This window comes from Nicotiana tabacum, chromosome 7 (genome assembly GCF_000715075.1).
Source record: "Nicotiana tabacum cultivar K326 chromosome 7, ASM71507v2, whole genome shotgun sequence".
Classification (NCBI taxonomy): domain Eukaryota; kingdom Viridiplantae; phylum Streptophyta; class Magnoliopsida; order Solanales; family Solanaceae; genus Nicotiana; species Nicotiana tabacum.
The window spans coordinates 135,910,422-135,982,510 of NC_134086.1; the positions used below are offsets into that span (position 1 = coordinate 135,910,422).

The window sequence follows — 72,089 nt, forward strand, 5'->3', positions numbered from 1 at the left end:
TCAACTATAATTTATATTTTTGATATGCATATAGTATGACAAGATTAGTTTTTCTTTTGCTTAATTAATAACGAGTTAGGAAAGTTTTAAGTGGCAAATAATAATTTTTTATTACTTTAAGTTGCCAATAATCAGTTTGGTTACTTTAATAGGTTATTAATTATTAAATTGCTCTTCAGTATAGAAAAAAGTCAAGTTTTAATACCCAAAATAAATTGACAACACTAGCAAATTTCATGAATTTTAAAAATTTATGGACTATAATGATGAAATCAACAAATAATTTAAACCTAAATTAAAAAACCTTAACATAAACTTATTGAAGCAATTTCAGAACCTAAGGAAAGTGAAAGAAAAGTACTAAAAAAATATTTATGTAACGTTAAAAAAAGAAAAGCTAGAGATACAGAGAATTTGTATTTCAATTACGAGATTCCTTGTCAAATATCAAGATTCTTGTACACTCTAGATAAACAGAAGTTGTTCATATGATTAAGAGACTATGTCACAAAAAAATATCTGGAGATTTGAAAAAATATTTTTTTCTAAAAAATTTGAAGGGCCGGCCCGTCCTAGCCCGCGACCCTCTTAAGACTAGGTTGGGGTAGTCATTTTAAGGTCCATATAGATGGAGAGCCGGCCCACCCTAGCCCACCAAATTTAAAAGCCCGCGAAGCTTGGGCTGGGCTAGCCCATTTTGACAGCTCTATAGATAGTAAAAATAGCACGGTATAGCCAGTTTTCGGACTGATCATTGAAAAATAGCAGTGTTTACGAAGTTAATGAAAAATAGCCACTATTTTGTTGCAACAGAGACTGGTCCAGCATAATATACTGGAGTTTGGTGCACCTGTGTATGAACTCCAACATATTATGTTGGACCGATATACTTTGCTGATTCCAGTATAATATACTAGAGACTGGAGCACCAGTGCTCCAAACTCCAGTACATTATACTGGACAATTATACTTGCTGGAAATCCAGTATATTATGCTGGAGTTCTAGTGTACTTATGCTGGAACTCCATCATATTATGCTGGAATTCCAGTATACTTATCTTGGAACTCCAGTATAATATGCTGGAGTTCAAGCATACTTATGCTGGAACTCCAGTATAATATACTGACGTTTTTTTGGGTTTTGAATAGTGTTTTCGCTCAGATTTATCTTTACATGAAAAATAGTTAAATTTCGATTACTTTTAAAATTGGGGTATTTTTGAACGACCAGTTGTAAATATGACTATTTTTGAATTTCTCCCCTATCGATATAGTTAGAATTCCAAAGCAAGAAGAGCTGAATTATCAACTCGGCCTTTGACATTTCTTTTTTAGTAAAATAATAAATTGTACTACGTAGGAATACATATAATGCTACTCTGTCTGTTTGGCCATAAAAATTTGGATTTTTTTCTTCCAAATTATCTGTTTGTTTTTAGATTTCAACCATTACTTACCATCTTGAAAAAAAATCTTCAAATCCTAAAAACTGCTCTGGAGTAATTTTTGAAGTTTTTTACTCACAAAATTACAAATTCTTTTAAAGTAAAACGAATATTAAAACACAATTTTAACTTTCAAAAACTAATTTTCATCTCATCTCCAAAAACTCATTATTTCATTTTTCAATCAAATCTATGTCCAAAAGCTAGCAAATCTATATTTGAGAAATTTCAATTTACGAAACTGTTCAAGTTTAACATGTGTTTTTGGGTGTTCAGTTACTTCTTAGGTGTTGGACTAAAAGTGATAGAATTTTGCAAACATAAAGGATCATATGTGTTAAGATGTATATATTAAGGACCAAAATAGTTATACCTATACTTTAAGGACCATCTTGATTATTTATATTTTTATTCTTAAAACATATTTCTACTTTTTGAAACACTTTTTCAGATTGCTTCTGCAAATGACGCTCACCTGAGCAGTCATCGCTTCTAACAGTCCGATCCAAGTCCAACGTTGGTGTCTCACACATTGAACTGATTTTGCCGGAACTTCCATCTCCGAGGCCAATTTGAACTGCTCATTTTTCTAGGAATAGAATCAAAGCAACCCATTCTGACATGTTTCCTTTCTGCAATGCCCACTTCATCTTTACCTTCCAAAGTTCGCAGTTTTGGAGTTAAATCCGTTAATACAAACAAGAAGCTCAATAATTTATGCTCAGTCCAAAAAATTCTCAATCTCTCTTCTCAAGGCCATCTTAAACAAGCCTTCCATCACCTTAACATCCTAACTCGCAAAGGCATTCGCTTAGACAGTAAAACTCTAGCTTCTCTCATTCAACAGTGTGCCAATTCGAAGTCATATAGAGAAGGAAAATGGATCCACTTCCATCTCAAAACCACTGGGTGGAAACACCCCACTACTTTTCTTGCCAATCATTTGATTAACATGTATGGTAAGTGCGGTCGTCATATTGAAGCACGTAACGTGTTTGATAAAATGACTACGAGAAATTTGTATTCCTGGAATAATATGCTTTCTGGCTATGCTAAGTCAGGCATGGTAAAGGCTGCTAAAAGGCTGTTTGACAAAATGCCCGAGAAAGATGTTGTTTCTTGGAATACTATGGTGATTGCTTATGCTCAGGTTGGGTACTTCAACGAGGCTCTCAAGTTTTATAGAGAATTTAGGAGGTTAGGTATTGGGTTCAATGACTATAGCTTTGCTGGGGTTATTACTGCTTGTGTTAAGTCCAGGGATTTTTCTCTCACTGGGCAGGTTCATTCCCAAGTACTGGTCGCTGGGTTTTTGTCTAATGTAGTTCTTTCTAGTTCGATTGTTGATGCGTATGCAAAATGTGGAAAGATGAGCGATGCTAGAAGGTTGTTTGATGCAATGAGAGTAAAAGATGTTCTTGCTTGGACCACCTTGGTTTCAGGCTATTCAAGGTGTGGCGATATGGTGTCGGCCAGGGAGCTGTTTGAAGCAATGCCTGAGAAGAATCCTGTTTCTTGGACGACTTTGATTGCTGGTTATTCCCACAGTGGCATGAGCCTTCAAGCCCTTGAGTTATTTTCAAAGATGATGAAGCTTCAAGTCCAACCTGATCAGTTTACATTTAGTAGTTGCCTATCTGCTTGTGCTGATATAGCATCACTTAAGCATGGTAAGCAAGTACATGCATTCCTGGTGAATGCTGGTTTAAGACCTAATGCAATTGTTATGAGTTCTCTCATTGATATGTATTCAAAATGTGGAAATTTGGAAGTTGCAAAGAGGGTATTTGATACGATGGGCAACAAACATGATGCAGTATTTTGGAACACCATGTTGTCTGCATTAGCACAACATGGTATGGGTGAAGAGGCAATTGAACAGTTCTTTAGGATGGTGAAGTTTGGAGTGAAACCAAACAGAATCACTTTTGTCGTCCTTCTCAATGCTTGTAGTCATTCAGGGCTAGTGCAAGAAGGTCTTTCCTTTTTCGAGATGATGACTTCTAATTATAATGTTCCTCCCGATGAAGAACATTATGCATGCATAATTGACCTCTTAGGTAGAGCAGGGCGTTTTAGTGAAGTGCTAGCTCAGATAAAGAAGATGCCATGTGAACCTGATGATCGTATTTGGAATGCCGTACTTGGTGTTTGTAGGATTCATGGAAATGTAGAGTTGGGTAGGATGGCTGCCGAACTACTAATAGAGCTGGACCCACAGTCTCCTGCTGCATATTTGCTGTTGTCAAGTATTTATGGTGCACTTGGGATGTGGGAAAATGTAGAGAAAGTGAGACAGCTTATGAATGAGAGACATGTTAGGAAAGAGCAGGCTGTTAGTTGGTTAGAGATTGAGCAAAAACTGCGTCCGTCTTTTGGGTGTAGTCAGTCGAATACTTTAGAGAAAGATACACTCTCGATTTTGCAACTTTTAGCTGATAAGACAGAAGAAGATAATTTATTGCATGACAGTGAAAGGTAAAATTTCTTTCCATTTTTCCCTCTCTATCACTGAAACTTATGCAAAACAAATGTGTTTATTTGACACACCTTTCGGTATTTATGGATTTTATCTAAATTTTGGTGAAATTTAAAGCAGGCAATTATTTTCTTTGGCTTGTTAACCGCTCGTACCTTTTATCTCCTGTGTGGAAATATTTGAACATTATCTAGTTGCACTTGCTTAATTTTGTTGGATGTCCTTTCCCTTTTGAATCTCTGCCATAAGAATAAGATTAGAGATCCCTGGGACAGCCTGTCCTGTATTTTTAGTTAACCTGGACGCCTCATTGTTTCTTGTTTCAAGTGAACGACAGCTTTGGGCCACTGCTCCTCTTCCACCCACTAACTTTGCGAGCAAAATCTCTTACTTAGGTGTTCTCCCTGGGCCATCCACTGTACATCAAGGGCAATTTCTCAAATCAAAACCAGTCATCTTTGTTTCCTTTGTAGTTGTCATACTAGACTAGATGTTGACATCTCATGGTTGACTTTTGTTATTAAACCTTCAAACTTGAAGAAATTCAGTTTATGCTAAATCATCAAACCATAAAAATGTGAAGCTCAAATATATTTGAATTAGCCCATACTGTGGATGCATTCAAGAATAAAAGTACCTTTTCGTGAGAATTGTCTGATTGCAAAGATGCCTCGATTGAATGATAAAATTGAGGTTTAGAAAATCTATGTCGGAAGTGAATTCCAAATTATTGCCAATAATAATACCTAATTGTTTGATTAACATTATCTGTTTTTCTCACATGCTCATCCCCTTCCAATCCTGATCGAAGCGAACTCATACGAATATTCTGCTCACGCGTCTTCCTCTCCCTCCTGGGACAATTTGCCATCCACCTGCTTTCTTAATTTTTCTTCTGTTAACATGGCTGTCAATAGTACATGCCAAATGCATGCATTGAGCCAGCACTGATTTTAATCCAAATCTTGTCAATACAGTTTTATACATGGTGGGCTTGATGCTAGAGGTAGCAACCTTTGATGTGAACTACATGGGCCACCTTCTCAACTAGCACACACCAGAAAACAAGCCATTCTTATATACCATTTTGGCTACCGCTGGGCTTCTTCACGATTATCACCTCTGATTTGTTGAGGAACTTAAATGATTGGTTGAAGTTAGTTCTTGTGCCAACGGCATTAAGGGCTAAGCTGCTGGTATGGGCATTGCTGACATGTTTTGCCTGGTGTGCCTGGGAAAGATTTTTGAGGTGGATTTTCCCCAGTAAGATGCCTGCCCAGAAGCAACTGAGACGTCGTGTTGCAGCAAGTCTAGAAAAGAAGTGCCATTAGTTCTTAGTTGTCATGATTGAGAACACTATAGTTTTGAACGCTGGGGATTTAGAGCCGGCTGGTGGTCAATAACTTCATTTTATTGACAATATAGCTGAAGATAGCTATGATTGCGTGCTGGATGGTATATTTGTTGTACTGAAAGATCATAACTAGAATTTTGCTGGAATTTGTCATCCCCACGCATGAAGACCCTAAGGGAAGGACCGTATATCGTAGCAACTTGCTCTCTTTTCTGTCGATAGACAAGAACTAGACAGAACAGTTGCTTTATTTGGCTACTTTAAACTGAAAAGAAACAACTGAATGTTGTTTTTCTTCTACTAAAGGAAACGAAATTCTAGCAGAAGCTTTTAGCATTATGATGTTGGTTGTTTTTCTCACTGAAGCGGCTTTCGCTGCTGCCTTCAGCATCCTTCGTAAAAAACTTTTGGTTAATTCAACATTTACAAGTTGTTGCGGTAAAGACATACCAAAAGAAGATAAAGAAATACTTGGTATAAGACAAAAAAAAAAAAAAACAGCTGTGTGAAAACGATAAATTTATGGGCAAAATATAAAATTGGACGATCGGCTGAAGCTAATTGTATTTGCTAACCGAAAAGTATATAAAATATGTATATTTTTGGTATATAATACACATATACAAAAAGTATATAATTTATCGGCTATTATATTTTGGAGTATTAAATTATTACTATATTAGTAAGAGTATCACAATTTAATCCAAATGTCATTATCATTCTTACGTTAGAAAGAAACAAATTATATAAAATATGTCGTTCATGTTATAAATATATTATATTATGGATGTTCATTTAGTACTCTGTTGTAAATAAGCTTCCTGAAGAAGTTTATCCATATGAGACTCCACCGTAAATATGTTTATCTATTTAAGTACTCCATTGGAAATAAGCTTCCTGAAGAAGCTTATCACTTCGATACCCGGTTATGGATAAACATTACCCCCGGTAGAAGATTATCCATACCGGGTATAATAAGTTTATCCTTTCAGTACCCAGTTATGGATAAACATTACCCACGGTAGAAGATTATCCATACCGGGTATAATAAGCTTATCCTTTCAGTACCCAGTTATGGATAAACATTACCCCCGGTAGAAGATTATCCATATCGGGTATAATAAGCTTATCCTTTCAGTACTCCGTTATGGATAAACATTGCTCTCAGTAGAAGATTATCCATATCTGGTATAGTAGCAGCTTACACAACAGCTTCTTTTCTTCTATAAATAGAAGAGATTTCAGTTCATTATGTACATCAGTTTGAATTCGAATAATATATCAGTTTCTCTCTATACTTGTCTTTACTTTATAGTCTTTATTTTATAACACGTTATCAGCACGAGACTCTGCCATCTCGAGCAAATATTTTGAAAGTATCTGAGGTAAGAACTTTCTTTTCCTAAATAATGTCAAATCTTTCTAAATTTGAATTTGTAGCCCTGGATATATCGGGCAAAAGCTACATGTCTTGGGTGTTTGATGCTGAAATTCATCTTGATGCGATGGGTCTGGTAGACACCATCAAAGATAAAAATCAGGTATCAAACCAAGACCGTGCCAAAGCAATGATATTCCTACGCCATCACCTTGATGAGAGCCTGAAAATAGAATATCTTACTGTTAAAGATCCAGTCATACTGTGGAATAATTTGAAAGATAGATATGACCACCTGAAGATGGTCGTTCTTCCACAGGCACGATATGATTGGACTCATTTAAGGCTACAAGATTTTAAATCTATCAGTGAGTATAATTCTGTTATGTTCAGAATTATTTCCCAATTGAAGTTATGTGGTGATAATATTACTGATCATGATATGTTGGAGAAAACTTTCACCACTTTTCATGCCTCGAATATGCTCCTGCAGTAGCAATATCGAGAGATGGGATTTAAAAAGTATTCTGAACTTATCTCACATCTTCTTATAGCCGAGCAACATAATGGGCTATTAATGAAAAATCATGAAAGTCGACCTACTGGTTCTTGTCCATTCCCTAAAGTGAATGAGACGAACTTCCACCAGGCTAAACGTGGAAAATGTCGTGGCCCCAGTCGTGGTCATAGTCGTGATCGGGAAAGAAACTCTAATCATGGTAATAATAATGCACCAAAGAACACTCCTCACCACCAGCAGTGGAAAAGGAAGGAACAAAAGCATGAAGCGGTGCAAGCACCAAATGCAGAAAATGCATGCTATAGATGTGGAGAAAAAGGGCACTGGTCACGTACATGTCGTACGCCAAAGCACCTGGTTGAGCTTTATCAAGCCTCCCTAAAGAAGACAGAGAAAAATGCTGAAGCAAATTTTATTTCTGAAGATAATTTAGACTTCATGCATTTGGATGTAACTGATTACCTTGCACTCCCAGAATGAGAAACAAGTCATGTAATCGGTGGTGAATTTGTAGAAATGTAAATATTTTAATTTTTGTTATTTGTAATAGATAGTATGGTTATGTAATTGCTATACATAAAGAAAAATTATGATTTGATAATGATGTTTACTATAATATATCTTGTTTATGTCATTCTGATACCAAGTTTGTCACGACCCAAACTGAAGGGCCATGACTAGCACCCGACCACACTTGCCGAGCACCAACGTACATTTCATCTAACCTTCATTATTATCTTTTAGGGCTGACGAGATCAATATAAATGGTAGACCTAGATCATGGACAACCAGCAATAAAATATGACGGCATGAACATACATAGTAGGGGATGACCAGACAATCAAGAAACTACATATAAGGTATGAGCTACCACGCTACTATGAAAGACTATACAACAAAAACTAGCCGACAAGGCATACCAAACTATACATGAGCCGACACCTATCTATGAGCCTCTAAAAGAACATATGTGTTGCAACATAGCCGGAACAGGGCCCCGACATACCCATAATGTCTATAACAAAAATTGCATACCAAGACCAAGGCAAGTCCGGAGAAGGGATCTCGCCAATCACCGCTGAACTGGACGGTCTACTGTGGTGGGGGAGCTGCACCTGCCTGTCTATCAGGACCTGCAGCACGACATGCAGCGTCCACAAATAAAAGGACGTCAGTACGAATAAAGTACTGAGTATGTAAGACAAGGAACCATAAATACGATCAGTAATGTAAGCAAGGATAGAGAATATACAACATGTAACATCTTAGTACCTCTGAGGGCTACTTACATGAAATGCATGATACATATGTATAAATACATAAACCTTTAAAGCATTCGCCTCTGTGGGCATCATCATCATCATATCGTACCCGGCCATAATAGGCTCGGTAAAAAAAACGTACCCGGCCATCATAAGGCTCGGTAGAATCGTACCCGGCCACGTGAAGCTCGGTAAAACCCAACTGATCAGTGGTTGCACAATAGGTGCCGTACCCGGTCAACTATAGCGTGGCTCGGTAGAGTAAAATAGATACATATATATAATGCATGCTCGACTCATGGAATCACATTCTAAACCTTTCGGAGTGACGTAAGGTCGGTATCCTCTGTACACGTTATTAGGACTAACTCTTCACTATGAACCTTATAAGAATAAGGAAGTACCAACAACATTGATAACATAAGAATAAGAGAAGCAACATTAACATCAATCGTTCCACAAGAGGGGAAAAAATGTAAGTACTGCTAGCTTCTAAGAGTAGAGTATCTTGGAAGCTCGTTCATTACATTATGTACAATCGGAGTCGTGCAAAAGAAGGAAAGGGATAGACTCACATACCTTATATATACTGCCCCAATCTCAAGCTATGCAATTGTCAAAACTCCTTAGTCTACAATAAGAGAAACGATACTATCGTTATCATTTAAGCGTCATAACTATTATGTATCGACCACAACCTATTTTATGATGAAACGGACAGCACCTCCCCTATATATATGACCTCACACCATTCAAAACAGTCACCAAACAGCCCAAACAACATCAATAATAAACATATTGAGCCTCCCAAAATAGTCCACACACAGCCAAATCACTCCATACATACGACGACCACCGTAGTCGTGTCAAACAACCTGGAAATGTTACGAATAACTATCAGCCCATAACCCTACATATATATGGTGTTTCTCCACACCCTTCCTCCTCCAAAACTCCACAATATAGTAGTAAAATACGCAGCCCAACAACAACGCAAAACAGTCCACAAAACAATAACATTACTACCAAGCCTTTCGATATATATCTCACAAGTTCTAGCTTCAATGGCTTAGCCGCAACTTGGATAATCTTAAATACATATAGAGTAAGAGGTTCCTTACCTTTATACAGAAAGAACAACTCCAATTTGACCTTAAATTTCCATGAAATATCCCTCCAATGCTGCCACAACAACAAAAAGCGAAACTAGCGATCAATTAGTGTTTTTCGGCACTAGAATCACTTTAGAAGGCTTGAAATCACCTAGGATTGATATTAAGAACATGAGGGAGTCTTTACAGAACATAAACCCTTTAAAACAACCTCCCACACGAGCTGGAACGACACAAAAATGAGCAACAACAAGAAGAACAAGAGACTTACTAGCGCCACGGAATTCCCGACACTTGATTTGTGTTGTTTGCCCTTTTTTGGGTCTTGAATCTTGAGAGAACCTTGAGAGGATGTTCCTAGGGTTCTAAGGTCTGAAAATAGTGAGAAGAAATGACTTAAAACGGGTTGGAGGCATCCTATATAAGTCCAAATATCTTAAACCGCCTTAGTGGGCCCCATAGAGAGGTGCTTGGCGCAATCTCGCGAAAACGTGAATATCTCTCTACTCCGAGATCGTATCGATGAAAGGTTTAATGCGTTGGAAACTAGACTCATAGATCTTTAATTTGGTTGGTAGATCACCCCTTAATTCCTTGTAAAATATGAGAAAATCTTAGAAACATTTGACCTAATGTTTAAGTAAAATTATGAACCTAAGTTGCGACAACTTTTGTCGACTTTTGTTTCATAACTTGTTTGACTTCAAGACTTATGATACGGATATTATATGATTAAAATACCTTAATAAATGACCTCTTGAGTGTATTAAGCACCGCTAGATTACTTGAAAATACGAGTTACAACATCCTTGATTCGTTTAACTTCTAATACTGGTTAATCACCCTTATACACTCTTGTATCACTTAAGACCAATAGGATTGACTTCTTATCATCTCAAAGATAATTCCTTCTTGGATTTATGTTAACTAATATATGGCATGAACTAACACATGTGGATATGGGTTGTAACACCCTCCCCCTTTAGGAACATTCGTCCTCGAATGTAAGGGTTTATGGGGAGTTTAAATCATCGTGGATTCCAATGGAAATTTCCGATCAATTTTCCCCTATAAAATGGTCACTAGCAAAACTTGCAAGTAATTAAGCCCAACATATGGCTTCACAAGGCTACACAAAGCATTATGCGTATTTACATTATCTACATATCACCATTTTGTATTAAGGAGGAGTATTCTCAAATTATTGCTTACCTCATAGAGCCGTTTCACCTTCCAATGTATCCTGTCTTCCACCAGCATCCTTGTTATCTTCATTCTGGAATAAGTAAGGGTATTTAGACTTCATCTCCTCTTCTGCTTCCCATGTCATTTCTTCCATATTTTTGTTCCTCCACAATACTTTGACGGAAGCTACATCTTTTGTTCTCAGCTTGCGGAATTGCCGATCTAATATCGCCACTGGCACTTCTTCATATGATAGGTCCTCTGTAACTTGTACATCTTTGATAGGGACGACTCGAGAAGGGTCTCCAATACATTTTCTCAACATAGATACATGGAATACCGGGTGGACAAATTTCAATTCGGATGGCAATTCTAACTCATAAGCAACCTGTCCAATCCGTCGAAGAATTTTATATGGCCCGATATAGCTTGGACTCAGCTTACCTTTCTTCCCAAAACGCATAATACCCTTCATTGGTGAGATCCTCAGGAAAACCCAATCACCAACCTCAAACTCTAGATCACGACGTCGGACATCAGAATAAGATTTTTGCCTGCTTTGTGCCGTCCTCAATCGCTCCTGTATCACTTTCACCTTCTCAATAGCTTGGTGAATCAAATCTGGCCCATATAATTCTGTTTCACCGACTTCGAACCATCCAACTGGTGATCTACATCTCCTTCCGTATAGTGCCTCGTATGAGACCATTTTAATACTGGAATGGTAGCTATTGTTATAGGCGAATTCTATGAGTGGAAGATGATCATCCCAATTCCCCTTAAAATCTAGAACACATGCTCATAGCATATCTTCCAGTGTCTGAATGGTACGTTCAGCCTGTCCGTCAGTCTGCGGATGAAATGCAGTGCTGAGATTTACCTGTGTGCCTAAACCCTTCTGGAAAGACCTCCAAAAGTTAGCCGTAAATTGAGCTCTTCAGTCTGATATAATAGATATGGGCACACCATGAAGCCTAACAATCTCCTTGATATACAACTTTGCATAATCTTCAGCCATGTAAGTTGTCTTCACTGGCAAAAAATGGGCAGATTTTGTAAGTCGATCAATTATCACCCAGATGGAGTCAAACTTATGATAAGAGCGAGGTAATCCAATAATGAAGTCCATATTAATCACCTCCCACTTCCAGGTCGGAATCTCTATATTTTGAAGCAATCCACCGGGTTTCTGATGTTCTATCTTTACTTGTTGACAATTGGGACACTGGGCTACAAATTCTGCAATAGACTTCTTCATATTATCCCACCAATACTGCTCCTTGACATCATGATACATCTTTGTCGAGCCGGGATGGATGGAATATCGGGATTGATGAATCTCATTCATAATCTTCTCTCGCAACCCTGCCACATTAGGCACACACAATCGGCTCTGGTATCTCAGTGCCCCGTCTTTTCCGATCCCAAAAGCCATACTTTTACACTGTTGAATGCTTTCTCTTAATCGTACTAAGATAGGATCTTCATATTGTCGTGCTTTTACCTCGGCTACCAAAGATGATTCTGATGTATTCTGTACAGTAACACCTCCGTCATCAGAGTCTAACAATCTGATTCTCATATTGGCTAGCTGATGAAGCTCTTTAATAAACCCCCATCTACCTACCTCAATATATACTAAGCTTCCCATTGATTTACGGCTGAGAGCGTCTGCCACAATATTGGCTTTACCGGGATGATACAATAACTCGACGTCGTAGTCTTTCAATAATTCAAGCCACCTACGCTGCCTCAAATTCAACTCTTTCTGCTTGAAGATGTATTGTAAACTCTTGTGATCTGTGTAGATGTCAACATGGACGCCGTATAAGTAGTGCCACCATATCTTCAAAGCATATATTACTGCAGCCAATTCCAAATCATGGGTTGGATAATTCTTTTCATGCTTATTCAATTGTCTTGATGCATAAGCAATCACATTCCCACACTGCATCAATACGCACCCCAAACCTATACCTGAGGCATCACAATATACCACATAACCTTCTGTTCCTTCAGGAAGAGTGAGCACTGGTGCAGATGTCAATCGATTCTTCAGCTCCTGAAAACTACGTTCACAAGTGTCAGACCACTGGAATTTGGTAGCTTTTTGTGTTAACTTAGTCAATGGTGATGATATAGAGGAAAATCCTTCTACAAACCGCCTATAATATCTTGCTAGCCCTAGGAAGCTGCGGACTTCTGATGGTGTTGTAGGTCTCGGCCAATTCTTTACTGCATCGATCTTCTGAGTGTCGACACTAATACCCTCATCAAATATCACATGGCCAAGGAATGCTACTGAGTTCAGCCAGAATTCACATTTGGAGAGCTTAGCATATAACTTACGATCCTGAAGCATCTGTAATACTATCCGCAAGTGGCCCGCATGTTCCGCCTCCGAACGAGAATACACTAGAATGTCATCAATGAATACAATCACGAACACATCAAGATAGGGCCTGAATATAGTATTCATGAGATCCATAAAAGCCGTTGGGGCATTTGTTAGCCCGAACGACATCACCAAGAACTCAAAGTGCTCATATCTTGTCCGGAAGGCCGTCTTTGGAATATCCTTTTCCCTAACCCTCACCTGATGATACCCTGAACGTAAATCAATCTTAGAGAAATACTTGGCACCCTGGAGTTGGTCAAACATGTCATCAATTCTTGGAAGTGGATACTTGTTCTTTATAGTAGACTTATTCAACTGTCGATAGTCGATACACATCCGTAACGACCCGTCTTTCTGCACGAATAGGACTGGTGCACCCCAAGGTGAAGTGCGAGGCCTAATAAAGCCCTTATCCAGCAAGTCCTTCAACTGCACCTTCAACTCTCGCAACTCTGCCGGGGCCATTATGTATGGAGGAATAGAGATCGGTTGAGTGTCAGGCAACACATCAATGCTAAACTCAATCTCCCTTTCAGGAGGAAGGCCTGGGAGTTCATCTGGGAAAACATCTGGGAATTCGTTGACCACAGAGATTGATTGTAAAGTAGGCGGTTTTGCCTCCGCATCCCTAACGCGAACGAGATGATAAATGTAACCTTTTGAGATCATTTTCCTTGCCTTAAGATAGGAAATAAACCTACCTTTCGGTGTAGCAATGTTCCCTTTCCATTCAATGACGGGTTCACCCGGAAATTGGAACCTAACCATCTTCGTACGACAGTCAACATTTGCATAGCATGAGGCCAACCAGTCCATTCCCATTATCACATCAAAATCAACCATTTCTAACTCAAATAAATTTGCCGAGGTTTGACGACTACAAATCATCACAGTGCAACCTCTATATACCCTTCTAGCAATCACAGAATCTCCTATCGGAGTAGATACCGCGAGGGGTTTACTTATCAATTTAGGTTCAATGCCAAACTTATTAGCCACAAAGGGTGTAACAATATGATAATGTAGATCCCGGATCAATCAGCGCATATACATCATAAGAAAACACAGATATAATACCTGTAACAACATCTGGAGACGACTCGAGATCCTGTCGACCTACTAGAGCATAGGTTCGATTTTGAGCACCACTCGAACTCGGAACTGCACCTCTACCCCTACCACGACCTGTCGACTGCTGAAAACCCCGTGCTGGAGGTCGAACTGATGAGGAAGAACCAGACACAGATCCAGTCGGCTAAGCCATACCATCACCTCCTCTATTAGGACAATCCCGCATCATATGGCCAGGCTGCCCGCACGAATAGCATGCATCAGAACCTCGACGACGCAGTCCAAAATGGGCCTTGCCGCACTGATCACAATGTGGTGTTGAGGGTCTCATCTGACTAGTATCCCTGTGATGTTGCGAGCCAGATGCCCGCGAACTCTGACCTGGACCAGAATAGGATCGATCATATCGAGGCCTCTGAAACTGTGGAGGAGCACTAGCTACAGGTGGCGCCGAACTCCTCGAAAACTATGGCCTGATGCGGCCTCTGAAGTCATCAGAATACCCTACAAATCTCGCCCTCTTATGCTGGCCTCTATCCTGCTCCCTAACTGCCCTCTGCTGGCGCTTACGATCCTCTAGGGTCTGGGCATAAGCTTGAATACGGGAAATATCCATGCCCTCCACCAAGGAGGCTGTCGTACACTCATTTATCAGATGTGGTCCCAACCCATTCACGAACATATGCACCCTATCACTCATCTCGGCCACCATATGGGGAGCATACCTTGCCAAAGAATCAAACTGCATACTATACTCTCGCACACTCATATTACCTTGTCTAAGGTTCAAGAACTTATCAGCTCTAGCTCGTCGTATCTCAACTGGCAAGTAGTGACGAAGAAAGGCCTCAGAAAATTCCTTCCACACAGCTGGAGGAGGGTTCGGACCCCTGGATCTCTCCCAACTATCATACCAGAGAACCGCTAAATCCCGTAGCCGATAAGAAGCCAACTCTACTGCCTCTGTATCACTAACATGCATAACCTGATGTGTACAATGAACCTGGTCAATAAAAGTCTGTGGGTCCTCCTTGGGGTCTGATCCGGTAAACACTGGAGGGTCTAAATTAATATAATCACGAACTCTTGTACTAACTGGTTTCTCAGCAGCACTTGTATTCTGCCTCTGAGCCTGAGCAGCTACCAAGCTAGTCAATAACTGCAAAGCACTCCGCATATCCTAGTTTGGAGTGCCAGACGGAGGAACTAGAGGCGTTGGGTGCCTTCTAATATCCTCTGGAGGAGATGGAGTAGATGAGGTATGAGAGGGCATCTCACTTTGAGCCTCACTTTGTCCTTCTCTGACGGGGCACCTGACTGGTACCCTCTCCCGCTACTGTATCAAGCCGTCTACTAATCGTTTGCTTCCTAGTCGAAGGCATCACTGAAAAAAACAAGGTGAATATTAGAGACGAACACTTACGACTCAACTCTACGCACGATCTAGATTCAGGAAGAAGGTAACAACCCTAGATGTCATGTAGCCTCCTGATTATAAATGTGGCGCGCTACACATCCATAATCAAGACTCTACTAGACACGGCTCATAGACAACCCCTAGGACAGACTTGCTCTGATACCAAGTTTGTCACGACCCAAACTGAAGGGCCATGACTAGCACCCGACCACACTTGCCGAGCACCAACGTACATTTCATCTAACCTTCATTATTATCTTTTAGGGCTGACGAGATCAATATAAATGGTAGACCTAGATCATGGACAACCAGCAATAAAATATAACGGCATGAACATACATAGCAGGGGATGACCAGACAATCAAGAAACTACATATAAGGTATGAGCTACCATGCTACTATGAAAGACTATACAACAAAAACTAGCCGACAAGGCATACCAAACTATACATGAGCTGACACCTATCTATGAGCCTCTAAAACAACATAAGTGTTGCAACATAGCCGGAGCAGGGCCCCGACATACCCATAATGTCTATAACAAAAATTGCATACCAAGACCAAGGCAAGTCCGGAGAAGGGATCTCGCCAATCACCGCTGAACTGGACGGTCTACTGTGGTGGGGGAGCTGCACCTGCCTGTCTATCAGGACCTGCAGCACTACATGCAGCGTCCACAAATAAAAGGACGTCAGTACGAATAAAGTACTGAGTATGTAAGGCAAGGAACCATAAATAAGATCAGTAATGTAAGCAAGGATAGAGAATATACAACATGTAACATCTTAGTACCTCTGAGGGCTACTTACATGAAATGCATGATACATATGTATAAATACATAAACCTTTAAAGAATTCGCCTTTATGGGCATCATCATCATCATATCGTACCCGGCCATAATAGGCTCGGTAAAAAAAACGTACCCGGCCATCATAAGGCTCGGTAGAATCGTACCCGACCACGTGGAACTCGGTAAAACCCAACTGATCAGTGGTTGCACAATAGGTGTCGTACCCGACCAACTATAGCGTGGCTCGGTAGAGTAAAATAGATACATATATATAATGCATGCTCGACTCATGGAATCACATTCTAAACCTTTCGGAGTGACGTAAGGTCGGTATCCTCTGTACACGTTATTAGGACTAACTCTTCACTATGAACCTTATAAGAATCAGGAAGTACCAACAACATTGATAACATAAGAATAAGAGAAGCAACATTAACATCAATCGTTCCATAAGAGGGAAAACAATGTAAGTACTGCTAGCTTCTAAGAGTAGAGTATCTTGGAAGCTCGTTCATTACATTATGTACAATCGGAGTCGTGCAAAAGAAGTAAAGGGATAGCCTCACATACCTTGTATATACTGCCCCAATCTCAAGCTATGCAATTGTCAAAACTCCTTAGTCTACAATAAGAGAAACGATACTATCGTTATCATTTAAGCGTCTTAACTATTATGTATCGACCACAACCTATTTTACGATGAAATGGACAGCACCTCCCCTATATATATGACCTCACACCATTCAAAACAGTCACCAAACAGCCCAAACAACATCAATAATAAACATATTGAGCCTCCCAAAATAGTCCACACACAGCCTAATCACTCTATACATACGACGACCACCGTAGTCGTGTCAAATAACCTGGAAATGTTACGAATAACTATCAGCCCATAACCCTACATATATATGGTGTTTCTACACACCCTTCCTCCTCCAAAACTCCACAAGATAGTAGTAAAATACGCAGCCCAACAACAACGCAAAACAGTCCACAAAACAATAACATTACTACCAAGCCTTTCGATATATATCTCACAAGTTCTAGCTTCAATGGCTTAGCCGCAACTTGGATAATCTTAAATACATATAGAGTAAGAGGTTCCTTACCTTTATACAGAAAGAACAACTCCAATTTGACCTTAAATTTCCATGAAATATCCCTCCAATGCTGCCACAACAACAAAAAAGCAAAACTAGCAATCAATTAGTGTTTTTCGGCACTAGAATCACTTTAGAAGGCTTGAAATCACCTAGGATTGATATTAAGAACATGAGGGAGTATTTACAGAACATAAACCCTTTAAAACAAAACCTCCCACACGAGCTGGAACGACACAAAAATGAGCAACAACAAGAAGAACAAGAGACTTACTAGCGCCACGGAATTCCCGACACTTGATTTGTGTTGTTTGCCCTTTTTGGGTCTTGAATCTTGAGAGAACCTTGAGAGGATGTTCCTAGGGTTCTAAGGTCTGAAAATAGTAAAAAGAAATGACTTAAAACGGGTTGGAGGCATCCTATATAGGTCCAAATATCTTAAACCGCCTTAGTGGGCCCCATAGAGAGGTGCTTGGCGCAGTCTCGCGAAAACGTGAATATCTCTCTACTCCGAGATCGTATCGATGAACGGTTTAATGCGTTGGAAACTAGACTCATAGATATTTAATTTTGTTGGTAGATAACCCCTTAATTCCTTGTAAATTATGAGAAAAGATTAGAAACATTTGACCTAATGTTTAAGTAAAATTATGAACCTACGTTGCGACAACTTTTGTCGACTTTTGTTTCATAACTCGTTTGACTTCAAGACTTATGATACGGATATTATATGATTAAAATACCTTAATAAATGACCTATTGAGTGTATTAAGCACCGCTAGATTACCTGAAAATACGAGTTACAACATCCTTGATTCGTTTAACTTCTAATACTGGTTAATCACCCCTATACACTCTTGTATCACTTAAGACCAATAGGATTGACTTCTTATCATCTCAAAGATAATTCCTTCTTGGATTTATGTTAACTAATATATGGCATGAACTAACACATGTGGATATGGGTTGTAACAAATATGGATAACATTATTAGATCAACTTAAACTCTAGCAGAGTTTGCAAGAAATATACAACCACAAGAAGTGGTTATATTTCGTATATCTCATTGTAATTATATTTTGTTAACTACCAGAAGTGGTATATGCCTATGATCACCAGAAGTGATAATTTAGGCTTTCTATGGTTACAATTGAAGATAAGCTACATAAATATTCTCTATATTAAATGCACGCCTCGATTTGCTCCTGAAGTAGTAAATATTTTAAAAGAGGTTGAGGCATCACAATTTGATGTAATTAATGCGCATTCAGATAATTATGTTCGATTTCCTGAAGGATGAGAACTTTTGATAATATTAATCCATTCCCTGAAGTGAATGTGACAATACTAATAAGTCGGGTAAATATAAACGCGCTCTTGATGTGAATACATTACAATTCACCTCCAGAAGAGTTAATATAATTGAGAGAATATATACTCAATATTTCGTATTTTAAATTTGCTCCTGAAGAAGTAACACAATTGAAATTGCCTCCTGAAGTGGAAAAATATTATGAAGATGAGTTTTCGTGTGCTCAAACAATTGTTTTAAATTGTTTATTTGATTATGATTTTCTCTCATGACACCAGCAGTGTCTAAGCAATATTTGATAGTACAAAATGTATCAACAACTCCTGAAGAGCTAAATGTTTGCCTAAAGAATACATGACACCAGTAGTGCCAGATAAATATTAGATTGTGGATAATAAATGAAGGCTCTCGAAGAGCTTATATACAAATATGTCATTCATATTATATGATTATGGTCAAAACATATGTTGTAGTAAACCTAAAGTTTACTAATACAAATGGCTATCATATTGAGACTACAAATGATTGGAAGATTGATAATCTTCATGTTTCCACAATCATAGGGGTAAAATAATATGTATGTGAGAAGTTACCCGCCTTATTCTTTAATTTGTACTATATCATGTATCACAGTAAACCAGAAGTTTACTAAAGCAAAATTTTATGCCATAGTAAACCAGAAGTTTACTAAGAGATAACACATGACATGATAAACTTGAAGTTTTCATTTGCATTTTTAAATGAGCTATTTGAGAGTTCAGATAAGCATATACTAAAGAACTAGAAGATTCTTCAGGAATTCTCATGTGTTGCTTGTTCTCATAATGAATTGATTATACCAGCTAAAGTTGGGACTAAGGCCCCTGATTCTGAAATATATAAAAGGTGAATATGGGCCCGTTCACCTATCATGTGAACCACTTATAGGTGCATATATGAGATGGTTACATGTGTAATTAATGTCAACCTGCAGTTTGGCATTTGGAATTGCTTTTCTTGATTAAGAGCATAATTTTCAGATTATAAAATCAAGACAATTCATCTTGATAATGCTGGTTTAGCATTGAATACCTCATCTTAATGTCTAAACCATTGCTTATGAGAATAAAGCTTTATGTGTTGGTCTAAGATTTTCTAAATTGCATATAGCAGCACTTGTATGCATCAGATCAACAATCTATGATAAGTCCTCCCTTCACAATTGGTTTAGGATCATAAACCAAATATTTTTACTATCTTTTGTTGTGTGGTATATGATTAATTTCTCTACCATAATACACAAAGATATGTTTCCCAGAGATGATTGGGGATATATGTTAGTTTTTTTAACATTTGGGGGATGAAATAAACAGTTGAAAAATATGCTATATGAATCGAATTATCATGATCCTCACTTAGAAGATAATTCAAGTCGAATGCCAGAAGCATTTGTTGATCCAAAATTAAATATCATATTTCAGCTGCAAATGCTCCTATTAAAATTAAAGTCCCTGAAGGATAGAGTTTACTGTACGCATGAAGCGTGGTAGACCAATCGGTTCCAAAGGTAACAATCCTTGAAAAATAGTAGGAGCTAATGATCAAAATGAGGAGGAAATAAGCTCTAGAAGAGCCCACGACATAACATTTCATGAAACTCCCGAAAAAGTTCAGGTACCTGAAAATAAAGAAAGTGATGAGATCTCCACAAGTTATGTCGCTTCGGAACTGACACAAAATGATCTTCGACGATATATTTAATACAATATAGTGCACAATATTGTAAAAGATTGTGAGGATCGGACTAGCAGTCCAGACACTTGAAGATGTCATACCATTTAGATACAAGTCTTAACCTATATGACTTATTTGGCTAAATCTATATGAAGATCCTTGAAGGATTGAAAATGCCCGAAGCATATAATTCAAAGTCTTGAGAAATGTACTCGATCAAATTATAAAGATCTTTGTACGGTTTAAAGCAATCTGTGCGCGTGTGGTATAATCGCCTCAGTAAATATTTGCTGAAAGAAAGTTACATAAATTATGTTATTTGTCCATGTATTTTTATAAAGAAAATGTTATCAAAATTTGTTACACTTGCTGTTTATGTTGGTGACATAAATCTTATTGGAACTCCGGAAGAGCTCCAAGAGGGTCTTAAATATACTTTTACATGGACAAAGTGTACCCATTAAGTACACCAATGAATATTCAATCACTTGAAGTGAATAAGGATCCGTTCCAACCTCTAGAAGAGGATGAGGAGCTCCTTGGTCCTGAAATACTCTATCTCGGTGTAGTTGGTGCACTTATTTATCTTGCTAATGCTAACAAAAGTGGTGCAGATCATATTGGTAATGCAGATGCAGGTTATTCATCCGATACCCATAAAGCTCGATTTCAAACTGGCAAGCAGGGAGTGCATATGATTGAGATCAGTGATTCATTCGAGAAACATGTGGGTTGGAATGTGATAAAAGACCCACAATATTATACGGAGACAATGTTTCATGCATAGCACTATTAAGGGGAATATTTATAAAAGGAGATAGAACGAAGAACATTCCACCAGAATTATTCTACATACATGATCTTCAGGAAAATTGTGACATTGATGTGCATCAAATTAGTTCAAGTGACAATCCAGCAGTTTGTCTTTACCAACATCAATTTTTGAGAATATGGTATACAAGATTGGAATGCGGAGACTCAAATATTTGAAATAAGGTTTTCTTCAGGGGGAGTAAAATGCGCGTTGTACTCTTTTTCCCTTACTAAGGTTTTTCCCACAGGGTTTTCCTTATAAGGTTTTTAATGAGGCAGCCAGCAATGTGTATTACTAAATATGTGTACTCTTTTTCCTTCACTAGGATTTTTTCCCACGTGGTTTTTCCTAGTAAGGTTTTAATGAGACACATTATCTTTTAATGAACATTCAAGGGGGAGTGTTATAAATATATTATATTATAGATGTTCATTTAGTACTCCGTTGTAAATAAGCTTCCTGAAGAAGCTTATCCATATGGGACTCCACCGTAAATATGTTTATCTATTTAAGTACTCTATTGGAAATAAGCTTCCTGAAGAAGCTTATCACTTCGATACCCGGTTATGGATAAACATTACCCCCGGTAGAAGATTATCCATACCGGGTATAATAAGCTTATCCTTTCAGTACCCAGTTATGGATAAACATTACCCTCGGTAGAAGATTATCCATATCGGGTATAATAAGCTTATCCTTTCAGTACTCCGTTATGGATAAACATTGCTCTCAGTAGAAGATTATCCATATCTGGTATAGTAGCAGCTTACACAGCAGCTTCCTTTCTTCTATAAATAGAAGAGATTTCAGTTCATTATGTACATCAGTTTGAATTCGAATAATATATCAGTTTCTCTTTATACTTGTCTTTACTTTATATTCTTTATTTTATAACAGTTCAAACCTTATTGCAGACCAAAATTTAGTATTTAAGTGGAGGAAGAATAAGAGGAAGAAATTTAAAAATAGCCAGATTTACAAGTGGTCATTCAAAAATAACCACAGCTTTAAAAGTAATTGAAATTTAGCCACTTTTCATGTAAAGATAAATCTGAACGAAAACACTGTTCAAAATCCGGAAAAATACTTCAGTATAATATACTGAAATTCCAGTATAATATATTGAAACTCCAGTATAATATACTGGAGTTCCAATATAATATACCGGTCTAGCATAACCAATATATTATACTGGAACTACTATATATATACTGGAGTTCCAGTACTATATATATACTGGAGTTCCAATATACTTATGCTGGAACTCAAGTATAATATACTGGAGTACTTTTCCGAATTTTGAACAGTATTTTCGTTCACTTTTATCTTTACATGAAAAATGGTTAAATTTCGATTACTTTTAAAATCGTGACTATTTTTGAATGAACACTTGTAAATCTGACTATTTTTGAATTTCTCCCAATTTCGAACCATGCGTCAATGGATCTCGAGGATTTATCGGTTATCACACAAATAACATGTCGTTCAAAAGATACATAATACAATTTTATCAATCCCCAACATCCCTGAATTGGACAAATTTCTTATAGAAAATTAAATAATGCAAGAAAGGACGGGAAGAATTGTTAATTTCACTCCATGTTTATTTTAGAAACTCCAAAGAAAAGTATACACTTTAACATTTTCCTTCATAGCCTATCTAACCGTTAACCATACATAGAAGTCACACTGCTTTCATCTCACTAGTAGTAGTGCAGATCATACACTGGCTATCTTTAGCACCTAGAGAATGAAGCATCATCTGATGCCTTTACTGAATTTGCTTTTCAAAACTTCCTGTAATTGCTAGGATCCTCAACCTTTCCTACACAACCTACCCAGCCCTTAACCAGACACATAAATCACCGTTGTATTATCTCACTTGTAGTTCGGCGGATCATACGCAGATTATCTTCTGCACCAAGAGAAGGAACCATCATCTGGTGCTTTTACTGAATTTGCTTTTCAAAACTTCCTGTAATTGCTGGAATATAAAAGAAAATGCCCCTGCAAAAACAAATAAAATATCAAGGATTGGTAAGAGTATGTTGAGGTAAGGCTAACAAATATGTTTTCTTTTCAGAATTTTCTCTCTGTAGTTTCTATCGAAGTCCTACAGAGCTGGGCTTTTAGAAGAAGGAAGAGAAGACATAGGACATGCCATGTGGCCAATAATGTGGGTCCAGTGGAAGTAGAGAAATAGGAGAGCTTGTGAGGGTGTAGAAAATGACGCTGTATATGTAAGTAATAGCATGATTTTTTGTGAGCTTTTGGTGCACCCATGTGGTTCTTGTTTGTATAGAAAATTGGTTATCATTTGTAGAGAACATGTTTTGTATACTGCTCGTATATATGAGTTTCTCAAAAATATAATTATTTACCTAATTACCTTATCAAAATAATCTGTCAAAGAGGGATGAGACACTACCGGCTTTGACCAAATAGTTTAGGAGGCAAGGAAAAGGGGAAAATGAAATATTACTGGATTGATTGGATATGACCAAATGATTTTGGACAAACCTGATACAGGGATCTCTTTCTGGAGCAATGATCCCCTCACCAGAAGTGTCCCTGGTATCTGCTGGAAGACCTATAGATACAACGACGCATTAGCTAACAAACCATAACATGCTAAATAGTGAGATTAACAAGCCCCAAGAATAACCAAGCATTGGTTCCAACGACATATGTACATAATATGCTAAATAGTAAGGGGAATTACAGAAACACGCAGACGCATGTCATTCAGTTGGCCAGAGCAATAATTTGCAGATATTGGTATATCCTGTTCGTTTCCATTCTGTGACCGGGTCTTCATGATAGACTTGCATTGCTTGCCTGACAAAGTTACCTATAAGAAAACATTGAGATTCAGGAAAAACATGTAACAGGTGCAGTAATTATCAGAGGAGAAGAACAAATGGAGCTTACATCAACATTAAACGAGGCAGAGTCTAATTTAGAGGATGCACCAATACTACAGAAATAGGATTCCACTGATTGCAATACATCAATGGCACTCTGATGGCGCTGCAGACCCTAAACAAACATTGAAAATCGGTAAGAAATCTTGGATCTACTAGCGATGGAAGTAATTAACAGAACTAGTCCAACCAATTCGTGCAGAAACTAGTTAGTCTGCCTAGAGAAGCACATGAACTCATACATAAGGTTGAAGTTCAAAACCGAGGTGAATACATAATTTGTCAACAATCAGTTCATGCAAAAGGATAACAATGACAATACAAGTGCCAATTGACTTTTTTCCTGGGTTCAGGTGGGGTGGGAAGGCAGGGGCAGAGCACAGAGCACAGAGCTTGTTTGTCCCACCAAAAAATTTCCTTGCGGTTAAGGGGATTGAGGGAGAAAATAATGATATCCCAAGGTAAGTCAAGCAGCTAAATGGTTAGAAGAACAAACCGATGCTTCCTACCCCAATCCAAATTCAAAAGTATTACGTGCAAACATATGGTAGATATGATCCATTTTATACAAGATAATCATTAGACTGCAAAACAAAAAGATCTCAACTGATGGCAATAGTGATCAGATAATTTTGTTAAGTAAGATCACAGTAAACGGAGATATATTCATGATCTTATGTTCTATTCCGCATGCTAAACCACTGTCACACAGCATAAATAATGGATTTATGAAAGTTGATCTTTTTCGTAACAAAATCTTCCATTGTGACTAACAATGAACAATCGAAGCAACCCTATTCAGCCACACCCGGTGCACCGAACTGATTGAGAATTATGATGGGGTCGAAATGAATTTTGTTCTTTCTATGACAGAATTATATTAGATAGATTCTACTTTCAAGTGAATTCTTCCCAGCCATCAAAAACTACCTTTACACATCCCTAAAGAAGAACCAATTCCACATTTACCAGTCAAAACCGTCAAAATACCAACTCAACTCCCACACCCTGTTATGCATCCCTAAAGAAGAACCAGTTCCACACCATAGTGAAAACTGTCAAAATACTAACTCAACCCCCATAAGTCTATGTAAGTGGACAAATTTTGAATTGAAGTTGAAAAAGTTTGTGGAAGTTGAAATTGTGTTTGGACAATGAACTACACTCAAAAAAGAAGATGATGGAAGTAGTTGACGAATTGTGAGTTTCTTTTTATAAGATTTGATAAGCTTCACTTGAAATACATTTTAAACCACTATTTCAACTTAAAATAATATTTTAGTTTAAGCTCCAATTCTAAACCCAAAAATTCATGGTCAAACTTGAATTTGCAAAAAATTGTACACCACCTCTAACAAAAGACGCAAAGCTTACACATAAAAAGTGAGAGACAGTATCAGGTGAAAAGGAAATTACTCGTTCTAACTTTTACTGACAAGCTTATGATATTTGAGCTCTTTTTTATCAGAATTATCGATTTCCCACGATTGAATAAATGACAGAATAAAAGTCTAGTAATAACAGACCTCAAGCATGAACGACATGTTATTCTTCTCAGCCACGTGGGATGGTACCATCTTCTTGGAAAGAGGGAGAAATGACCAGGCAAGACCCCATCGGCATGTCTGGCCTTGCACAAAGTCAGTTGTCTTCACTATTGTTGCTCCAACCTCCCAAAGCTTTGATATAAGTACCTTTAGGTTAGTTTTTCTTCCAACCATTGAGGTGTACCACCTGGCAAAGATGGGGTCAGGAAATATAAGGACTCTTCAATTGAGCATTCATGATAAAGTTCTCTAACACATAATGCAATAAACCAGATTCAAAGACTGATAGCATACCGAAAGGATTCCCTTAACTGAACACTATCCTCAATAATACGAGTAATAAAAGCATTCTCTCCACCAGGACAAACCATCTCCTGCATAGTCCCGCCACAAGAAGTCTTTGGATTTAATCCAGCTTCCTCCATCGTCTCAAAAAATGGAGGGTTGCACATACAAAAATCGAATTTTTCCCCATCCTTGACTACGCCGACAAGTATAGGAGGTCCATTGTAAATTTTTCCTACACCTGGGTGCACTGGGAGATGAGAAGGAGGTGAAGGTCCAATGAGAGCAGCATCTGCATTGTCGAAGTCTACGTCTTTACATTGGCCATATTTTCCTGGTTCATCATTCAGCTTTTCCTTGGAAGATGATGGGTTTTCCATGTTAACTCTTCTGATTTCAATCAATTCAGAAAGATGAGGATTACTTTTAAGATTTTTCTCTGCCCACTCTAAAGCTACGTCGGTAACATCTGTTATAAAGCAAATGGATGACACATATGAAGAAATCAGTGTTTTGTAAATATGTAGTGCAATTTTATTAGCCAAACACCAACAATGACGCAAGGGAGAAAATTACAAATTAGAGGGGGCTACCAGAGCCAACAAACTTCCAACCCATAAGAGATGCACCGAGAAGAGGGTAAATGCAATTAGCTCCCGTTCCTATATCAAAACCCCTAATACAGTTTCTGTCATCTTGAACTTTAGGAACGATGTCCGATGACAGAAGATCTTCAATCCAATGAATATAGTTAGATCTGTTGGGGACTGTAGGGCAAAGTTGTCCATCAGGAATCCACCTACATAGAAAACATGTTCAGGCATACGTCCTCTGTTTATAAAATCGTAAACCTTTTCTCAACAAAAATAATACGTTCTGGCATACCTGATTGAAAGAATAATACCCACCCTATGCTTGCCTCTAAACTACAGACAAGAGTTTCTCCTTTTATTTAAAGTAGGTTCTATCGAGGCTTAGATTGTATCAAAGTTCATATGCAGCTTGGTGAGCATCGCGCTATCAGTAATTAAGTTACACATTCAGTTTCTTCAAGCTTAAAGTTAAAACTCATTCAGGAAACATTAACTATATATTTCATTTATGGTTTTACATCTACTATCGATTTTTAGCAATCAAAACTGACACCAAATAAACCAAAGCGTTCCGGTTAAACAGTTCTTTTTTTCTTTTCGTAACGGACAAATCTGTTGTTTACCTACAAGATTTGAACTCTTAGCGTGCACCTACCACACATTCTGCATTGTAGAACTACTTTTACCATTGAATCAAAGCTCACAGAGCAAGTAAGAGGACAACAGTCATCAAAACTCTGAAGGAAAAAACCAACTTAACTAAGAAATGGTCAGGTTGTCAACTCTGAAGGAAAAACCCAAAACTTAACTTTGTACATTACTCATTTTGTTTTAAATTTTTTTATTTAATAATATGAAGATTTGAGTAGTTTTAATTCAAAGTTCTAAAATATTTTAATGTTAAAAAGTAAGCAATCTTCTTTATTTCTTTTTACATAACTTCTTCTTTTGTTTAACAAATATCAATATTGTCTAAACACAAATAAAATCATAAAATCCACTTTTTAAATCATAAAGTCTTTAGTAGCCGGTGCTGAATGGTATAACAAAAATCTCAACTTATGTGCTTTGTACTCCAAAAAAAAAAATTAAATAAATAAAACTCAGTTACCCTTTTACATAAATAAGAGAGTGGAACCTGAAAAATAAAATTTAGAAAAAAAAGGGTAAAGGGGAGTTACCAATTGAGGCCATGATCATGGTGGAGCAGAACTCTGGTGAGTTCACGTGTAGCATTGAAGTCAGTCCAATCAATTTTTGGTCGACGACCATCACCTGAATAGAAAACGTAAGGTGCAAAGGTAGAGTATTTAGAGGCCAAGACGGAGAAATCTGGTGGGTTATCAAAGTACTTGTTACGGGGATGGGTAGTGGCTCTCTCCCCTCTCTTCCTCTTCTTGTGCCCCATTGCTCCAAACCCCCTCCCTTCTCTGTCACAGTTTTTTTTCTTTTCAAATAATTAATGAAACCAGAGTGCGATTTTATTGTAAAAATAGTACAGCTACCCAGTTTTCGCACTATAACAATAAACAATAACAACAACAATTTAAGTAATAATGTCACAAGTAGGGTACTTTAATAACTTTACCCTTACCCATGAGGGTAAAAAGGCTATTTTCGGGAGATTCTCAACTCAAAAACAAAAGATGTGTAACAATAACAGAAAACATACAAATAGGAGGATCAGCACGTAAGTAACAACAAATAAGTGGACAATAATTATGGCAATATTAAAAATTAAAAAAACTATAAAATAAAAGTAAAACAATAATAATAATAATAATAATAATAATAATAATAATAATAATAGAAAGTGTGATGGAACAATAATCGCTAGCAGTCCTATATAAAACACTATCAAACTAGCCAGAACAACGAAGAAAAACGCTCAACTGTCCCCTAACTTACAACTCTAATGCTCGACCTCCACACCTCCCTATCCAGGGTCATGTCCTCAAAAATCTGAAGTTGCGTCATGTCTTGCCTTATTACCTCGCCCCAATATTTCTTAGGCCGCCCCCTACCTCTCTTTGTAGCTGTCAAAACCAACCGTTCACACCTCCTAACCGGGGCATCTAGGCTTCTCCTCTGCACATGCCCGAACCATCTAAGTCTCGCTTCTCGCATCTTGTCCTCCATGGGAGTCACGCCCACCTTCTCCCGAATATCTTTATTCCTAATCTTATCCAGCCTAATGTGCCCGCACATCCATCTTAACATCCTCATTTCGCCTACTTTCTTCTTCTGGATATGAGAATTCTTGACTAGCCAACACTCAGCCCCATACATCATGGCTGGTCTAATCACCGCTCTACAGAACTTACCTTTAAGTTTCAGTGGCAACTTCTTGTCACATATGACTCTAGATGTTAACCTCTATTTCATCCATCCCACCCCAATACGGTGCGTGACATCCTCGTCGATCTCCCCATCTCCTTGGATAATAGACCCTAGGTACTTACAAATCTCTCTCTTAGGGACGACTTGCGAGTCAAACCTCACCTCCACGCCCGCTTCCCCCGACACATCGCTGAACTTGCACTCCAAATATTCCGTTTTGGTCCTACTCAACTTGAAACCTTTAGACTCCAGGACCTGCCTCCTACCTCCAGTCTTTCATTAACACCGTCTCTCGTCTCATCAATCAGAACTATATCATCAGCGAACAACATACACCATCGTATCTCCGCTTGAATATGGTGTGTTAATGCATCCATTACTAGGGAAAATAAGAACGGGCTGAGCGCAGATCCTTGGTGTAACCCCATAACTACTGGAAAGGGCTCCGAATCACCTCACATTGTCACAACCCCAGTTCTCCCTCCGTGAACTGTCGTGACGGCACCTAGTCTCTAAGACTAGGTAAGCCTAACAAATGCGGAACATAAACGAAACTTGCGGAAGAAATAATCAAAAACCAAAATAACTGAAGGGAAACAATAGTTATAATGCCGCTCGGCATATACAACACAACATTCTCAAAACCAAGTACACTATCCCAAAATCCGGAAACTCACGGAAACACAAGCCTTTGGAATATCTAACAATCTAACTCCAGAATATCTAACAAGAAAGAAAATACAGAAGTGCAATGTTTAACAGCTAGAATAGAAAGGGACTCCTTAGTCTGCGGACGCGGCAGATGTACCTCGAAGTCTCTAGAGCAGTCGCCTCCCTCAAGGATGGTAGGCCTGAGTAGCGGTACTTGGATCTGCACATGAAAAACATGCGTAGAAGGGGCATGAGTACACTACAGCGGTACTTAGTAAGTGCCAAACCTAACCGTGGTTGGGTAGTGACGAGGAAGGTCAGGGCCCTACTGAGGTTAAATAAAATATAAAGATCAGCAATATAGAACAGAACAGTATAAATAAGTACAACAGTAAAATAACATAGGATGTATAAGACAGCAACAACTATACAGAAACAAGGTAAACACGGAAAGAAAATATAGCTCAGCACCAATAACAACAATCGGGGATCTCCCAGGATACCGTCATGTAGTCCCATATGTACATATCCAATGGATCTCCGGGATCCCGTCCCATAGTCCAACTCATAGTGCGTGGGGATCTACCAGAATCATGTTCCGCAGTCCCAAATGTAAATACCCAGTACTGGGGGAGCTACCAGAAATCCCGTAGTTCCATATAAATGTGCAGGGGGAGCTACCGGAATCCCATATCTGTAGTCCCAAAATAAACAGACAAGGGGGAGCTACCGGAATCCCACATCCGTAGTCCCAAAAATAAATACACAGCAACAACAGAAAAATATACAAAAATGGCAAAACTTCATATTAAGGCAACAAGTGATTCTAGCCTAGCATGCTGCACAGAATTCAGGTAAGGCAGGTTGAGCAAATAAAGCAATTAAGTCACTTAGACATGCGTTCCTAAGCTAACAACATGCTTAATAGTGCAAGTAATAGAAATATGAAAGGAAACATACTAGAAATTACTTAAAGAAAATCGAATTTCCTATAATCAGCACAAGTACACACTCGTCACCTCACGTATAAAGCATTTCAATTACCAAATATACCAATCCTAAAGGGAAGGTCCCCCACACAAGGTTAGACAAGTCACTTACCTCAAACCGGCTCAATAATCAATCTGAAACCACGCCCTTGCCATTAGTACTCGACTCCAAATTGCCCAAATCTATTCAATTCAATTACATAATATAAATATACACTTCAAGTAACTGATTCTACAATCAAATTCTAAACTAATACGAAAATTATGTAAAATGACCAAAACATCCCTCAGGCCCATGTCTCGAAATCGAGTAAAATTTATATTTCCAGAACCCTCGTACTCTCATGAGTTCAGTCATATCAAAAATACCAAAATCATACCTCAATTTGTCCCTCAAATAATCACTCAAAGGTAGCCAATTAGACAAGCCCTAACCCCCAAATTACCACTGATTTTCTTATTTTTTCATGCTTAAATTGATAAAAATCATTCCAACAACGAGTTTAGGGACCAAAGGCCTTACCCCAATGAACTCCTCTGAAAATCCCTCTTGAAAAATGCTCCCCAAGCTTCCTCCCGTTTTGAAAAGATGAAAAATGGCTAAATTTCGTGAAGGCAAGAATTTATATGTTCTGCCCAGCGATATTCGTATTTGCGGCCCTGGGACCGCTTCTGCGAGGACTTCGTCGCATCTGCGACTTCCACTTAAAGGCCAAATTTTCGCATCTGTGGTTTCCCTTCCGCAGGTGCGGTACCGCTTCTGCGATGAATTACCCGCATCTGCGGAACCTACTGATCCTTCCCAAATTCGCATCTGCGTTTGCTCCGCCGCTTTTGCGGCTTCGCACCTGCGGGACCCAAACCGCAGGTGCAGTTATGACAGAAGACCAGCTGCTGCAGCAAACTTCAAATCAAATCCTTCCGTCAACCATCCAAATTCATCCCGAGGCCTCCGGGACCTCAACCAAGGGCACCAACAAGTCACAACCCACTATCCAAACTTGTACCAATCCTTAAAACACCTAAAACAACATCAAAACCTCGAATTAACCATGGATTTAAGCTTAAGAACTCCAAAATTCTCAAAATACGCTTTCGATCAAAAAGTCTATCAAACCTCGTCCGAATGACCTGAAATTTTGCACACACGTCACATTCAACACTACGGAGCTACTCCAACTTCTGGAATTCCATTCCGACCCTCGTATCAAAATCTCACTATCGGACCAGAAACTTTAAAAATTCAACTTTCGACATTTCAAGCTTAAATTAGCTACGAACGTCCAAAACACAATCCGAACACGCCCTAAGCCCAGAATCACCCAAAGGAGCTAACGGAACCATCAGATTTCCATTCCAAGATCGTCTTTACACTGTTCCGAGTATGGTCAACTTTCCAACACTTAAGCTCTTATTTAGGGACTAAGTGTGCCAAAACTCCCCGAAACTCAAAACCGACCATCCCGACAAATCAAAATAGCAGGAATAAACTTGGGGAAAATAGTTAATAGAGGATCGGGGCATTAATTCTTAAGACAATCGGCCGGGTCGTCACACCCATAGTCCTAACCCGAGTCTTAGCTCCATCATATAAATCCTTTATCGCCCCAATATAAACTACCGGCATACCCCTCACCTCCAAGCATCTCCAAAGAATGTCCCTAGGGACCTTGTCATACGTTTTCTCTAGATCAATGAACACCATATGCAGATCCCTCTTCCTATCTCTATACTATTTCACCAACTTCCTGATAAGATGGATAGCTTTTGTAGTAGAACGACCAGGCATGAACCCGAACTGATTTTCTGATATAGACACTGCCCTTCTTACCCTCCCTTCCACCATCCTCTCCCAAACTTTCGTGGTATGACTTAGTAACTTTAAACCCGTATAGTTGTTACAATTCTGGATACCCCTAGCCATTTTTTGGACTAGTCATTCAAAAATAGCCACCGTTTGCAAAGTCATCGAAAAATAGTCAATATTTTGCTGCAATTTCAGCATGATATACTAGAGATTGATGCACCTGTGTATGAACTTCCAACATATTATGCTGGAACTCCAACACGCGAAAAGTTCCAGTATAATATACTGGAGCGTGCTCCTATCTCCAGTATATTATGTTGGACCAGTATATTATACTAGAACTCCAGTATATTATACTGGAGTTGTAGGCTTGTAGCATAATATACTGGAACTCCAATATAATATACTGGAGTATTTTTTTGGATTTTGAACAGTGTTTTCCTTCAGATTTATCTTTACATAAAAAGTGGCTAAATTTCGATTACTTTTTAAATTGTGGCTATTTTTGAATGATCACTTATAAATCTGGCTATTTTTAAATTTCTCCCACTTTTATGGGCCAGATATAGAGTGAGCCTGGTGACTACATTTTTGAAGCCCACCATAGAAGAATTGGGCCTTTTAAACTTTTAGATTAGCGAAATTTGCACAAAAACGATCATTTGAGGCCACTGTTTAAGTTTAGTCCCAATTTAAGTAAGTTTTGCAGAAATAGCGATGGGGTCATAATTGTGGTGCAGTGTTACAACTTTCAATTGAACAAGTTCGGACGGATGACAAAACTTATGCGGGGCGAATATGACGTTAATATTATGAGAAAAGATTTAAATATATGACTCGTTATATTTTCGGTCCAAATATATCCTTACGTAATACTATTAATTCAAATATACCCTTCTTCCGTTAAATTTGTCCAAAATGGAGATCCAATCCTACGTGGCACTAACATTTGATGAGGTGGCATGCCAACTCAGAGACCCTAACCCATTTTACCCCTCCCCTATATTTGTTTTTCCACCACTAAAATTTTCTTCGAGGGGAAGGAAAGTTTAGTGATGGAAAAAAAATAGAAGGGAGAGGTAAAATGGGTTAGGGGCGCTGAGATGGCAAGCCACGCGACATCCACCTCATCAAATGTTAGTGCCACGTAGGATTGGATGTCCACCTTGGACAAATTTAATGGAAGAGGGGTATATTTGAACCAATACTATTACGCAGGGGTACATTTAGACCGAAAGTATAACGAAAGATATATTTGAATCTTTTCTCATAGTATCAGGTGAGTTATGAGTATAACTTTGACACAAATTGTTCATAAGTTCTGCCGCATGAACAAATCTTGCATATATTGTTTATGTGTTCACAAGTTTTCACAAATTGATAAGATTTAGTGCTATATTCATTCTTCCAAACATAATATAAGAAATATAGCCAAATTAAATTTTTTATACTACTAGTATAAGAACACATGCGATGCGTAGATAATTTGACAAAATATTAATCTTATAAAATTATAATTTAATAAATATTAGTTGTATTTTATTATTTAATATATTGTGCAAAAATATAACACAATCTATACAAAATTTAAAGACAAACATCATATAGTAATCAAATAAATTATTTGTTCCTTTTTATTTTTATTATTGAATTAGCAAGTGCTTCGTACTATTGATAATTTTTTTGAGTGTTATTTATTTAAATTCTATTTTTAATTAATTCAAAATATAAATATTATAAAATTATCTCTACGCCCCTCTTTTTGTACATTCCTTTCTACTGTATTATTTATTGGATTAGTTTTCAAATTTTGTAGTTTATTAAAAATTTAAATAATGTAATATTTTTTTTACTAAATTATAATTTTGAATTCGTCAAAAGTATAAAGAGATAGGCATTATACACACACACACACCCCAAGAGATAAATGATTCTACTCTCAATTTGAGAATAATAACATTAGAAACCAGAATAAATGAATTAGAAAAAAGAATACAAAAAATGAAAAAGAGAAAACAGAAATTAGAAGAGAATAGAGAAAATATAACACAATTAGATAAAGAATTCATGAGTATAGAAAATTATGACACACTGATATGTAATGAGGATAAGAAAAATTAAGTACAATATTTTTTTTTAGCAAGAATCAAAATAGAGGATTACAAAATAGAAACGTTAGCTTTAGTAGATTCCGGATGTACAAGATGTATAATAAATAAAAAGATAGTTCTATCAAATTTAATCAAAATCTTAGATAAGCCAGTTGCAGCTATGCAGATGGACGGAACCCACAATATATACAGACATTATGTAGATAGATCACATATTAGCTTTATAAATACATGCTTAGATTTTTATAAACCTAGCTACAAGGTAGATAAAATATGGGTAAGAGACTTAAATATAAATGTAGATTGTGTATTAGAATTAAGTTTTATATTACATAACAATAGTAGTTGTTTACTCAGCAGAGATGGAGTAATATTTTTAAAAATATTACACATACACAAGTACAAACAGTAGAAACTACAACTAGGATAAGGACACGATTGAACACAAACCAGAAAAACCTGCAAGAAAATCAGAAAAAATATTGTGAAGAATGTAAAGATAAAAAATACATGTTGTAAGATTAAAGAAGAATTTATTTATTTTACAAGCTTGAGGTAGGAACTATTAAGGCATACATAATGAAATATTTTACAAAGGTATAATACAAGGTTTGGAGAATGATTCGTGATGGAGGGAAAGTGAATATTCGATGTTTGGATGTTTTTTCTTCAGAGTGTTTTTCTTCGTGTACTTCTTTTTCTCTTCTTCTTTCTTTTCCTTTTTATAGCCAAGTCTTTGAAGCGGATTTAAAAACGGACTTCAAACATTTTCAGAAACCTTTCTTTTCTAGCCTTGTAGGGTACTTCATTGAGCTCCATCTTCACATGGCTTGAGCAGAGATTCCCTTGTTGTTTGCCATCTTGTAACTATTTTTTCACACAATTTAAAATCAAGTTTTCTTGTAGCACTACTTTATGTCAATTCTTCTATTCAAGTTGTCTTGTAACACTTCTTTATGTTATTTCTTCTATTCAAGTTGTCTTGTAGCACTTCTTTATGTCACTTCTTCTTTTTTCACTTGTCTCCTACATTATTGTGTTTGATTTTTCTTGTCTTTGTCGTTCTCAATTGCTTCTGACTGAGGCCTTGCTCATTTTTACATGTCTAAGTTATGTAGAGCTATTGAATCAAAACTCATTCTTGAATCATCTTCGTATGAGTCTTGAACATCTTGATAATTTAGGTGGCGTGGTATCAGAGCTAAAAATAAAACAAGTTATTAAAAACAAAAGTACAAATAATTAATATGTACCATAATTTATATATATATATATATATATATATATATATATATATATATATATATATATATATATATATATAGTATCTTTATATTTTTGTATTTTTCATTTGAATTGAAAGTTTCTTTATTTTTTTTGTTTTCATTTTTATTTTAAAATAATTTTAAAACTCCAACTTGAAACTACTCCCCAATTTGAATGGATATTTTTTTTATTATATATTTTCAATTTTTTATTATAGATAATTTTATTTTTTCTTATTCTTGTTTTTTTTTAATTTAAAATATTTGTAAAACTCCAACTTGAAACTACTTCCCAATTTGAATGGTTAGTTTTATTTTCTTTTTTATAATTATAGCTAGTTATAAGATATCTTTATTGATTAATTCAAATAGAGTAATCAATTATGTCAAAATTTAAATTCAAAAGTTTTTTTGTTAGAAAGGGAGAAACTAAAACTACTCCTCAACTTGAATAGGTAGTTTTTTTAAGTTTTTATTTTTTAATATTTTAGTTTTTTACTGTAGCTAATTAATTTTTTCTTATTTTCTTATTTTTTTTTTATTTTAAAATAATTTTAAAACTCTAACTTGAAACTACTCCCCAATTTGAATGCCACTTGAGAAATATTTTTTCTTAACAATGCCACTTGACTTTTTGTATTTTTCATTTGAATTGAATGCTTTTCTTATTTCTTTATTTTTCTTATTTTAAAATAATTTTTAAACTCCAACGTGAAACTACTCCCGAATTTGAATGGCTATTCTTTTATTTATATATTTCTGTTTTTTTATTATAGCTAATTTTATTTTTTTCATTTGTTTTTTATTTTAAAATATTTTGACAACTCTAACTTCAAACTACTCCCCAATTTGAATGAGTAATTTTTTTTCTTTTTTATTAAGCTATTTATAAGATGTCGATATTTATTAATTCAAATATTATGAATTCAAAATTAAAAATTTAAAAGATTTTTTAGTTAGAACGGTAATTTATTTTGTCTTAAAACTCCAACTTGAAACTACTCTCAAATTTGAATTGACAATTTTTTACTTTTTAAAATTTCGTTTTTTATTTGAAATAATTTTAGAACACCAATTGTGTTGGATCTTTGTCCTAAAAATCTATACTCGGCGTCTTATGGTAATACCACTTAACATCATATAATTATTTACTTCTATTTCTCTCTCTCTCTCTCTCTCTCTCTCTATATATATATATATATATATATATATATATATATATATATATATATATATATATATATATATATATATATATATATATATATATATATTAGAATGAAATTATTCCCCAATTTAAATTGGTAATTGTTTATTTCTTTATTTCCATTTTTTATTTTAAAATCATTTTAAAACTCCAAATTGAAACCATACCCCAATTTGAATTGGCAACTTTTTATTTCTTTATTTTCGTTTTTTATTTTAAAACTCCAACTTGAAACTATTCGTCAACTTGAATAGGTAATTTTTATTTATTAATATTTTGTTTTTTTATTGTAGGTAATTTAATTTTTCTTATTTATTTTTAAATAACTTTAAAACTCCAACTTGAAACTACTCCCCAATTTGAATGGGTAGTTTTTTTGGTTGATATTTTCGTTTTTTTTAATATAGCTAATTATAAGATATTTATATTTATTAATTCAAATAGAATAACCAATTAATTCAAAATTTAAAAAGGTAGTTTATTTTGTCTTAACAATGGCACTTGATTTTTTTGGTTATGCCACTTGTCTTAATAATGTGCTTTTGCCTCTTTTTTATTATATACTAGTATTCCTAGCCGCGCGTTGCGCGAAAAATAATAAATATAATTTTTTATAAGAAAATATATGTTGAAAATACAGTAGACACAAAGGAGCATGGAAATATTATTATTTTTGGAACATATAAATATAATTGATATTTGTACAATGAAGTCATAAGAAAACAAAATAAAGAAACATACAGTTATTTCATGAAGTTCAATAATGTTCTTTATAGCCTCGAAAAACCAAGCCATGTATACCAGCTAGAGTGTCATAAACGAAGGGTTTTAATACCCTAAATATTCAAAAAGACGACAAAGCCATAGTCTTTCAAGATAGATTAAAGAGAAATAATTATTTTTCACTTGCACAACCTTGACATCCACAATGTACATACTTTATTACAACAACTTTCCTAAGGTGTTTGGGGACACGATATGCACAAGTACTCGCAAAGTTGTGATCCCGAGGTTGTATGCAGTGCAAACAACAGATATGCTCATATTCAGGTTGCATGTCAAAACACATGAAATAAGAAAGAATTGAATATAAGAAACAAATAGATTTTGTAAGTTGTGGAGGATGTTGGCTTCAAACACCTTCTTCCACCTTTTAATCAGGTTGTGATCTGCATAATGCTGTTCCAAATAGAACTCATAGAGTTCTTTTAGATATTTCATTTCTTCCATAGTAAAGATCATAAACATATCTGCTCCTCTGATGTGCAATCGTGAATATGGGCCAGAATACTTCATACTTTCTTTTACCATCATTAGGGTCACTGCAAACTTTCAAAACCTGGAAAATAGAAGTTAAGGTCTGGAAATTCCAATCAACAATATAAGACAAAAAATATTACTGAATTTCACATTGCATCAAATTACTCACCTTCTCTCATTCAAGCATCCAACTCAGGGTAGGATCAATTAACTACCAACCCTCGGGTTATTTATTTGTTTTGTTTTGACCCTAGGTATTTTTCAGCTGCAAATAAAAAATATACTTATTTCATGCGCAAGAAAGATGAACAGAGTAGTAACAGTTTCCATACCCACTACATGCACATAAATATAATTTTATAGGTAAGTTAAGATTTTATAGTAAGTAACCAACATCAAGAAGGTGCTATATCTGTACAAAAGTTAGGGTGCAATCATTCCCCGTAAGAATGTAAGAGAGTCTATGTATCACGACCCAGATTTTTTACCCTCGAGAGTCGTGATGGTGCCTACTAGTAAAAGCTAGGCAAGCCAACCGTTTGAATTATCTACCTTTTTCCCATTTTTAATCCTTTAACAATTAACAGGCAACATTATATAAACATCGGAAATTAAAAGCGGAAGACTAAAATGTATCATATTAATAAAGATTCCAATATCAATCCATACATAAACTACCCTGGAAACAGCCTCTCTACCTTTCGGAGTAGGGGTAAGGTCTGCGTACATACAACCCTCCCCAGACCCCACTTGTGGGATTATACTGGGTCGTTGTTGTTGTTGTTGTACATAAACTACCCAAGACTGGTGTCACAACTTCACAAACTGTCTAGGAATGCTACAAATAAAGGTCCGAAAAATTTATTATAACACTGTCTCTGAAATATATAAAAGAAATAGAATAAAAAGGATAGGAGAAAATGCCAAGGCCTGTGGACGCTTGCAGGACTACCTCGGAATTTTCGACTGGGCTGAAGGCAGCAACCCAAAGCTACGATCTGTATGCTCCAGTACCGGCATCTGCACACAGTGCAGAGTGTAGTATCAGCACAACCGACCCCATGTGCTGGTAAGTGCCTAGCCTAACCTCAGCGAAGTAGTGACGAGGCTAGGACCAGACTACCAAATAAACCTGTGCAGTTAAATCATATACAGCGGAAAATAAAAGCAGTAATGTACAATTAAGGATGGGAGGGGAAACATGATGCGGGGAAACATCAAATGATAACAGAAGGACAATAGGTAAATATAAGGAACACCATAACTCAATTATCAACAAGAATCAGAAATTAAACAAGTGCACGACATCACCCTTCGTGCTTTTACTCTCGTCATTACCATAAGAATCAATATAATCTGTATGGCATCACCCTTCGTGCTTTTACTCTCGTCCTCACCATAAAAATCAATATAATCAGCATAGAATTGTACATCGTGTGGTATGGCATCACCATTCGTGCTTTTACACTCTTCCTCACAAAATCATACACGACATCATCCTTCGTGCTTTAACACTCTCTCACCAAAATAATGCACGACATCACCCTTCGTGCTTTAATACTCTTCCTCACCCAAACATCAATCACAAGCAATAAGGGCAAGGAAATAAATAAAATTACAATAAAATCCCGGCAAGAAAAAAATTGTTCAACAATCAAATCCCGGCAAGGGAACAATATCAAAAGCATCAATATCCTGGCAAGGGAGCTAGCATTAAAAGCAACAACATCCCGACAAGGGAGACAATATAATAATCCTCTTCTCTTTTTCATATTTACTTCACAACTCACTTCACAACTTGAGCCAATGCTCTATAAGGTCCAATTGCCAATTATACTTCCACAATTCATTATTCAACTGGAGCCAACGCTCTTCACTATTCAAATACCACTATTACTTCCACAAGCTTTGCTCAACAATAGAAATCTCACATAAGGCATGAACAATACAAACAGAGTCACATTAATCATAGTGTAAGACTCACGGGGATGCTTGACACCAACGTATAGATACTCGTCACCATGTTTATACATCGTACTTAACAAATAACATATAGCACATAGGACGCAACTCCTAATCCCTCAAGCTAAGGTTAGACCAAACACTTACCTCAAACTTCCACGGCTAACTCAAACCTCAAACACCGCTAATTCTTTAGAATTCGCCTCCAAATTACTTGTATCTAGTCCAAGTTAATTTAGCAACATCAATAAATTCTAAAGAATTCATATACAATGCTTAATTATAGGTTTTCTATCATTTTTCCCAAAAAAGTCAAAAATCGCCCTCGGGTCCGCTTAGTCGAAACTCGAGATTCGGACCAAATTCCGATCACCCATTCACCCACGAGCCCAAATATATAATTAATTTCGAAATGCGGCCCCAAAATAAGGTCTAAATTTCAATTATTCAAAAAGCCCTAACTCTACCCAAAATCCCCAAATTCTACTGTAGACATGTGATTTTTAATCCTCCCCAAGATTTTTTATATTTTAGCATGTAAATATTTCGTTTAGGCCTAATATCACTATTTCAACTAATTTTAACCCTTTTACTTTATTTCTCACAAAAAATGAAAGTTACAAAAATTATTTTAGTTTACGTATCTTTATAAAATTAAATAAAAAAATAGTACCTTATGTTTTATCTTTATATAATCTTGAAAATACAAAAAAAATATAAAATATTTTCATGTTTTAATATAGTCTGATTTAATTAATTAGATTTAGTTTTCGCATTGTGTAGTATTTTTATCTTTATTAAAAGAAGTTAGATAAGGTGTTGGACTACAATTATAAGAGTCTTGGAGCCCAATTTTAGGACCCAATTTGGACCAACCCAATTCTCTTTAGCCCAAATAACCCATCAACCCAGCTGACCAGCCCAAATACTGTCACGACCCCAAAATCGGACCCGGTCGTGATGGCGTCTCTCGTGAAGACAAGGCCAACCGACACAATTCCCAAATCAACCATTTTCCAATAAAAGTTATTTTTATACCATTTATCAACCAATAATCTCATAATGAACATTTAAAAAAAAAGTGCAGAACAATTATATAAGCCCGACATCGGGGTGTCACTAGTCATGAGCATCTATCAAGGTCTAAATACAATAAAAATAGTCAAAAGTGCACTAAGTATCGTAATATAAGTGAGAGGAAGGAAGTGGTGTTGCGAACGTCATGCAGCCACCTTGCTAACTCTGATGACTCCGCGTCTGAGCAATCAACACCCGCTACCGGGTTTCGAAATACCTGAATCTGCACACGAGGTGTAGGGAGTAATGCGAGTACTCCAACCCAGTAAGTAATAAGAGTAAATAAAGACTGAGCAGTAGGAAACAATGAATCCACATTTATGATAAACTCAATAAGCACAACAGACTTTCAAATCAGAATACGAGTCAATCGTCTCATTTAAAATTCAGCTTTTGGTAAAAATCATTTGAAAATACTTTCCAACAATTTCAGTAGGGGTTCAATACCATTTATAATAAAAGAGATGAAAACCATAATAGGCCCCTCAGGCAAAACATAGTTCGTATACAGCCCTTCGGGCAAAACAAAAATTTCATAATCCTTTTCATAACTTAAAAACTTCAGTTTAAATGAAAGATTATTTAAAACGTTTGTTCAACATTTTCAATAGAGGATCAGTTTAAAGATGAGTGAAAGCAGTAATTAAATCAACATGTTCAATAGAAACTCACTTTAAAGAGGAGTGAAAACATTAAGTTCATAAACTAGCCCCTTAGGCAAAGTATCACTCATGTACATGTATATATATATATGGGCAAGCCTCTCAGTCACTCGTGACTCAACTCTTACCAATCAACGCTCACACTCAGCACTCACACTCAATAGGTACCATATAGTAACCGCTACGACGTGCAGCCCGATCCATATATATAGTCGACTGCACTCACTGGGGGTGTGCAGACTCCGGAGGGGCTCCTACAGCCCAAGCGCTATATCGCTGCGATGCGCAGCCCGATCCAATATATATATCGCTGCAGCGTGCAGGCCAATCCATATAAGTATCGCTGCGGCGTGCAGCCCGATCCATAGATATATAATCCTCACAACTAGGCCCTCAGCCTCTCTCAGTCATTAACCTCACAATCAGACCCTCGGTCTATCTCATTCATCAACCTCACAATCAGACCCTCGGTCTATATCAGTCATCAACCTCACGATCACTCGGACCATCAGTAAAACAGAGAACTCAGCCCAAACAGTTTTCACATTTTAAGAAGTAAAGTAATAAAATCAGATTTAAATAATAAACAGGTAAATCATGACTGAGGATATGCTTTTAAAACAAATAGAGGGGGAAAATAGTAAAAATGCCCCTAAGGGTCTCAACAGGTCGGCACAAGGCCTCAATCATGGCATACAACCCAAAATATAATATCAGTCTCTAAAACATGGAATACCACAAGATTTTCAAATCAAATACGCGACTTAACAGTTGTACGGGATGGACCAAGTCACAATCCCCAATGGTGCACGACCCCACGCTCGTCATCTAGTGTGTGCGTCACCTCAAGTAGCACAACAATGTAAAATCTGAGGTTTCAAACCCTCAGAACAGCATTTACAATCATTACTTACCTCGATCCAGTCCAAACTCTAGCCCGCGATGCCTTTGCCCCCACGAATCGACCTCCGGATTCTCCAAATCTAGCCACAATCTGTACATAACTATTAGAATATGCTAAGGGAACAAAACCCACTCGAAAATATCCAATTTACATAAAAAATCCTGAAATTTGCTCAAACTCGGCCCCTGGGCCCACATCTCAGAATCTGATAAAAGTTACATCAATAGAATCCTCATCCTCTCACGAGTCTATACATACCAAGAAAATCAAAATCGGACCTCAATTGCCTCTTCAAATTCCTAATTTACACTCTACAAATTCAAGCCATAATTCCCTAATTTTAGGCTTTGATTTTCACATATTTCATGATTAAACAAGTAAGAATCAACATAGGATCGGGTATTGAGTTCACAAATCTTACCTCCAGGTGTTATGTCTTGAATCCCTCTTCAAATCCTGTCAAAAGGCTCCAAAATGGCTCAAAAATGGTGAAAGATAGCCCCAAAATCGCGAAAAATGGCTATTTAAACATTCTACCCAGGCATCAAAAACCTTTTTCGCGAACGCGGTCAACGCCTCGCATTCGCGAAGCACAAAAATAACTTTGACCCAAAATTACTCTTCGCGATCACGACCAGCTACTCGCGAACGCGATGGCTCCGCAGCTTGACCCTTCGCGACCGTGTTACCTCTCTCGCGAATGCACTGAATAAAACTCCTCAAGCCCAACTGGCCAATTTCCTTTACGCGAACACGAAGGCTAAAATTCCAGTCTTCACCAACTAACCCTTCGCGAACGCGAATGTCTAATTCTCTGCAACATTTCAGCTGAATTTCTGCAATTCCAAACAACATGAAATGGTCCGATTGACCACCCAAAACTAACCTGAGGCTATCGGGACCTCAACCAAACATGCCAACATATCCCATAACCTCATTCAAACTTGTTCCAACCTTCGGAACGCTCAAAGCAACATCAAAACACCAAAATCACATCGGATTCAAGCTTAAGAATTTCAAGAACTTCCAAATTATGCTTTTGATCAAAAATCCAACCAAACCACGTTTGGATGACCTGAAATTTTGCACACGTCACAAATGACACAACGGAGCTACTGCAACTTCCGAAATTCCATTCCGACCCCTATATCAAAATCTCACCTATCAACAGGAAAATGCCAAAATCTTAATTTCGCCAATTCAAGCCTAAACCTTCCACGCACTTCCAAGACACATTCCGATCACGCTCCTAAGTCCCAAATCACCTAACATATCTTACCAAATCATAAAAATTCTGATCCGAGGTTGTCTACTAATAAGTCAAAACTTGGTCAAACCTTTCAAATTTTAAGTTTCAAATTGAGAACTGTTCTTCCAAATTCATTCCGATTACCCTGAAAACCAAAGCCAGCGATTTACATAAGCCATAATACATCATGCAGGGCTAGTCATGCTCGAGAACTGGCGAGCAAAGTGTAAAAGCTCAAAACGACTGGTCGGATCATTACATCCTCCCCCACTTAAACATGCCTTCGTCCTCTAACGTGCCTAGAGTTGTTTCAAAAGCCAACCAATCGCTGAATAACCTTACCGTGCACATACCCGGGGGTGATCCCACGTCACCCCATCAAATATAGGTCCGATAACACAATGTAACTTAAAGTTCACTGTCCAACCTAGCCCATGAACTTGAGAACCACATTTCCACTTCTGAAATTATCCACAAGATCAAAATCTCACATCTATACTCTGACTAAGCTCGAACAAGCTTTAACAACCCATACCTGCAACCTCACTGCAATTACATGATATACCACATAACTCAAACACTTGTAGCGATAACTTCTAATCACAGCAGTTGCACACAACAACCGAATATCGATAAGAAACCTCTTATCAATTAAAGCCTCATTCCAATAATTTCATATACTGATAATGATAAATGAAACACGCAATAAGCCATAACCGTTTTTCTCAGATCAACTATTCATAAAGTCACTTCTCCGTGGCAAAGACCATAGCAAATTTCTGAGCTGAACCTCGATATTATCCTTCCAACATGCTGAAATCAAATCCGTAGGCAATCATTAAAGATCCCGACGATCTCATCTAATCCAACACAACTACTCTGGTGATATTGACACATCTACAGACTAAAGCCACAACTTGTGCAATCCGTGCACCAATAAGCCACAATCCAAACTTACTAATATCATGAAAATAACTCAAATGAAAGAGCTGCACCGCAAGTTCATTAGTACCACCACAACACAAAACTGAGAACCCGTCTCACATCATAGAAACAGAACACACGAATCTAACCCGCAGGATCATACCTCCACAAAGCTTCGCTCCAATGCATAACCTCATCCAAACATTGGTCCACGTGAAAACACCTTAAGTCACTATGCTCAAAATCGACAATCGTGCGCAATATGATGTCTAAAACCAAAGCAATCATCATAACCACCGCGAAGCAATTGATATAATGTTACACATACCTGAAGGGACACAACCGATACGCTACCTGCCGAGCAATACCCGGTACTCTACCCACTCGAATTCCACTGAGAGGACCCAATAACACCGCACCACATGTGCATATAACCAACAAACCTTAACGTCTACACGGTAAGATAACTCATAGATCCCCCTGATTATTGATAGCTCAATAACAACCGACTCAACACATCCCCCACAAATGGAAACTTGAAGTCAACAAATCCGTCTCGATGCAAAACACGCATCCATATAGGCCTACTAATGAACCACACATAAACTCTAGTCACACACAATAGATAAATAATCCTCCGAAGGTTCACAATGACTGAATCATAGCACATACTATCATCTGATTAACTTACCCACATCCTTGCCGTACACAACCATGAGCTAACCTGTATATGAGAACTTCCAGTCTCCAAGTCCATAAAGCTCATGAATTACCATATTTGATCCCAATTTTGCCACTCGCATATATAATACACCTCTAGTACTCAATCATTCCACGAGAGATACTCTAAAATTCTTCTATGCCGCCAAGCAAACTCGAATATCAACAGTCGATCTGACAAGAAGTGCTGCAATACTATCGAAGTACCATCAACTTAATCACATTACCTTTTTTCTGAAACATATACCCTCGTCAAATTACCTTAATTAGCATTACCATTTCCTTAATCATCTGAAGATCATTTCCCAAATCATCTGAAGCTCATTTCTCTAATTATCTAAAACTTCCCGTGCTGCCTAAGAATTGTGACCTTCTTTTCAGAACTGATCCTTGACCTTACACATGCAAATCTAATTCTTGCACAACACATCGCATATATTATACCGTCCTAAGGTAAACATGAGAACTTCATATCCATTCCAAGCCACACGCAACTACGTACGCAACTTGACAAGAATTTTTCTATTAGACCTCAGTTGGGAGAAAATCACTATACATCACATGCTCTTCATGCCCGTGGAAAAGTATACACCTCTAACCGTGGTAGAATCATTAAGAACTTTCTGAATTCCATTCGCACAAAACTAAACCGTCAGAACTGAATCCTTCTAACTCAACCAAGCTACGCATGCCACTAAAGCCTAAGAGCATTGTCGCAAAACACCTGTATAACTCATTACCTCATAAGTATCCAAAGAACTAATCATATCCTTACCATACCGATCCGGCCTACTACAAAGCTATCCCATCTATCCGAGTTTCCTTCTGATCTACCGTCATCTTGACATTCTTCTTGCTACAACACCACAATTCCTCAACCCAGACTCACCACACGAAACCCAAGCACAAGACCATATCATCTAAGACTCATAAGCCGTTGAATACTCTCTTAAATATTCCCAAAAGCACCACATTCAAAATACTTTACTCTAAAGAGCCTTCCTGCGAATCTAAATCCGTTACTTTTAGCTTCATGATACAGATACATAGAATCCCATAATTGATATAGAAAATACCACAAGTCTTAACATCTTCCAATGAAAACTCAGTTTCTAGCCACATATACAACTTGAAAATACCCAATTGTTACATGTAAAAATCTTGAACATATTAGAACTATTCTCGAGAGTCATTCACTCTATTCAAACTGCAATTAGCCTGATCAAACGAACAAAACCACCCGTGCCTCAATAGCACTCTAACACCGCAGAGTGTAACCTCATCCTAGAACAATCAAGCAACTTCCTGCTCTATGCACCGAGCATCCATTACCAACAATAACTCAAGACATTCCGTGATTCTCATACACCTATGAAGCATGACATTACCTTTGTCAAAATTTTCCTTTACTCGAGCCATCCTCGGTCTTAATCTTCGTAAGCCATAACTGATTCACCAGTACGCCTCACACTGGACCCAACATAGCACATAACCGTGCAATCAACTCATCGATAGCAGACTCCCCCACTTGGTTCCAAGCCATAGACCAAAATACACACAATAACTTGTAACGCATATACTCTATTGCTGCCATAATACCATAGTGATATTTAAACTTAATCCTTCATGAGCTCGTGAAACACAGACCATCTGGTACTTTAAATCTTCTGCAAATCTCACATTCATCCTTGTAACAGTCAAGCCCACTCTATTAAGTGGCCCAAATTTAAATTTCAACACTTATATTTCACTTGTAAATGAGATCTTCTAATAGACAACATGAGGATCACTCAGCCTCAGAACACTCCACAGGAGATGACCCACCTGCTTTGCCTCAAACTGGCATTTCTGTATACCTTCCCACTGTCATAAATATTACGCAGTCACTTAATCTTCCTGAGTTTGAACTCATACTGTAACATGAAATTTACTTCACTCCCAACTAGAACACATGAAAAGATTCTTCACACACCCATAACTCGGGGCTATACTTTGAATCAAGATGGAAATCAAACACCCAATGGTTTTTCTATCCTCCAGCAGACCCTTCTCGTCGCTTCCAAATCATATGAATATATCTCGCAGTCATAACATACTCATTGCATAGCCATCCAGCCATCACTTCTACTAATAGGGACACTACCGAACATATAGGTTCAAAAACACGTGCTCACACAATCATCACCTCGGTGCTCAAGCTATAGGCAAAAATTCGGCCCCAAAGTCTTCCAGACTGGCCCAACATCAACACACAGAGATCACATCTCACCCCTCGATTAGGGAATCATAAGCCATCAATGTATATCTGATACTGAGCGCTCATGAGCGCATACGAACACGTGGAAAGAATTAAAAGAGTTACTTTTCAAGATGAATCAAAGACACACGATAAGAATTCAAGAAGGTGAAGCTTTTCCTAAAGTTTCTGCAACCTCCCGAGGATAAGTACAAACGTCTCCGTACCGATTCCTGAGACTCTATAAAACCTGGTCATGACTCGTGAGACCAATGTAACCTAGGCTCTGATACCAACTTGTCACGGCTCCAAACCAGACTCGATCGTGATGGTGCTTCTCGTGAAGACAAGGTCAGCCGACACAATTCCCAAATGAACTATTTTGAAATAAAAGTTGTTTTTATACCATTTATAAACCAATAATCTCATAATGAACATTTAAAAGAAAAATGCGGAATAATTACATAATGTGAGCACATGATTTTTGCCCTATATGAATTACTCCCATAAATTCAAAACAAAATAATTTCTTTTCATTATTTGCAATTTTTGTGGCGTTTTCTGTTAATTGTTTGCATTTATCTGTGCATTTCGTTTTCATTTAATTAATGAAAATATAAAAATATGTTTCATTTGCATTTAGGATTTAATTCTACATTTTGGGATTAATTAGCAAATTAATTGTTTTATAAAAATGGAAAAATCACAAAAAATAACTTATTTTTGCATTTTTTTTAATTTTAGTCTCAAATTTTGGAGATTTTCTTTAATTTGGTATTTAATTAGTTGTGGTAATTATTATTTAGAGTTAGTTGACTTAATTTGATAGGATAATTTGATTAGAAATTAATTTAGGGTTTATGTTTAATTTTTAATCTCAATTTAAAAAAGAAATTAGAAGAAAAATGAAAAAATGGAAAATAAAAAGGAAAGGGGAATAAGAGCAAATTCAGCTCTGGGCCAAATTTACCCCAAGCCCAAACCCACACCCGTCCAAAATACCCTTTACCCAGCCCAAACCAGTGTCCAACCCGGTCCGGTTTCCCCCCAAACCTAACGGCGTTGTTTTGTTAAGTTTTGATCTGAGCCGTTGATCGTGCCTAGATCCAATGGACCAGAACTGGCCCTTCCCCCTATATAAAAGTGTCCGAATCTTCAGACCCCACATCTCCTGAGCCCAAAGCCTAATCCCCTCTCTGAAATCACCACCCCTTTCCACCGTAGCTCCGCCATCCGGAAATCGCCTCACGACGGCGGAGCACTTCCAAATCCATCCAAATTTTGACCAGACAACCCCCATCGTCCCCTCTTTCATGTCTTGCCACCATTTTTTTCCAAATTTCAGATCAAAGATTAAAAATCCAAGTTTTCTTCTTTCGCCAAAAAAATCCGGATTACATCCTCAGTTCGTGTTATAACCAGCATGAATTCCTCAGTTTTCATAAAAAATGGGGCCATTTCATATCAAGAGCGCCCTTTCCCTTGTTTCTGACCCGATTTCAGACACTCAGCCTCAAACGACCCAATTTCTTCAAGATTCTGCCTCGTTCCTTTCTTGGCTTGTGATGAGAAATGCGGCACGAATTATTAGCTATGAACAAGAGTTCGATTAATATTCGTGTTACAATTCTTGCCATTTGGTCAAGCTTTTGAATTCGCTGGAGTTTCGATGTCGGGTCAACCTCGTCTTTGAGGATTCTGAAGTTTAAAATGGAGTGCATAGGTATCTTCTTTTCCCTTGGTATTTTTCTGCCTTGTTCTATTTTTTTAGTTCAATCTTTAGTCATCAGTTGCTTCTCATTTTCTGTAGGATTAAGTTAGATATGCTAGTTAATAATCTAGTGTTAATTTCAGGCTAAAGCGTTTTTAAAAGAAAAGAAGAAAAGGAATTGAATTAATTGTGTGTGTTGTCGCTGTTCTGAATTGGACTTTTAATTCTCTTAAGTTTGTTTGTTTGGGCTGGGTTTGGGGTCTGTTGTTTACTAGCCCGTCGCTTGAAGGAAACATTCCCGTTAGCCCAAGTTTAAAATTGGTTTTGGATTGATCTGACCCTGCTTTGTCCTAAGAGTAAATAACAGGTTTTGGGGGGATAAATTGGGTAATCTAGGCTGGGGAATATTTTATAACTGACTGAGGGAAGCTTCCTGGAAGCTGGGGTGAGGAATAATGTGAAAAATCTGATTTTTGGCTAAGGTTTTTTATGCTAAAATGAAAATTAGCAAAGGGGCAAAGTGCAAGCTAAGACTGCCCTGCTTTCTTGCCTATAAAGGCATCATATCTTGCCTTTCAAGGGGGATTTTTTTGGAAGTAAAACCAATACAGAAACATAGACGGCTAAAAAAAACAATGAAAATTTTACTGTTCTATTAAATTTTCTGAGATTCTAGAGGTTAAAAATGATCTGAATTTGCTGGTTTTCAAGTATTTTGTTCAAACTTGGCTGCATTTTGATTATTGGGTATCCTTGATCCCTCTGCTGGCCTGAATTTGGTTCAAAGTTGGTTGTCTGTGGCTATCTGTGGTTTGATTTTGTTGCTGTGGTTAATCCTGCCGCTGAACTATCCACCTCTGCTTTTGTTTTTGTAATCCAGGTATGCTTTGGATCTATTGTATGTGAAATGTAATTGTGAGCTCCTGTAGTCCAAGATGATGAATGCTGATCAATATTAAGTTTCTACTGTCTGCTCATCATCAGATTTTATTTAGTTCTTGCCTAGTATAATTTTGTTTTACATGACAGTCTGTTTGGTTAAGCTCGTATTCGAGCTTATGAAGGTGCAACTGATTTGGAGGCATTTAGGCCTTTAGTATATGTTCAAAATGGACTGTAGCCTGCAGGTTAATCAGTTGGAACACTTGATGTTTAGCTCATAATTATGGATGTGGATACATGTTATACACTTAATGTATAAAGTTACAGTGGCTCTTTTAAAATTGTCTTTGGATATTACCTTTGTGAATTTAGTCTGAAGTTGTATAAGGTTGTCTGTTAAAACCAGTTTTTCGCTCTCATTCTTATTTTCTGCATTTTGATTTCTTCTTTTTCTCCTGTTTTAATGCGCTTACTATTTTAGCCACGAAGTTCACGTGATTGATACATACTTCAATTTTTCCTCTTTTCTTGCTCTAGTGTGTGAAGTACGTTAGGCATAATTTTTGGCTGCTAATTTTGTCACATGTTAGGCTTATTCTCATGTCTCATGTGGTGTCACTGATAGGCACTTATGTGAGTTGGAGCAATCGTCGATTTGGGAAGTCGGACCAAAGTGCTTGGTCCGGATAGTGAGAGCTTAATGCCGGGTCTGAGAGAATGACACTATGTCCTTGGGTGTCCTCTTTTGCATTATACTCGGGCTCATTTTGGGCCCAAGTCTGAGTGCGTTCACAACGAAGATTTGGACTTGTTTATCCTCGCCGACCCATTTTTATATTATTTATTGCGTTGGCCCAAGCCATTTATTTAAATAATTGATTTTCTTCATGTGAGACTTTTAGTTAGTGTGGGCGAAACTCTCAGTTGCATTTAGCGTTCAGTAAATTAGGCTCGTTAATTGGTGGAAGCGAGCCATATTAGATAACATAACTAGCTTATGGCCTTCATCAGTTAGTTTAGAAATCCTTTGATTAGAATAAATCGAGGTATGCCCTGTCGAACAAAATGACGCCTCCATGGCCCTCGTATTAATTTAGATATAAAATTGACAAATGTACGGAGTTTGCTTATGCACGTTTAATATACTATCCTAATTATGGACACTTTCGCGTGACATGATTACGATTTCTAAAAAACTAAACCGGAGTATGTGTTCGCGCAACTTTGGCCAAACTTTTCTTCATATTAATAAAGCGTTATCGATTGTGGACACGTTCGCGTGACATGATTTTTGATGCGCCAAACAAATGGGTACATGTACGCGTGACCCATTTCCAGATAATTTTTTAATTAAAAATCGGTAGTAGTTAAATGCACATAGGTTCTAAAACGAGTAATTAAACAACTTTAATAAGCCAAGTATGATCAAAGCGACCGTGCTAGAACCACGGAACCCGGGAATGCCTAACACCTTCTCCCGAGTTAACAGAATTCCTAACCCGGATTTCTGTTTTCGCAGACCGTAAATAGAGTCAACTTTCCTCAATTCGGGATTTTAAACCGATGACTTGGGACACCATAAATTATCCCAAGTGGCGACTCTGAATCTTTAAATAAACAAATCCCATTTCGATTGTCCTTTAATTGGAAAAACTCCCTTATACTTATACCCTTTATGGGGTGTAGTAAAAAGGAGGTGTGACAGCTCTGGCGACTCCACTGGGGATCGAACCCAGAATCTCTGGTTCAGGGTTCAAGAATTCGATCTTGTTAATAATTTTTACTTGGCTTCATTTATTGTTAATATTACTGTATTCTGTGAATCTTTTGTACTAAATGTCATTTGTTTACTGCTTTATTATTGTTTAAATTGTATATAAATGTTTTCTTACGCCACCTCTCTAAGTCTTCTGAAAATGGTGCACACGTTCGCGTGGCCCGCTTTTTCTGTAGAAATTATACCAAATAGAACGAGGTTGGGCAAGCGACAAGGCCGGGTAAACTTCAGTGCTCCCGATACGTCGCCCGCTCTTCGGACCCAGTTGTCTGCTCAGGTACCTAAGTCTAGACCAAAACCCTAGGAGTTAAACCTAGAAAAACACAGCTTCATGCCGGATCCCTAATAGGAGCATTTGTTTGCATCATGTGCATTTGACTTAGGGGACTCAACACATGGGTTGGGTCTGTCTAGGACAGGTGTGCCCGAAACAACAGACCATCCTGATGCATTCTACGTGCTATGTGTACATTTATTTGTTTTGGCTTGTATGCTGACCGACTAGGCAAAATAAAGCTAAAAGAAAAACCAAGAGTGATGTAGGGAAGGAAATAAAGCCCGGTTCCAAAGAAAACCCCGGTATTTGAAAAATGTCCCGAAGCTTTGCCAAAATTTTTCAGAAAAGAAAGTTATTTCAAAAGAGTCAAACACTGTGTTCTTCCAAATGTGTCAAAACTGACCGAACTACGCAGGTCTGATTCTCACCGGGTGTGGGATACGTAGGCAACCTACATAAGGTTCGGCCTTATTTTTGAAAAAAAAGAAAGAAAAACAAGAAAAGAAAGTCGGTGGTCGAGTGAATACAATCTGGATTCTTGATCAAAATAAGCCGATCAAGCTTCGATAATGTCTCAAACCGTTCTTGCCGAGATAGCCTTAGAGTATTTTTCAGTTGTCGAAAGGCTATTTTCGTAAAAGAATGGACAAGTTTGTGAAGGGTCATAAAATAATCCCCCTCCCCCCTCCCCCGGCCTCAAAATTCATGTGAAATTGGGAAGGGGCCGCATTTGCAAAATTAGTCACTTGGCTAAAATTGGCATACAGGGGAAGAAATCATGGGCCTTTGATTTATTTTTTTTCTTTTGTTCTTTTATTTTCTCTCTCTTTTTTCTTTTCTTCTTCAAAAACATGCTTACAAAAGAGTCCACTCGAGTCAACTCTAACCTTAACCTTCCACAGGAACAGAATGAATACCATCCAGGATCCGTCAGAAGTGGTCAGGGAACATGCTCAGTTGTACTTGCGTATGTGGTGGAATGATCTAGATGAAGATGGTAAGAAATGGGTGAAAAGGCAATTGGGTGCTCTTATAAACATTTTTGTGATCAAACCACGGGAAGATCTGATCAAGGCTTTGGTAATTTTCTGGGATCCTATCCACAATGTCTTTCGTTTTTCGGATTTTGAGATCACCCCTACTTTAGAGGAGATAGACGGGTACATTGAATTCGGACGGGATTTGAGGAAGCAACAAATTATATTTCCAAGGGCTCCATCGGTGCACAAGTTCTTTGACCTCCTAAATATCAGTAAACATACAAATAAAGAACGTGTGAGCAATGGGTGTTATGCTTTCCATTTCTTATACTTCAGGTTCTGGCACTCTGCTGGTTTTGAAACACATGAAAGGGGTCTGAGCAACAAACAAGACAAGGGCCTTTGGCAAATTCATCGCCGATTCGCATTTATTGTGGCATTCTTGGGGATCATGGTTTTTCCAAATGAGAAAGGGACGGTGGATATTCGTATGGCTAGAATTGCACAAATCCTCACTACCAAGGAAGATCATACACTTGCCCCGTTGGTGTTGGCAGATATTTATCGAGCACTGACTTTATGCAAAGCAGGGGCTCAATTTTTTGAAGGTTGCAGCATCCTTCTGCAAATGTGATTGATCGAGCACCTTTGCCATCATCCCAGATTCATGAGTTATGGTTTGAGCCCGAATAACTTCATCACTAGTTATGAGGAGAGGGTAAAAGATTACAACGCACCAGAATGGTTTGAAACATGGGTCTCTCACTTGAAAGTTCTTAACGCAGGTCAGGTCGAGTGGACTATAGGATGACTCCCGAGGACAGAAGCCACCTATATGACTACTACCAAAGGCTACCTGAGGTTAATGAGCGTAAAGAGTATTCAATCATATGCACCGCAGAGGGTCTTGAGGCAATTGGGAAGGTATCAGATTGTGCCTGAAAATGAAGATCTAAGCACCTAGGTCATAGAGATACATCCAGAAGTTGCATTGCCCGAGGCTGTAGTTCAGCAGGATTGGAATAGCTGCCGGTATCTAAAAAATGGCACCCAGGTACCAGACATCGCCAAGACGGAAGTAGATCCAAATTATGCTGTTTGGTTTGAGAAAATGTCTTATGTAAATAACGAGTCAAAGCCCGAGAGGCCCGCCAAAAGGCCTTATGTTCAAGCTTTTGATGATAAAATTCAGGAGAGGTTAGCCTGGGGGGCGAAGGAAAAGGAATATAAGGCCACCATCCATGATCTACGAGAAAAGTTGAGAAATATCACCTTCAACAATGATTTACAAGCAGAAGAGGCCAAAGGTGAGAGGAGAAGATTGGTGTGAGAAAATGATGCTCTCAGAGCTCAGGTTCGATAGTTGAAAATTGAAGCCGAGAACCCAGGCCAAAGCGGGAAAGATGAAAGGCTCATTTATAACCTTACTCAAAAGGTACTTGACTATGAAGATGACCTACAAAAAGTGGAGTCCGAACTAGCAAAAGCATAGGCAAGGTTGGCTAAAAGCGCCAAAAGGCATGCAGTTTTCGTTCAATAGATGAAAGAAAGATATGACAAAAGGGTCACAGGTTGGGAAAAGGCAATTGGCAACCTCGAGGGTAAAATGGCTAAACAAGCCAAAAATTTTAAGGCGGAAAGAGAACATTGTTACGCCTTAATGGCACGGCTAGAAAGAGACTTGCAACAACTCCAAGAGCAGAACCAGGTAGCCGAATGAACTTTGGAAGCCAGAACCGAACAGATTGGGCATTTGTTGCAAGAGAAGGGCGTCATAAGAGAGCGAGTCAAAAGGGTCGCCAACTACATCGCGATGAAGTGCAGTAGCTGTGAGAATATGACTAGATCTATGTTCTTCGCTACTGTGATGATTTTTGTTCGCTGGGTAATGGAAGATCTCTACCACCTCCAAGGAGATTTAGCGAGTCAGCCCGCGACGAGGCCGAATGATGCCCCGCGAGTCCCGGGGGCAATTGAGGCACTGATGTATTCATGATTTCTTGAGTCTGTATTTTTTTCCTGTTAAAGTCTGCCAGTTTGTCTTGGAGTCTTTATTTCTTTTGTCAGAGTATGTGGATTGTTTGTTTTTCGAGTCTGTATTTCATCTTTCATCAGAGTCTGGTAGTTTTTGTTTAAGTTTATTTCTGAGTCTTATTATGAAAAAATTGAAAATTCCAAAAAATGTTTTATTATTTTTATCTCCAAGAACTACGCTTGGTCTGATTCATGCGGGGTCATGATACGTAGGCAATCTCCATAGGATTCGACCGTAACCAAATAGAAAAGAGAGAAAGAAAATAAGAGGAAAAACAAGAGAGTAAAGAAAAGAAAAAGAGCAGAAAACAAGAAAGAAAAGAGAGAAAATAAGAAATCAAGAGAGAATAAAAACAAATAGAGGACATATGCAAGAGTGAAAGGAAGGAAACGAAAAAGAAAGAAAAGGGGGAAGTTTGCAATTAAAAGTAAGAAAAATTCGGGATGATGCATGCAACCGATCAAATACATAATAGAGACGGTTAACTGTTTAGGTGCATTCATGCCTAATGTGCGGTTACCAATCTGTTAAATTCTAATCGCTAACAAGGTTGTTGTTTGATGTATTGAGTCTAGGCAGGTGGTTAGCTGATTGGCATTCTGGAAACTCACTCGTACAACACCCGATCAAAAGACAGGCTGAATATGGCCAACCAAGAACCAGAGACAAGTATTGTTGACCCGTCAAAAGAGGTGGAAGAACTAGATGTTAATGCAATGAAGGAGGAGATGTATAAGTTAAAGCAGCATATGGATAAAATGTACCAAGCCTGGGCCAAGGGGAATCCACCACCGGTTTATCCCGCCAACCCTGCTTATATCCGACCATCGGCCCAACCTCAGGAGCCTCCCACTGTGAACTCATCTCCAGCCTTTACCCTCTTCCAACAATGCTATGACACCACTTCCCATACTTCTCAAGCTCCACCACCCAAACAAGTCCCATACCCTCCCCCCACCAATTACACCTGTTTTTGTGTCACCTCCACCTACTACATTATACCGATCTTCCAGTGAACCTCTGTTCCAAACTCACGACAACCAGTACTATCCCCCTGAACCCACCTTCAAAGTTCCAGAACCATATTCTTGCACCCCTCATCTTGATCTCCCGGCAAAGACCGAGAATCCACCTAAAAATCCCGAGCATGAAGAGATGATCAGAAAGGTCAAAATCTTAGAACAATCATTCCGAGATATGAGGGGGTTGGGAGGTCAAATAAGTGTGGCCTACAAAGATTTATGTCTGTTCCCAGATGTTCAATTACCAGCAGGGTTCAAAATTCTCAAGTTTGATATGTACGACGGGTATGGTGACCCAGTAGCACACTTAAGAGGATTTTGTAGCAAGATGAGGGGAGCAGGTGGAAGAGATGAGTTGATGATGGCATATTTCAGCCAAAGTTTGAGTGGATTAGCATTAGAATGGTATACCAGACAAGATCACAGCAGGTGGTACACATGGGACGATTTGTCCCAAGCCTTTTCCTACCATTTTCAGTACAACCTCGAAATTATCCCAGACCGTTTGTCATTGACAAATATTGAGAAGAAGCCAGGTGAGAGATTCAGGGAATATGGATTCTGTTGGAGAGAGAAAGTAGCGAGGGTTGACCCTCCAATGAAAGAAGGTGAGATGGTTGATTATTTCTTGCAGGCTTTGGAACCCACTTATTTTGGTCACTTGGTGTCAGCAGTGGGAAAGTCCTTTAATGAAGTTGTAAAAATGGGAGACATGGTTGAGGAGGGACTTAAGTCCAACAAGATCATGAGTTATTCAGCAATCAAAGCAACCACCAGGCCATTCAAAATGGTACTGGAGGTGTACTCGGGAAGAAGAAGAAAGAGGATGTTGCTACAATTGAGTCGGGAGCTTGGGTTGGATCCAGGAACCTTCCACGTTACTACAACCCACCTCAAACCTACCACCAAACTTACCCCCACACTCCATATAGTCCACCACAACACTACTACCCAACGCCCGATCCCTATTTTCCATCCATCACGCACAAACCTATACCCAACCTCCCGCTCACGCACAATGGCGCGCGCCGGCTCCACCAAGTCTATACCTAGCTCCACAAAATGCCTAGTCACCCCCAAGAGCCTACAGAAATCCCCCTGGAATAAGTTTTCGGCCAAATCAAGCCTTTAAGAATGAGAGGTTGCAGAAGCAGAAAATTTCACTCATTTGGGAGAATCATATGCTAGTCTATTCAATCGATTGAGACAGTTGGGTATGTTAAATCCGATCGAGGCTAAATTGCCGAATCCCTCTCCCAGAAATATTGACCGCTCGGTGAGTTGCGAGTATTGTTCAGGGACCCCGGGTAACGATATAGAGAAATGCTGGAAGTTGAAAACAGCTATTCAAGAGCTCATTGATACTAATTGGATTGAGGTCCAAGCCCCGGAGGCACCCAACATCAACCAGAACCCGTTGCCGGCCAATCATGAGACTAATATGATTGAGATAGTGCATAAGGGAGGGGAGCCTAAGAAGCCGTCGCAAACCGTCATGATGGTTCGGGCTAGTAAAGCCAAGCCATTTGGAAAGTCAACAAGTGAGAAGTCTGTGATTAAGTTGAACGGGGCAAATAACGAACCATCCGTGGAGGTCAAGAAGGGGTCCTCAAGTGACGTTGTAGGAAAACATGAAAGAGCAAAGGTTGTTGTGCCAGGAGTGACGAACAAGCCTGTGGTAATTGTGAAGGGCACCTGCACAGATCCTGTCATTATCAAACCGGTAACTCAATTACCCATAGTCAGCAGCAAGGCAGTCCTATGGAATTATGAATGAGTGACAGTGACTTACAAGGGGAAAGAGGTTAAAGAAGAAGTGTGTGAGACTCATGGTTTGACCCGATCGGGGAGATGCTTTGCCCCCGAAGAGTTGAGAAAAGCTAAGACCTCAAAAGATAATCCAGTGTTCGTGAAGAAAGCGGTGACCGAGGAAGAAGCAGAAGACTTTCTGAGAAAGATGAAAGTATAGGACTATTCCATTGTGGAGCAGTTAAGGAAGACACCGGCTCAGATCTCGCTCTTGTCATTATTGATCCATTCAGACGAGCACCGTCGGGATTTGATAAAAATCTTGAACGAAGCCCAAATTCCTGACAAAATCTCAGTAAACCACTTGGAAAAGATAGCTAACAAGATATTCGAGGTAAACAGAGTCACCTTTTCTGATGATGAGTTGCCCGTGGAGGGTACCGAGCACAATAGAGCCCTCTATTTGACGGTGAAATGTAAAGATTTCGTGGTTACTCGGGTACTTGTTGAAAATGGTTCCAGTGAAAATATTTTCCCTATTTCCACTCTGAACAAGTTAAAGGTGGATGATGAAAGAATTCACAAGAATAGTATCTGCGTTCGGGGATTCGACAGGGGAGGAAAAGATTCAGCCGGGGACATAGTGCTCGAGCTTACAATAGGGCCAGTTGAATTTACTATGGAATTCCAGGTACTCGATGTAGCTATTTATTACAATTACTGTTAGGACGACCCTGGATTCATGCTGCCAAAGCGGTCCCGTCCACTTTGCATCAAATGGTTAAGTTTGAATGGGATAGACAGGAAATTGTTGTGCATAGCGAAGATAATTTGTGTGTTCCCAGTGATGCAATTATTCCATTCATAGAGTTTGAAGATGACAAGGGGCCGTGGATTTATCAGGTTTTTGACATGGTAGCGGTGGAGAAAATTCCTGAAGGGAAGTGCGTGCCGACTCCAAGGATAGCTGTTGCATCAGTCATGGTAGCCGTTGAAATGTTGAAAAATGGTTTTGTACCGGGCAAAGGTTTGAGTGCATCTTTGTAGGGTATCGTACAACCGGTTTCTCTTCCTAAGAACTTGGATACATTTGGTCTGGGGTTCAAGCCCACAGTCGCAGATGTAAGAAGAGCTAGAAAAATGAAACAGAGAGCATGGGCCCTTCCAAAGCCAGTGCCGTATCTTTCCCGATCATTTGTTAGGCCTGGTACCATAAAGCGCCCAGTGACGACGATTCCCATTTTGGTGGTTGATGTGGATGAAGATTTGATGGAAAGGTTCGAGAGGATATTCGCCGATGTGAACGTGTTGGAAGCTGGAGAGGGTTCTAGCAAGGCAGATTTGCAATTTATTGGGCTCAGTGCGAAGATTAGCAATTGGGAAGCTACTCCTCTCCCCATCAGGAGGGAGTTTTGGTAGTTTGCTTTGATTTTCTTTCAATTTATCTGGATTATTCCAGGGTTGTAATTCAGATTCTATGTTCCGTCCGTTTGGATGTATAAACCCCGTTATCTTTAATTTCAATGAAATGCAATTTCTCTTTTCCTCTCTTCCTGATAGTTTTATTTTGTTTTCCTTTTTTCCTTGTACAGTTCTTTTTATGCTTGCTACAATGATATGACATGCATGCGGAATCTCCGGCCCAGTCTTAAAAGCCAATCTAATCCTGAAATTGTAATTCAAGAAATAGAGTGTGATGTTGAATCAGAATATGACGAGGACGAAGCCTTTGAAGAGATTAGTAAAGAATTAAGCCATTTTGAAGAAAAACCCAAGCCTAACCTGAGTGATACAGAAACAATCAATTTAGGGGACCAAGATAATGTCCGGGAAACTAAAATAAATGTCCATCTTGAACCACAACTCAGAGAGGAGATAATTAAAACGCTGTTCGAGTATAAAGATGTTTTTGCATGGTCCTATGACGACATGCCAGGTCTAAGCACCGACTTGGTGGTTCACAAATTGCCTACTGATCCGGCATTCCCCCTGGTCAAGCAAAAGCTGAGGAAATTTAAGACTGATATGAGTGTGAAAATTAAGGAAGAGGTCACCAAACAGTTTGAGGCCAAAGTCATACGGGTCACCCGGTATCCCACTTGGTTAGCAAATGTTGTGCCTGTGCCGAAGAAGGATGGAAAGACCAGGGTGTGTGTTGATTATCTAGACCTCAACAAGGCGAGTCCCAAGGATAACTTTCCATTGCCGAACATCCATATATTGATCGATAATTGTGCCAAACATGAGATTGGTTCTTTTGTGGATTGTTATGCGGGCTACCACCAGATCTTAATGGATTAAGAAGACACAAAAAAGACAGCATTCATCACGCCATGGGGAACATACTGCTATCGGGTCATGCCATTTGGTTTGAAAAATGCCGGGGCAACCTACATGAGGGCAATGATGACCATATTCCACGACATGATACACAGGGAGATTGAGGTTTATGTGGATGATGTGATTGTAAAGTCTAGAAAGCAGTCTGACCATGTCAGATATATAAGAAAGTTCTTCCAAAGGCTTCGCATATACAATCTCAAGCTCAATCCTGCAAAATGAGCGTTCGGTGTTCCGTCTGGAAAGTTGTTGGGATTCATAGTCAGCCGACGAGGTATTGAATTAGACCCGTCAAAAATCAAATCCATCAAGGAATTTCCACCTCTGAAGAACAAGTTTGAGGTGATGAGTTTGTTGGGAAGATTGAATTACATCAGCCGGTTTATTGCTCAGCTCACGACAACGTGTGAGCCTATCTTCAAATTATTAAAGAAAGATGTTGTAGTCAAGTGGACAGATGAATGTCAGGAAGCCTTTGATAAGATAAAGGGGTACTTTTCAAACCCACCTGTGTTGGTCCCACCAGAACTAGGGAGACCTTTGATTCTATTTTTGACAGTCTTGGACAATTCATTTGGATGTGTATTGGGATAGCATGACATCACTGGCAGGAAGGAGCATGCTATATATTATCTCATCAAGAAGTTCACATGTTACGAGGTTAAGTACACTCAGCTTGAGAGGACGTGTTGCGCCCTAACTTGGGTAGCCCAAAAGCTGAAACATTATTTGTCCTCCTATACTACTTACCTCATCTCTCGCTTGGATCCATTGAAGTATATCTTCAGAAGCCTATGTCCACGAGAAGGCTTGAAAAGTGGCAGATCTTGCTCACAAAATTTGACATTGTCTACGTGACTCGGACCGTGATGAAAGCACAAGCATTGGCCGACCACTTGGCTGAGAACCCTGTGGATGAAGAATACGAACCTTTGAAGACTTACTTCCCTGATGAAGAGGTAATGCACATTGATGAGTTGGAATATATTGAAAGGCCATGATGGAAACTTTTCTTTGATGGGGCTGCTAACATGAAAGGCGTTGGGATAGGAGCGGTACTTGTCTCTGAAACAGGGCATCATTACCCTGTTACGGCTCAGCTTCGGTTCTACTATACTAACAACATGGCGGAATATGAGGCATGCATTTTGGGTTTGAGGATGGCTGTAGATATGGGTGTCCAGGAAGGCTTGGTCTTGGGTGACTCGGACCTTCTAGTACACCAGATTTAGGGAGAATGGGAAACACGGGATTTAAAACTTATACTGTACCGGCAATGCTTGCATGATCTCTGCTAATGGTTTCAATCAATAGAGTTCAGGCATATTCTGAGGATCCACAATGAGGTCACTGATGCTTTGGCTACTTTGGCGTCAATGTTACATCATCCAGATAAGGCTTATGTTGACCCGTTGCATATTCAGGTCCGTGATCAATATGATTATTGTAACATGGTGGAGGAAGAGCTCGATGGGGAGCCTTGGTTTCACGACATCAAGGAATACATCCGAAGGGGAGTATATCTGGTACAAGCCACAGGTGATCAAAAGAGAACAATTCGTCTCTTGGTAAGTGGATTTTTCTTCAGTGGAGGAGTTTTGTACAAAAGAACTCCAGATCTTGGGTTATTAAATATGTAGATGCCAAACAGGCTGCGACTATCATGACCGAAGTACATTCTGGAGTCTGTGGACCGCACATGAGTGTGTATGTGCTGGCAAAGAAGATCCTCCAAGCAGGTTATTATTGGCTCAATATGGAGCGAGATTGTATCAGTTTCATGCGTAAATGTCATCAGTTCCAAGTGCATGGAGATTTGATTCATTCTCCACCATCTGAATTACATACAATGTCTGCACCATGGCCTTTTGTTGCTTGGGGAATGGATGTCATTGGACCAATCGAGCCAGCAGCATCCAACGGGCACAGGTTTATTCTAGTGGCCATCGATTATTTCACCAAGTGGGTAGAGGCTAAAACATTCAAGTCTGTAACCAAGAAGGCGGTGGTTGATTTTGTGCATGCAATTATCATTTGCCGGTTTGTGATACTGAAGGTGATCATTACGGACAATGAGGCTAATCTCAATAGTCATCTGATGAAAGAGGTATGTCAGCAGTTCAAGATTACACATCATAATTCTACCCCATACCACCCTAAGGCAAATGGAGCAGTTGAGGCGGCCAACAAGAATATAAAGAAGATACTTCGAAAAATGGTGGAAGGTTCTAGGCAGTTGCATGAAAAGCTATCGTTTGCATTGCTAGGTTATCGCACTACTGTCTGTACTTCAGTAAGGGCGACTCCTTATTCGTTGGTATATGGCACTGAAGCAGTGATACCCGCAGAAGTGGAAATTTCATCCCTTCGAATTGTCGCTGAGGCTAGGATCGATGATGAGGAGTGGGTCAAAACCCGCTTAGAACAATTGAGTTTGATCGATGAGAAGAGACTGACAGCAGTGTGTCATGGACAGTTGTATCAACAGAGAATGGCAAGAGCATACAACAAGAATGTGCGTCCACAGAAGTTTGAAGTAGGGCAGTTAGTATTGAAACACATTCTTCCTCATCAAGTTGAAGCAAAAGGAAAATTCTTCCCAAATTGGCAGGGGCCGTTCATTGTGACTAGAGTGTTGTGCAATGGTGCATTGTACTTGACAGATGTAGAAGGCAAATGTGTAGAAATGACTATCAATTCTGATGCAGTCAAGAGATATTATGTATGATTTCTTTCTTTGATTGCACTTGTTTGTATTTGGCATGTTTCGAATATTGAAATGACGAAGGCATTTTGTTCTGCTATCTAAACACTTTATCCCTCGTTTCCCTTTGAGCCTCATTTATTTTCATTCATACCCCTCCTTCGGAATCAATAGCAAATATCGGAAACACAAACGTAAAGATAAGTAAAGAAAGAAGAGAAAAAGAGAAAGGAAAAAGAAAAGAGAAAGAAAAGAATGGAAAGAGAAAGAAAAGAAAAAAAAGAAAAGAAAAAACAACAACAACAAAAGGAAAACAAAAGAGGAAAAGAAGAGAGAAAAGGGAAGAAAAATCACCACAAACAAGTAATTCCTATGTCATGAACTACGTTCGGCCTGATTCCTTTTAAAGATACGTAGGCAGCCTCACGGTTCGGTCCCATCAAAATAAAAATCCAAAAGTCCCCAAAAAAGAAACTGGGGCAGAAGTTGTGGTTGTTGCAAGAAATCTGATTCCGAAAGTTGTAATTTTAACCTATTTGAATTGTGTTGAGCCTTTTATACCCTGTCTTTCTAACTCCATCCAAAAGCCACATTACGATCCAAAGAAAGACCTTCTGATCAGTCTTCGAGAAATGTCAAGTCGAGAAGGGATAAATGATTCATATCAGGGGGCAACACTCTGGTATAAAGAGGTAGAGAAAGTAAAAAATGAGAGAGTCTTATTGGTGAAAACCCTCACGGGCACCGTAAGGCAACGGGAGGAAAGAGAAATGAAAATGAGACAGTCTTATTGGTGAAAACCCTCATGGGCACCTTAAGGAGAAAATGAGTTGACAGATGAAGGAATGAGAGAGGTCTGCTGGTGAAAACCTTTCAAGGTACCGCGGGATGAACAAGGTCGGGATTTGAGGTGAAGAAATCAGGTCACGGAAATTTTGGGGCAACAAAGTATGGCAACTGAAAGTTGATTGGTTGGACAAATTGGGAAGATTAATCCTAATTGCATGTCATGATCGTTGGAACCAGTTGTTCCACTCAGATAAGTCTTTTTTCTTTTTCTCTTCAGATAGTCTTCCAGTTTTGAACTTCCTTATCCTTAACTCTGAAAGTCATTGCATTTTATTTCTTTGGGTATATTTCTCCAAGATGTTCCCAATGCCAGTCCTGTTTAAGCAAATAAGAAGGAATTTCAAAGCTCACTACCATCTTTAAGATTGCAAAGCACATTGCGGTCAGAGCAATACCAAAGATAACATGATGAAAAATGGGGTAAAGTGTCAGCAAGAGTTCCATCGGCAAAATGATTTGATAATTTCATGGGAGATGCAGGGGTTCAGTTAAAGGGGTAAGAGGTATGAGGAAACACTTTGGGTATAGAACACTCGGGTCATCTAAAGTCATGAGGTTTTGAAAGTCAGTCGGAAAGTCAAGCGGTTCAGGGCTAGTTCGGGAAAGCCAGTCAAAACAAAACATTGCAGCGGAGAGACCTTCAACAAAGAATGCCATCAACCAACCACCATATTTAAAATTGACAAGATTTTTCTTTGATTAAACAGGGACAAAAAATTTCGGTTGTTTCGGAGAAACTCTCCGTGGAGAAAGGCAGTCAACAAACAGGTTTGATTTTTGATTTTCAGGACCCTCCAGGAAAATGGGACCTAGTTCAAAGTTCAGAAATAGCATAATCTAGCATAAATGTACCCCAAAAGGAATATAAGTTAGCTTATGAGTTCGCATGTCTGAGATATGATTCAATTAGGAGTTTCCAGGACCCTCCTGAATAATGGGGCTTAGTTTTAAGATTTCCATTAGATCACAAGGTGTATCGTAAGCTCTGCCGTAGGGTAATATAATCCAGTCGTAGAAGCGTTTTTTAGGACAAGATTTGATTTTGAGTTTAAGGACCCTCCTGGATAATGGGGAGTAGTTTAAGACCTTCTTAGATAACAATATGTAGCAGAAGTTATGCCTTTAAAAGATATGGCATAGATTTGAAATTGGCGTTTAGTTAAGAGTTGTGAGGACCCCCCTGGATAATGGGACCTAGCTTTCAAATTCTTAGTAATATTTGACAATATGATTCAGTTTAACACTCACATCTGTGCCCAGCCACCAAATTGGGGCAGGAAATTTTCTTTGTTTTTGTCTATTTTGCTAAAATCAGGAGCCTGCCTGGATAGCATGGGAATACATTCACGTTTCGAAGTCAGGAGCCCGCCTGGAGAGCAGGGAATGCATTCAAGTTTAGCAATCAGGAGCCCACCTGGAGGGCAGGGAACATGTTTCAAGTCAGTAGTCAGGAGCCCGCCTGGAGAACAAGGGAGTATAATTTAAGTTTAACCTTCAAATCCTCTGTTTTGCCTATTTTGAAATCAGGAGCCCGCCTGGAGAGCAGGGAGTACATTTCAGTTCAGCAATTGGGAGCCCACCTGAAGAGCAAGGAACACGTTTCAAGTCAGCAGTCAGGAGCCCACCTAGAGAACAAGGGAGTATAATTTAAGTTTAACCTTCAAATCCTCTGTTTTGCCTATTTTGAAATCAGGAGCCCGCCTGGAGAGCAGGGAGTACATTTCAATTTAACAATTAGGAGCCCGTCTGGAGAGCAGGGAATACGTTTCAAGTTGAAGTTAGGAGCCCACCTGGAGAGCAGGGAATACGTTTCAAGTTGAATTCAGGATGTCCGCCTGGAGAGCAGGGAATACATTCAAGCGCAGCAGTCAGGAGCCCGCCTGGAGAGCAGGGAATATATTTCAAATTGAAATCAGGATGCCCGCCTGGAAAGCAGGGAATACTTTCAAGTTTAGCAGTCAGGAGCCCGCCTGGAGAACAAGGGAGTACGATTAAAGTTTTGGTTTTCAAAATTCTTTGATATTCGGTAATGTGATTCGTTTTACACTTACACATGGGCCCACATACCCAAACTGAGGCAGAAAATTTTCTTTGTTTTTGTCTATTTTGCTGAAGTGAGGAGCCTGTCTGGATAGCATGGGAATACATTCACGTTTCGAAGTCAGGAGCCCGCCTGGATAGCATGGGAATACATTCACGTTTTGGAGTCAGGAGCCCGCCTGGATAACATGAGAATACATTCACGTCTTGGAGTCAGAGCATGGGAATACATATCAAGTTCAGCAGTCAGACATCCACTTGAAGAGCAATGAAAAACATCTTAGGATGCAATTCGACTTTAGCAGTCAGGCGTCCACCTAAAGAAAAGGAAAAACATCTCAGATTACAATTCGAGGCGGCAACAAAGGGACTTCACCGGGAGAATACAAGTCAACAAGGTGAAAAGAAACACAAGAGCAAGTTTGAAGATATAGATAGGATTTTGTAAAGCGTAAATCATAGTCTAGTCTAGCTTTTTTTATTTTTGACATGGTGTAATAAGGGGGTTCAGTAAGAAGTAGAAACAGTAGTGAAATCACATCTTCATGGTAGTCCCAGCTACCAAACATTCCTGAACTACACTGGCCTGATTCCTCTTTAGCCAAGGATATGTAGGCAACCTCGGAAGCAGTCTCGATAACCAGGTTGACCCAGAGGGTGCCTAGTTCAGGTGGTCGGACGAGTGTGAGGTGAGCTTTCAAAAGCTCAAGAAAGCTTTGACTACGGTACCAGTATTGGTTTTGCCTGCAGGTTCAGGGCCTTATACAATTTATTGTGATGTATCTCGTATTGGAGTTGGTGTGACAGGACCATAACCACCACCCTACGACGGGACCATCTCCACTCTACGGGCCACATTGGCCGCCTCCTAAAAAGCGATCTCACTCCCAGACTCCCTAGCTATCTAAAGGCGAATCGGCTGAATAAGACCATCAATAAACCTCCTCACCCTCTCTCTCTCGGTAGGAAGTATGACAAGAGCATGGCGAGCTAAGTCGATGAACCTGGTCTCATACTGGGTAATCGTCATGGAACCCTGCTAGAGGCACTCAAACTACCTCTAATAAGCCTCTCACTGAGTAATGGGGAGAAACTTCTCCAGAAATAGCTATGTGAACTGCTCCCAAGTCAAGGCTGGTGATCCGAATGGTCTAGCTAAGCAATAATCCCTCCATCAAGTCTTGGCGTATCCAGACAAGTGAAATGTAGCAAAATCAACCCCATTGGTCTCAACAATACCCATGTTCCTGAGAACCTCGTAGCATATGTCTAGATAATCCTGGGGATCCTCAGTAGATGCACCGCTGAAAGTGGAAGTGAAGAGCTTGGTGAACTTATCCAGCCTCCACAAAGCATCGGCAGACATAACCGTTCCATCACCGGTCTAAGCTACCACACCCAGATGAACTGCTCCAACTGGCTGAATCGCTGGAGTCTGAATCTGAGGAGCTACCTGCTCTGGAGTGCGAGTATCAGGAATCTGGGCCCCTCCTCCAGCTTGAGAGACGGCTGGTGCTACAGGAAGCAAACTCTCTCGGGTGACACTCTCCATGAGGCCCACTAATCGGACAAAAGCATCCTGAAGGACTGGGGTAGCAATAAACCCCTCTGGGACCTGAGCTAGGCCCACCTGAGCTGCTGGGACCGGAACCTCATCATCAAAGTCAACCTGAGGCTCCGCTACTAGGGCTGCTGCTCAGGGCTGAGATCTACCCCTACCTTGTGCCTCTCTGGCATGGCCTCGCCCTCTGCCCCTCGTGGCAGCTACTGCTGGGGCTCGGGATGCTGAGCAGTAGATGAGGAAGCGTGTGTTCTCGCCATCTGCGAAAGAACAAAGTAGAAATTCAATTAGCATTGAGAAACAAAACCGCACGATGAGAAAGAACAAATGTAAAGTTTTCCTAACTCTGTAGCCTCTGGAGAATAAATACAGACGTCTCCTTACTGACCCCTCAGACTCTACAGAGCTTGTCCGTGAATTGTGAGACCTATGTAGACTAGAGCTCTGATACCAACTTGTCACGACCCGAAATTCTCACCCTCGGGAGTCGTGATGGCGCCTACTCGTAGAAACTACGCAAGCCACGAACTTAAAAATCTTTAGCTCTCCCGTTTTAATCCTTTTTACAACTTATATTAACAAGTGATAAACATCTAAATGATAGCGGAATACGAGATTTAAGCGGAAGTCTTAAATAAATATAAAACCAAAATGTTTCGAAAGTCAACACATGCCTCTACCCAAAAACTGGTGTCACAATATCTATGGACTACTAAGAGTACTACATACAACAATTTGAAGGAAAATAACATTGTTTGTCTTAGATACATGAGATGACGGACCATAATAAAAGATAGAGGAGACGTCGGGCCTGCGGATGCTTGCAAGGCTACCTCGGTGTTTCGGTGGACTGAAGGCTGGCTCCCCTACTGCTGCTGATCAAGTGTCGCTCCGATATCTGCACAGAGTGCAGAGTGTAGCATCAACACAATCGACCCCATATGCTGGTAAGTGCATGGCCTAACTCCGGTGAGGTAGTGACGTGGCTAGGACCAGACTCCAGATAAACCTGTGCAGTTATATAATATATGATGGATAATAAATAGGAATAAGCAATTTAAAATAGGAGGGGGGGTACATGCTTCAGGGAAACATATCAAGGCTAACAAATACTTAATAAAATATGAAAGGACAACTCAATATCTACAACAATACAATAACAATACTGTTGCGGTGCACAACCCGATCCCTTATCATTTAACATTGTTGCGGCGTGCAACCCGATCCACATATATAATTGTTGCGGCGTGCAACCCGATCCAATATAATATCTATTGCGGCATGAAATCTGATTCAATATAATATCTGTTGCGGCGTGCAACCCGATCCAATATAATATCTGTTGCGACATGTAATCCGATCCAATATAATATCTGTTGCGACGTGCAACCTGATCCAATATAATATCTGTTGTGGCATGCAACCCGTTCCAAATATATACAGACAACTATAATCATACTTAACTGTCCCGGCAAGGGATCAACAATAGACTACACTACCCCGACAAGGGAACTCAACAGTACATGTATATATGTCCCGGCAAGGGAGAAACAACTTTAACCAAACTTGTTCCAACATCTAACTATCTCAACTATAACCCAACTGGTTTCAACACCTAGCTCAAAGAATCATCAACCTAAGCGTCAGTAATATAAATTAAGGACACAATGCAAGGGAACCTCAACTCAACAATAGCCCGACAAGGGGGAAACATAATGATCTCCTTTCTTTCTCACTTTTACTTCACAACTCGAACCAATGCTCTAGAGTTTCAATTATCACTTATACTTTCGCAATTCGTTATACAACTGGAGCCAACGCTCCTCAATGTTCATAGGTCACAATTCTTTCCACAACTTTGCACAACAAATAGAAATCTTCACCAAGGCATGAATAATACAATGAGATCATGAAAATCACAATATAAGACTCATGGTCAAGCTTGACACAAACGCATAGATACTCGTCACCATGCCTATACGTCATACTCAACAAGAAACAAATAGCAAATAGGACACAACTCCTAATCCCTCAAGCTAAGGTTAGACCAAACACTTGATGCCACGAACACAACTCAAGGTTCAATTATAGCTTTACCCCTTGATTTCACCGCCAATTCGCTCGTATCTAGTCACAAATTACTTAATTACATCAATAAATGCTAAATGAATCAACCCCAATGCATGAAAATGAGTTTTCCAAAGTTTTACCCAAAAAGTCCAAAAAAAATCGTCTCCGAGCCCACATGGTCAAAAACCCGAGGTTCGAACCAAAACCCGATTACCCATTCCCCCACGAACCCAAATATATGATTTGTTTTGAAATCGGACCTCAAATCGAGGTCCAAATCCCCAATTTCCCCCATGAAAAAATCTTTGATTTTAAGTTGAAATCATGTTAAAAGTTGTTAATGATTGAAGAAAACTAGTTAAAAAATGACTTACAATTGATTTGGAGAAGAAAGGTTGTTTGAAAAATCGCCTTTTATGTTTTTGGGGTTTTGAAAAATGAAAAATAACTGAAAATCTCGTCTATTTATACTCCTCTCAGACCCTCTCCGCGGACTGCATAAAAAAGACTGCGACCGTGGAGCTCCACCGTGGACCGCAAGAAATCGAGCGCGGCGGTGAAGGCTTGGCCTTGCTCACCGTAGACCGCACAAATCCCACCGTGGTCGCGAAGTCCCCACCGCGGACCGCGAGACCTAGCTTCAGAGACCTGCAACTTCTCTGAATCTACAACTTTTTTCTAAGTGTAAAAATATCCCGAAACTCACCCGAGCCCTCGAGGCACCAAAACAAATGTCATACTAACTCAAAAACATCATATGGACTTACTCGTGTAATCAAATCATCAAAATAACCTCATGAACATCAAATTAAATCTAGAGATCAATGAAATTTTCTCAAAACTTCTTTAAACATAAATTTTGCAATTTAAGTCCAAATCACATCATGTGACATCCGTTTTTTACCAAATTCACAGAAATGTCTTAGATCATATATAAGACCTGTACCGGGCATCGAAACCAAAATACGGGCCCGATACCATCATGTTCTAATCAAATTTTATTTCAAATTTCTTTAAATAATTCTAGAAAATAATTTTCTTTAAAAATTCATTTCTCGGGATTGGGACCTCGGAATTCGATTCCGGGCATACGCCCGAGTCCGATATTTTCCTACAAACCCTCTAGGACCGTCAAATCATGGATCTGGGTTCGTTTACCCAAAACGTTGACCGGAGTCAAATTAGCTCATTTTATAATCAAAAGTTATCGTTTTTCATAGATTATCATATTTAAGTTTTTCGGCTATGCGCCCGGACTACGCACGCAAATCGAGGTGGCTCTAAATGAGGTTTTCAAGGCCTTAGAACATGAAAATTTTATTTTAAAACAAGTGATGACCTTTTGTGTCGTCACAACCATGACTCAGGCACCGAATGTTCCACAGCCCACCCAACCAGCTAGAGGTGGGGGTAGAGATGCTAGAGGTGGAGGTAGAGGTATTAGAGGTGGAGCTCAGGCCGCTAGAGGTGGAGGCCAGCCAACAATAGGTCATCCTAGAGATGTAGTTCAGGGTGGTGGGGCCCAGCCCAAATGTTATGCTTTTCCAGCCAGGCCCGAGTCTGAGGCTTTCGATGCAGTTATCACAGGTACTGTATGGTTTGTAGTAGATATGCTTTGGTTTTATTTGATCCAGGATCTACATACTCCTATGTGTCGTCTTATTTTGCACCGTATCTGGTCATGCCTAGTGATTCTTTGAGTGCTCTTTCTATTGACTCTATTCTCGTAGTTCGTGAGTTTCCTGAGGTATTCCCTTCAGACCTACCGAGTATGCCACCCGACAGGGATATTGACTTTTGCATTGATTTGGCTCCGGGCACTTAGCCCATTTTTATCCTGCCGTATCGTATGGCCCCACCTGAGTTGAAAGAGTTGAAGGAGCAGTTGCAAGACTTGCTTGAGAAAGGTTTTATTAGACCGAGTGTTTTGCCTTAGGATGTGCCAGTGTTGTTTGTAAGAAGAAGGATGGATTGATGAGAATGTGTGTTGATTACCGGCAGTTGAACAAGGTTACAATCAAGAAT

At 38.8% G+C, this 72,089-nt stretch overlaps 2 protein-coding genes across 2 annotated transcripts; one reads left to right on the top strand and one right to left on the bottom strand.

Annotated features, from left to right (window-relative positions):
• The first annotated feature begins 1,899 nt into the window (after nucleotides 1-1,899).
• LOC107761291 (pentatricopeptide repeat-containing protein At2g21090) lies at nucleotides 1,900-5,614 on the top strand. Its single transcript, XM_016579509.2, has 2 exons — nucleotides 1,900-3,923; nucleotides 4,902-5,614. Exons 1-2 carry the CDS (start codon nucleotides 2,083-2,085, stop codon nucleotides 4,942-4,944), a joined length of 1,884 nt encoding a protein of 627 aa, XP_016434995.1. The 5' UTR covers nucleotides 1,900-2,082; the 3' UTR covers nucleotides 4,945-5,614.
• Nucleotides 5,615-22,956: 17,342 nt separating this feature from the next.
• Nucleotides 22,957-28,344, bottom strand: LOC107807777 (uncharacterized). Its single transcript, XM_016632215.2, has 8 exons — nucleotides 27,885-28,344; nucleotides 26,704-26,909; nucleotides 26,120-26,579; nucleotides 25,805-26,012; nucleotides 24,286-24,393; nucleotides 24,077-24,205; nucleotides 23,875-23,944; nucleotides 22,957-23,361 (listed from the first exon to the last, which is right to left on the bottom strand). Exons 1-8 carry the CDS (start codon nucleotides 28,109-28,111, stop codon nucleotides 23,291-23,293), a joined length of 1,479 nt encoding a protein of 492 aa, XP_016487701.1. The 5' UTR covers nucleotides 28,112-28,344; the 3' UTR covers nucleotides 22,957-23,290.
• Nucleotides 28,345-72,089: the final 43,745 nt, after the last annotated feature.

Excerpts from the sequence above, each read along its gene's own strand:
- LOC107761291 (XM_016579509.2), top strand. The coding sequence starts at position 2,083 with ATGCCCACTTCATCTTTACCTTCCAAAGTTCGCAGTTTTGGAGTTAAA. Across the intron at positions 3,924-4,901 it reads TTATTGCATGACAGTGAAAG|TTTTATACATGGTGGGCTTG; the intron begins GTAAAATTTCTT and ends TTGTCAATACAG.
- LOC107807777 (XM_016632215.2), bottom strand. The coding sequence starts at position 28,111 with ATGGGGCACAAGAAGAGGAAGAGAGGGGAGAGAGCCACTACCCATCCC. Across the intron at positions 26,013-26,119 it reads CAGTTAAGGGAATCCTTTCG|GTGGTACACCTCAATGGTTG; the intron begins GTATGCTATCAG and ends CATCTTTGCCAG. Across the intron at positions 24,394-25,804 it reads ACATGTCGTTCATGCTTGAG|GGTCTGCAGCGCCATCAGAG; the intron begins GTCTGTTATTAC and ends ATGTTTGTTTAG.